Source organism: Ranitomeya imitator, chromosome 4, assembly GCF_032444005.1.
Source record: "Ranitomeya imitator isolate aRanImi1 chromosome 4, aRanImi1.pri, whole genome shotgun sequence".
NCBI lineage: Eukaryota > Metazoa > Chordata > Amphibia > Anura > Dendrobatidae > Ranitomeya > Ranitomeya imitator.
In genome coordinates this window covers 210,673,356-210,745,444 of record NC_091285.1, presented here as the reverse complement: position 1 = coordinate 210,745,444, position 72,089 = coordinate 210,673,356, and the positions used below count along the sequence as shown (strand labels likewise).

At 46.9% G+C, this 72,089-nt stretch overlaps 1 protein-coding gene across 1 annotated transcript; it reads right to left on the bottom strand.

The window, feature by feature from the left end:
• Positions 1-40,716: 40,716 nt before the first annotated feature.
• Positions 40,717-71,212, bottom strand: MRPL42 (mitochondrial ribosomal protein L42). Its single transcript, XM_069764357.1, has 5 exons — positions 71,007-71,212; positions 55,173-55,230; positions 49,728-49,812; positions 45,878-46,035; positions 40,717-40,851 (listed from the first exon to the last, which is right to left on the bottom strand). The coding sequence occupies exons 1-5, from the start codon at positions 71,116-71,118 to the stop codon at positions 40,806-40,808; spliced, it is 459 nt and encodes a 152-aa protein (XP_069620458.1). The 5' UTR covers positions 71,119-71,212; the 3' UTR covers positions 40,717-40,805.
• Between the last annotated feature and the right edge of the window lie 877 nt (positions 71,213-72,089).

The window sequence follows — 72,089 nt, the reverse complement described above, 5'->3', positions numbered from 1 at the left end:
AGCGCTCTGCCCCATCTCTGTCCAGCGCTCTGCCCCATCTCTGTCCAGTGCTCTGCCCCATCTCTGTCCAGCCCTCTGCCCCATCTCTGTCCAGCCCTCTGCCCCATCTCTGTCCAGCACTCTGCCCCATCTCTGTCCAGCACTCTGCCCCATCTCTGTCCAGCACTCTGCCCCATCTCTGTCCAGCACTCTGCCCCATCTCTGTCCAGCACTCTGCCCCATCTCTGTCCAGCACTCTGCCCCATCTCTGTCCAGCACTCTGCCCCATCTCTTCCCAGCACTCTGCCCAGCACTCTGCCCCATCTCTGCCCAGCACTCTGCCCCATCTCTTCCCAGCACTCTGCCCAGCACTCTGCCCCATCTCTGTCCAGCACTCTGCCCCATCTCTGTCCAGCGCTCTGCCCCATCTCTGTCCAGCCCTCTGCCCCATCTCTGTCCAGCCCTCTGCCCCATCTCTGTCCAGCACTCTGCCCCATCTCTGTCCAGCACTCTGCCCCATCTCTGTCCAGCACTCTGCCCCATCTCTGTCCAGCACTCTGCCCCATCTCTGTCCAGCACTCTGCCCCATCTCTGTCCAGCACTCTGCCCCATCTCTGTCCAGCACTCTGCCCCATCTCTTCCCAGCACTCTGCCCAGCACTCTGCCCCATCTCTGCCCAGCACTCTGCCCCATCTCTTCCCAGCACTCTGCCCAGCACTCTGCCCCATCTCTGTCCAGCACTCTGCCCCATCTCTGTCCAGCACTCTGCCCCATCTCTGTCCAGCACTCTGCCCCATCTCTGTCCAGCACTCTGCCCCATCTCTGTCCAGCACTCTGCCCCATCTCTGTCCAGCACTCTGCCCAGCACTCTGCCCCATCTCTCTGCCCCATCTCTGTCCAGCACTCTGCCCCATCTCTGTCCAGCACTCTGCCCCATCTCTGTCCAGCACTCTGCCCCATCTCTGTCCAGCACTCTGCCCCATCTCTGTCCAGCACTCTGCCCCATCTCTGTCCAGCACTCTGCCCCGCACTCTGCCCAGCACTCTGCCCCATCTCTGCCCAGCACTCTGCCCCATCTCTGTCCAGCGTTCTTCCTTGGGCCCCCGGATCGCCGCTCTAAAAAAAAAAAAAAGAAGTTCTTCTTACCTGCCGCGCTCCTGCGGCGGGCGAAGTCTCCACGCAGCTGCAGCGTGCATGCACTCGCCGGCGACTGACAATGATGTCAGACGCCGGCGATATGCACGCACGCTGCGGCTGACGTCAGCGCCTGCCAGCCTCAGATTGGCTGGCGGCGCCGCGGCTGTTAACTATTGACGTGCGGGTCAATAGCTTTAAACAGCTGCAGCATCGGCGCTAAGGGCCCGGTTAGCCTGCGGCTGCCGGTAGGGGCCCGGTGAGCAGATAAGAGGGGGCCCGATGCGGGCCCCCTCTGCTCACCGGGCCCCATACGCCAGTCACGGCCGTCATGCCCTGATGGCGGCCCTGACCATGTAACCCGTTTACCGGGCAAACCAACCCCAAAGCTCCCGAGGTCAAATCCCCGTCCAGAGCCAGTAAACCAGCCAGATCAGCCCCATGAAACCAACTCCAAGAACCCCGCCCCCCGCCAACCAGCCACTGTGACAAGAATGCAATAACGACCTTTACAAAAACAAATTCAGCACCTAAAATCCCCAACTATTCCCTCATTACACCAAAAAACAAGGGAGGGAGGGTGGGCTTCTCAGGTCAGATGCTCAAACAGTAATGGCCCCTTTCCCGCACTTTCCACGACCCGCCCCCACCCCCACTAGGCCACCCCTCTACTCCTCCCCATCCCCTGAACCAATCCCTTTTCCCTGCCTTATTATTTAAAATTGCTCCCCTGCGTTCCCTTGGCAACGCAGTCATGGGGGGCTTTCGTTAACTCCGTTCCTCCAGCCCCCCCTCTTGACTGCGTATTCCAAAATGGGACCTCCGAGCTACCAGGCCTCTCTTACCACATTGATCCTTGTACCCCCCTGCCAGGACCAATTAATGCCCCCTTAAATAAAACACAATACCGTATATACTCGAGTATAAGCCGAGATTTTCAGCCCAAATTTTTGGGCTGAAAGTGCCCCCCTCGGCTTATACTCGAGTCACGGTAGCGGTGGGGTCGGCAGGTGAGGGGCTGAGGGCGCTGGGGTATACTTACCTAGTCCCAGCGATCCTCGCGCTGTCCCTGCAGTCCCACGGGCTTCGGCGCTGCAGCTTCTTCCTCTCTTCAGCGGTCACGTGGGACCGCTCATTACAGAAATGAATAAGCGGCTCCACCTCCCATAGGGGCGGAGCCGCCTATTCATTCCTCTAATCAGCGGTGCCGGTGACCGCTGATAGAGAAAGAAGCTGCAGCGCCGAAGACAGGAGGGGACAGCGCGAGGATCGCCAGGACTAGGTGAGTATAGCATATTCACCTGTCCTCGTTCCAGCCGCCGGGCGCCGATCCATCTTCCCGGCCGGCGCCTCCATCTTCCCGGCGTCTGCGCTCTGACTGTTCAGGCAGAGGGCGCGATGACGCATATAGTGTGCGCGGCGCCCTCTGCCTGATCAGTCAGAGAGCAGAGACGCCGGGAAGATGGAGGCGCCGGAACGAGACGCCGGGAGCTGCAATCAAGGGAGGTGAGTATGTGTTTTTTTTTCTTTATTGCGGCAGCGGCGGCACAAATTTATGTGGAACATCTATGGGGCACAGTGAACGGTGCAGAGCACCGTATATGGCACAGCACAGCTATGGGGCACAGTGAACGGTGCAGAGCACCGTATATGGCACAGCACAGCTATGGGGCACAGTGAACGGTGCAGAGCACCGTATATGGCACAGCACAGCTATGTATGGGGCACAGTGAACGGTGCAGAGCACCGTATATGGCTCAGCACAGCTATGGGGCATAGTGAACGGTGCAGAGCACCGTATATGGCACAGCACAGCTATGGGGCACAGTGAACGGTGCAGAGCACCGTATATGGCACAGCACAGCTATGGGGTACAGTGAACGGTGCAGAGCACCGTATATGGCACAGCACAGCTATGGGGCACAGTGAACGGTGCAGAGCACCGTATATGGCACATCTATGGGGCACAGTGAACGGTGCAGAGCACCGTATATGGCACAGCACAGCTATGGGGCACAGTGAACGGTGCAGAGCACCGTATATGGCACAGCTATGGGGCACAGTGAACGGTGCAGAGCACCGTATATGGCACAGCTATGGGGCACAGTGAACGGTGCAGAGCACCGTATATGGCACAGCTATGGGGCACCGTGAACGGTGCAGAGCACCGTATATAATAATAATATAATATAATAATAATTTTTATTTATATAGCGCCAACATATTCCGCAGCGCTTTACAAATTATAGAGGGGACTTGTACATACAATAGACATTACAGCATAACAGAAATACAGTTCAAAACAGATACCAAGAGGAGTGAGGGCCCTGCTCGTAAGCTTACATACTATGAGGAAAAGGGGAGACACGAGAGGTGGATGGTAACAATTGCTATAGTTATTCGGACCAGCCATAGTGTAAGGCTTGGGTGTTCATGTAAAGCTGCATGAACCAGTTAATTAATTTTTTTTTTTTCTTTAATATAGGCCACACAGGGATCGTTAGGTTAATGCATTGAGGCGGTAGGCCAGTCTGAACAAATGAGTTTTTAGGGCACGCTTAAAACTGTGGGGGTTGGGGATTAATCGTATTATCCTAGGTAGTGCATTCCAAAGAATCGGCGCAGCACGTGTAAAGTCTTGGAGACGGGAGTGGGAGGTTCTGATTATTGAGGATGCTAACCTGAGGTCATCAGCGGAGCGGAGGGCACGGGTAGGGTGGTAGACTGAGACCAGAGAGGAGATGTAGGGTGCTGCTGAGCCATGGAGTGCTTTGTGGATGAGGGTAGTAGTTTTGTACTGGATTCTTGAGTGGATGGGTAACCAGTGTAATGACTGGCACAAGGTAGAGGCATCGGTGTAACGGTTGGTGAGGAATATGATCCTGGCAGCAGCATTCAGGACAGATTGGAGCGGGGAGAGTTTGGTAAGAGGGAGGCCGATTAGTAGAGAGTTACAATAGTCCAGACGAGAATGAATAAGTGAAACAGTAAGAGTTTTTGCAGAGTCGAAAGTAAGAAAAGGGCGAATTCTAGAAATGTTTTTGAGATGCAGGTAAGAAGAGCGAGCCAGTGATCGGATGTGGGGGGTGAATGAAAGGTCAGAATCAAGGATGACCCCAAGGCAGCGGGCATGTTGCTTTGGAGTAATGGTGGAACCGCAAACGGAGATGGCAATGTCAGGCAAAGGTAGGTTAGTAGAGGGAGAAAACACGAGGAGTTCAGTTTTTGACAGGTTTAGTTTCAGATAGAGGGAGGACATGATGCTAGAGACAGCGGTAAGACAATCACTGGTGTTTTCTAATAAGGCAGGCGTGAGATCAGGAGAAGAAGTGTATAGTTGGGTGTCGTCAGCATAGAGATGGTACTGGAAGCCAAATCTACTGATTGTTTGTCCAATAGGCAAAGCACAGCTATGGGGTACAGTGAACGGTGCAGAGCACCGTATATGGCACAGCACAGCTATGGGGCACAGTGAACGGTGCAGAGCACCGTATATGGCACAGCTATGGGGCACAGTGAACGGTGCAGAGCACCGTATATGGCACAGCACAGCTATGGGGTACAGTGAACGGTGCAGAGCACCGTATATGGCACAGCACAGCTATGGGGCACAGTGAACGGTGCAGAGCACCGTATATGGCACAGCACAGCTATGGGGCACAGTGAACGGTGCAGAGCACCGTATATGGCACAGCACAGCTATGGGGCACAGTGAACGGTGCAGAGCACCGTATATGGCACATCTATGGGGCACAGTGAACGGTGCAGAGCACCGTATATGGCACAGCACAGCTATGGGGCACAGTGAACGGTGCAGAGCACCGTATATGGCACAGCTATGGGGCACAGTGAACGGTGCAGAGCACCGTATATGGCACAGCACAGCTATGGGGCACAGTGAACGGTGCAGAGCACCGTATATGGCACAGCACAGCTATGGGGCACAGTGAACGGTGCAGAGCACCGTATATGGCACAGCACAGCTATGGGGCACAGTGAACGGTGCAGAGCACCGTATATGGCACAGCACAGCTATGGGGCACAGTGAACGGTGCAGAGCACCGTATATGGCACAGCTATGGGGCACAGTGAACGGTGCAGAGCACCGTATATGGCACATCTATGGGGCACAATGAACGGTGCAGAGCACTATATGGTTCACACCTATGGGGAAATATGAACGGTGCAGAGCACTATATGGCACAGCTATGGGGAAATAATGATCTATTTTTATTTTTGAAATTCACCGGTAAATGCTGCATTTCCACCCTAGGCTTATACTCGAGTCAATAAGTTTTCCCAGTTTTTTGTGGCAAAATTAGGGGGGTCGGCTTATACTCGGGTCGGCTTATACTCGAGTATATACGGTAATTAATTTCTTTGGATAATTTTGGCCACAGCGGCCATTTTAGTAAATAACCAACATAACAACCATTTATACATTTGTATAAAAACTTGAGTGGAGGGTTCTTGGAGCTAATAAATCTGGCACCTAATAGGCAAAGCCCAAAACCAACATGGAAAAAACCCCTTCTTTACCCTCAGCCGTAACCACCAGCTCGAGGGCACCATGTAACCCGTTTACCGGGCAAACCAACCCCAAAGCTCCTGAGGTCAAATCCCCGTCCAGAGCCAGTAAACCAGCCAGATCAGCCCCATGAAACCAACTCCAAGAACCCCGCCCCCCGCCAACCACGAGCAGCACTGACCACCTCAGGCTCGCGAGTGCCCCACCACCGCCATGGCCCTCTCCACCCCTTCTTGTATTGCCAACATCCACAAATCCAAACTGATATCGTTCAAATGAACGCCATCACTCCTCCAGTAATTTCCCACACCAGCTTCCAACTCAAAATGGCGAACCGCCATCCACCCGTTACGAGAAACAAAACTCGCCACAGCCCTGTTTAGCTTCACCCGGGCCCTATTGATACCCGTCAAAGAGCGTGCTGCCCTCCACGTTTTCCTGGGCACAATGTCGGACCACACCGTAACCATCCCTGGAAAGGATACCCACAATCGCAAAAGATCATACCGTATATCTCGAATTAGTTCTCTCACCGGCTTAGACCCCAAATCATTACCACCCAAATGTACAACAACAATATCTGGAAAACAATCCAAACTAACCGATCGGGAAAATTCGGTCAAAAACCCGCGCCACGACATGCCCCGAAAACCCAACCAACGGACCACCACCGCCTCCCTCTGAAATCCCAATTGCCTACCATTGTGTCTAACATCGGCACGAATCGCCCCCCAATGCACGAAAGAATGTCTGAAAATCCACGCCAGAAGTGGGGTCCGTCCTGCAAAATACAATAATGATTAATACCCCCCCTAAACAAATAACAAATCAATTACGCACATAAGATAAATAACGATTCGACGACCACCTACCAATACGCCGAATAACCTCCGGACCCAGCCCTAAACCAGCAGCCTCAGATGCTGCCCCAATTCGAAAGGAATGTGTCCCAAATAACGACGGATCCAGGCCCAAACTTGTCAACGCTTGTCTCAGAACTGCCGTAAACTGAAACCGCGATAAAAATTCGCCCTGATGGAGCCGCAAAAGTGGGCCCGACCTATCCGGCTCCAGACCCCAATAATCTTCCAAACACCTATGAGGGCACATCGCCCCCCCAATCACTTTTCCTAAAACCACACGCCTACCTTTCCCCAACTGATCAGTCTTCGACCGCTGAATCCAAAAAGCAACCCCACCTGACCAAAATTCAGTATCCTCCGCCAACAAACCCCCAGCTGTGAACCTGCTAGGGGAAACCAATTCCCCTATTCTCAAAGCCCCGAAAAAAGCTAGCGAAAAAGCCAGTCGAATCAAAACAGCCTCGTAATCAGAACTACATACCTCCCCCAAAGCTACTCCCAAACGCTCCAACATCCCGAAAGATATGGGCCGCCGAGTATCGCACGTTGAAAAACCCCTTCTAAAACCTTTTAATGCCTGCCGAATTAGAAAATTCTTAGTAACATCAACGGAACCCTGAAGCTTAAAACCAAAAGCAACACCAGCTATAAATTTATTCAATTTTGATACGGACCAACCCCATTCCTCCGCCGAACCAATTAAAAGCAACAATGCCATCTCCCTATCACCATCCGATTCGACTGAACCCAACTGTTCCAACCACCCTTCCCACAAATGCCATGACGCCTCATAACCTGACCACGTCCTTCCCGACACTGACGACTGTATCAGCCGACCTCCTCGTCCGCAACAATCTGCCACAAATGAAAAGGGCATGTCGTTCCTGCATCTTCCGCTTCTGGAGCCAACTCCCGGAAACGCTCCCACTGCAAACGAGACAGAGCATCGGCTATAGAGTTTTGCACGCCAGGAACATGTACAGCTGAAATCCATGCATTCAACTCCAAGCACCGCAAAACTAACTCCCGAACCAATTTGATTACCGGAGGGGATGAAGAAGACAGACTATTGATCACCGACACTACACTCGAATTGTCGCAATGAAAACGTATCCGCCTATCCTGAAACGTACTGCCCCAAATCAACACCGAAACCACAATTGGAAACAGCTCCAACAACGCCAAATTTTTTGTAAACCCCGCTTTGCACCACCAATCCGGCCATCCCCCAACGCTCCACCTTCCAGCACAATAAGCCCCGTATCCAATACTACCAGCCGCATCCGTAAAAATTTCGCAATCAAAATCGTTCAAATCCTCCTGTTGGATCAGGGACCTGTCATGATTCCAATGGCAGGGAATCACAAAAGGACAAGCACCAATGAGCTCTAGGGTGATGGAACCTGAGCTGACCGCGACCCTAAACCTGAACACACAAATAACAATAGCCGGGGAACGTGCCTACGTTGATCCTAGACGTCTCGCACCAGCCGAAGATCTAACTTCCCCTATTAGAAGAAACACAGACCTCTCTTGCCTCCAGAGAAATACCCCACAGAAATAGCAGCCCCCCACATATAATGACGGTGAAATGAGAGGAAGGCACATACACAGTATGAAATCAGATTCAGCAAAATGAGGCCCGCTAAAACTAGATAGCAGAGGATACAAAAGTAAACTGCGCGGTCAGCAAAAAACCCTTCAAAAAACCATCCTGTAATTACTTGAACTCATGTTCCAACTCATGGAACATGAGGAGCAATTGCAGCCCGCTAGAGCAACCAGCAGCAAAGAAACAATTATATGCAAGCTGGACAAGACAAAAATAAATCAAAACGTGGAACAAGAAAATCAAAAACTTAGCTTGTCCTGAAGATTACTGAAGCCAGAAGCTGAGGTAACAAAACACTCTGATAACCTTGATAGCCGGCGGGGAAATGACAAGAAAGCCCGGTTAAATAGGAAACTCCCAAATCCTAATAGAACAGGTGGACACCAGAGGCAGCAGAACACAAATCACCCAGTACCATCAGTAACCACCAGAGGGAGCCCAAAAACAGAACTCACAACAGTACCCCCCCCCCCTTGAGGAGGGGTCACCGAACCCTCACGAGAACCACCAGGGCGACCAGGATGAGCCCTATGAAAAGCGCGGACCAAATCATCAGCATGAACATCAGAGGCAACCACCCAAGAATTATCCTCCTGACCATAACCCTTCCACTTGACCAAATATTGGAGTTTCCGTCTGGAAACACGAGAATCCAAGATCTTCTCCACAACATACTCCAATTCTCCCTCCACCAGCACCGGAGCAGGAGACTCAGGCGAAGGAACAACAGGTACCTCATACCTCCGCAACAACGACCGATGGAACACATTATGAATAGCAAACGATGCCGGGAGATCCAAACGAAACGACACAGGGTTAAGAATTTCCAAGATCCTATAAGGACCGATGAACCGAGGCTTGAACTTAGGAGAAGAGACCTTCATAGGAACAAAACGAGAAGACAACCACACCAAGTCCCCAACACGAAGTCGAGGACCCACGCGGCGACGGCGATTAGCAAACTGCTGAGCCTTCTCCTGGGACAACTTCAAATTGTCCACCACATGACTCCAAATCTGATGCAACCTATCCACCACCATGTCCACTCCAGGACAATCAGAAGGCTCCACCTGACCAGAGGGAAAACGAGGATGAAACCCCGAATTACAAAAGAAAGGAGAAACCAAGGTAGCAGAACTAGCCCGATTATTAAGGGCAAACTCGGCCAGCGGCAAAAAGGTAACCCAGTCATCCTGATCAGCAGAAACAAAACACCTCAAATAAGTTTCCAAGGTCTGATTAGTTCGCTCCGTTTGGCCATTCGTCTGAGGGTGGAATGCAGACGAAAAGGACAAATCAATGCCCATCTTAGCACAGAACGTCCGCCAAAATCTAGACACAAACTGGGATCCCCTGTCAGAAACGATGTTCTCCGGAATCCCATGCAAACGAACCACGTTCTGGAAAAACAGAGGGACCAACTCAGAGGAGGAAGGCAACTTAGGCAAGGGTACAAGATGAACCATTTTAGAAAAGCGGTCACACACAACCCAGATGACGGACATTTTTTGAGAGACAGGGAGATCCGAAATAAAGTCCATGGAAATGTGCGTCCAAGGCCTCTTCGGGATAGGCAAAGGTGACAACAATCCACTGGCTCGAGAACAGCAAGGCTTAGCCCGAGCACAAACCTCACAAGACTGCACAAAAGAACGCACATCCCTCGACAAGGAAGGCCACCAAAAAGACCTGGCCACCAAGTCTCTAGTACCAAATATTCCAGGATGACCTGCCAACGTAGAAGAATGGACCTCAGAGATTACTCTACTGGTCCAGCTATCCGGAACAAACAGTCTCTCAGGCGGACAACAATCAGGTTTACCCGCCTGAAACTCCTGCAAAGCACGTCGCAAGTCTGGGAATACGGCCGACAAAATCACCCCATCCCTAAGGATACCAGTGGGCTCAGAATTTCCAGGGGAGTCAGGCACAAAACTCCTAGAAAGAGCATCCGCCTTCACATTCTTTGAACCTGGCAGGTATGAAACCACAAAATTGAAACGAGAGAAAAACAGTGACCAACGAGCCTGTCTAGGATTCAGACGCCTGGCAGACTCAAGGTAAATCAGATTTTTGTGATCAGTCAACACCACCACACGATGTCTAGCACCCTCCAGCCAATGACGCCACTCCTCAAATGCCCACTTCATGGCCAAAAGTTCCCGATTACCCACATCATAATTCAGCTCAGCGGGCGAAAATTTTCTAGAAAAGAACGCACATGGCTTCATCACCGAGCAATCGGAGCTTTTCTGTGACAAAACCGCCCCCGCTCCAATCTCGGAAGCATCAACCTCAACTTGGAAAGGAAGCGAAACATCAGGCTGACGCAACACAGGAGCAGAAGAAAACCGGCGTTTAAGTTCCTGAAAGGCCTCCACAGCCGCAGGAGACCAATCAGCAACATCAGCACCCTTCTTAGTCAAATCCGTCAAAGGCTTAACAACACTAGAAAAATTAGTTATAAAACGACAATAGAAATTAGCAAAGCCCAAGAACTTCTGCAAACTCTTAAGAGATGCAGGCTGCGTCCAGTCACAAATAGCCCGAACCTTGACGGGATCCATCTCAATAGTAGAAGGGGAAAAAATATACCCCAAGAAAGAAATCTTCTGGACTCCAAAGAGACACTTTGAGCCCTTTACAAACAAGGAATTAGCCCGCAGGACCTGAAACACCTTCCTGACCTGCTGAACATGAGACTCCCAGTCATCAGAAAAAACCAAAATATCATCCAAATACACAATCATAAATTTATCCAGATATTCACGGAAAATATCGTGCATAAAGGACTGGAAGACTGAAGGAGCATTAGAAAGTCCGAAAGGCATTACCAAATACTCAAAATGGCCCTCAGGCGTATTAAATGTGGTTTTCCACTCATCACCTTGCTTTATTCGTATAAGATTATACGCACCCCGGAGATCAATCTTAGTGAACCATTTAGCCCCCTTAATGCGAGCAAACAAATCAGTCAACAAAGGCAAAGGATACTGATATTTTACGGTAATCTTATTCAAAAGACGATAATCTATACAAGGTCTCAAGGACCCATCTTTCTTGGCCACGAAAAAAAAACCTGCTCCCAAAGGGGACGAAGATGGACGGATATGTCCCTTTTCCAAGGACTCCTTAACATAATCCCGCATAGCAGTATGCTCTGGCACTGACAGATTGAACAAACGACCTTTAGGAAATTTACTACCAGGAATTAAATCTATAGCACAATCGCAATCCCTGTGAGGAGGAAGCGAACTGAGCTTAGGCTCCTCAAAAACATCCCGATAATCCGACAAAAATACAGGAACCTCAGAAGGAGTAGATGAAGCGATAGAAATCGGAGGTGCATCATCATGAACCCCCTGACATCCCCAGCTTAACACAGACATTGTTTTCCAGTCAAGGACTGGATTATGAGTTTGTAACCATGGCAGACCAAGTACTAGAACATCATGTAAATTATACAACACCAGGAAGCGAATCACCTCCTGATGAACGGGAGTCATACGCATGGTCACTTGTGTCCAGTACTGAGGTTTATTCATAGCTAAAGGTGTAGAGTCAATTCCCTTCAAAGGAATAGGGACTTCCAGAGGCTCAAGACTAAACCCACATCGCTTGGCAAATGACCAATCCATAAGACTCAGGGCAGCGCCTGAATCTACATAGGCATCGACGGAAATGGATGATAATGAGCAAATCAGAGTCACAGACAGAATGAACTTAGACTGTAACGTACTAATGGCAACAGACTTATCAACCTTTTTTGTGCGTTTAGAGCATGCTGATATAACATGAGCTGAATCACCACAATAAAAGCACAACCCATTTTTCCGCCTATAGTTTTGCCGTTCACTTCTAGACTGAACTCTATCACATTGCATTGTCTCAAGTGCCTGTTCAGAAGACACCGCCAAATGGTGCACAGGTTTGCTCTCCCGTAAACGCCGATCAATCTGAATAGCCATAGTCATAGACTCATTCAGACCCGTAGGCGCAGGGAACCCCACCATAACATCTTTAATGGCCTCAGAAAGGCCATCTCTGAACTTTGCAGCCAGGGTGCACTCATTCCACTGAGTAAGCACTGACCATTTCCGAAATTTTTGACAATATATTTCTGCTTCATCTTGCCCCTGAGAGAGAGCTAATAAAGCTTTTTCAGCCTGAATCTCTTGGTTAGGTTCCTCATAGAGCAAACCCAATGCCAGAAAAAATGCATCCACATTAAGCAACGCAGGATCCCCTGGTGCCAATGCAAATGCCCAATTTTGAGGGTTACCCCGCAGGAAAGATATAATAATCTTAACCTGCTGAGCAGGGTCTCCAGAAGAGCGAGATTTCAAAGAAAGGAACAGCTTGCAATTGTTCCTAAAATTCAGAAAACTAGATCTATCTCCAGCAAAGAACTCTGGAATAGGAATTCTAGGTTCAGACATAGGAGCATGTACAACAAAATCTTGTATATTTTGAACCTTAGCAGCAAGATTATTCAAGCTGGAAGCTAAACTCTGGACGTCCATGATAAACAGCTAAGGTCAGAGCCATTCAAGGATTAAGAGGAGGAAAAAAAAAAAAAAAATCAGCCAGGCTGCAATTAGGGCTACCTCAGAGGAGAGAAAAAAAAAAAAAATTTCCTCAGACTACTTTTCCTCCTACTTCAGCCCAAACATTTTGTGGCCGGCTATACTGTCATGATTCCAATGGCAGGGAATCACAAAAGGACAAGCACCAACGAGCTCTAGGGTGATGGAACCTGAGCTGACCGCGACCCTAAACCTGAACACACAAATAACAATAGCCGGGGAACGTGCCTACGTTGATCCTAGACGTCTCGCACCAGCCGAAGATCTAACTTCCCCTATTAGAAGAAACACAGACCTCTCTTGCCTCCAGAGAAATACCCCACAGAAATAGCAGCCCCCCACATATAATGACGGTGAAATGAGAGGAAGGCACATACACAGTATGAAATCAGATTCAGCAAAATGAGGCCCGCTAAAACTAGATAGCAGAGGATACAAAAGTAAACTGCGCGGTCAGCAAAAAACCCTTCAAAAAACCATCCTGTAATTACTTGAACTCATGTTCCAACTCATGGAACATGAGGAGCAATTACAGCCCGCTAGAGCAACCAGCAGCAAAGAAACAATTATATGCAAGCTGGACAAGACAAAAATAAATCAAAACGTGGAACAAGAAAATCAAAAACTTAGCTTGTCCTGAAGATTACTGAAGCCAGAAGCTGAGGTAACAAAACACTCTGATAACCTTGATAGCCGGCGGGGAAATGACAAGAAAGCCCGGTTAAATAGGAAACTCCCAAATCCTAATAGAACAGGTGGACACCAGAGACAGCAGAACACAAATCACCCAGTACCATCAGTAACCACCAGAGGGAGCCCAAAAACAGAACTCACAACAGGGACCTGCCATTATAGTTGTCCAAAAAACGCCTCCAAACCACCAAATCCTCTCTGTGCTATTTTTTCAAGCGTACAAAATGATGCGCGGACCGCACTCCGGCCGTAGCTCTCGACAATCTCCTACAAAATATCCTGCCCATCGGCATAATCCGGCACGCAAAGTTTAACCGCCCCAACAGTGACTGAAGCTCTTTCAACGTAACCTTGCGCAGCTTCTCACATCTCATTACCTCTTGCCTTAAGGCTACCAACTTCTCCTCAGGCAAGCGACACTCCATCCTCTCCGAATCTATGAGAATTCCTAAAAAACTCAACACCGTAACAGGTCCCTCCGTTTTATCACGCGCTAAGGGCACCCCAAACTGACCTGCTACCCACTCCATCGTAGCCAACAAATTGCCACACAACAAAGAATCCGGGGGGCCAACGAACAAAAAATCGTCTAAGTAATGAATAACCGACGGAACCTGGGAAACATCCCGAACGACCCACTCCAGAAAAGTACTAAAGGCTTCAAACAGCGAGCAGGAAATTGAACAACCCATCGTCAAACACCTATCCAAGTAGAACCCCCCATTCCAAAAACATCCCAACAGCGGGATACTATCGGGGTGAACCGGAAGCAGACGAAAAGCCGATTCAACATCTGTCTTAGCCATTAACGCGCCTGTGCCATACCTACGCACCCATTGCACGGCCGTATCAAAAGAGGTATAAACCACAGAGCAGAGATCATCCGCTATCCCGTCATTAACTGACTGGCCCTTCGGATAAGACAAATGCTGAATAAGGCGAAACTTGTTGGGCTCTTTTTTAGGGACCACCCCAAGCGGCGAAACAACCACCCCCTCTACAGGTAAATCACTAAGGCCCCGCCATGCGCCCCAACTCAACCTCCTTTGCCAATTTTGCCGTAACCACATCCGGCTGCAAGTTAGCCGACCTCAGGTTCTTCTTAGAAAAGGGGATAGCATGAGCCGGATGAGGAATTCTAAACCCCTCAGAAAACCCATCACACAGCAACCTAGCCTTTTCCCTATCCGGATACCTACTTAGATAAGGGGCCATCCTTAGAACCTTCACCGGTGTCACCCCCATGACCGCCTCCCACTCCTGGTTTACCCCTCGCTTTCTTAAAATACTTGGCCGCTCCATGTGAGGCCCCTCCGCAGTGGGAACAGGCATGCTTGAACTTGCATGTGCTGCCATATTTGCATTGGCCGTCATTGAACTGCCAACACGTCCCTGTTTTGTCCTTAACCCCTTGTGACCCCTGTCCTCCACTTCCCTGTCCCGACTGCTGACCGCTACTCCCTCCACCCCCATGAAAGGGCTGCCCAAACCTCGTCGGAGCCATTACCTTCAACCACAAACCTATATCTTTTTGTTCCCACTTTATCTCGGGTCTAATCGCCTTCCTTTGCCGAAACTGCTCGTCGTAGCGTAACCACGCCTGGCCCCCATACGCCCTGTATGCTTCCCCTATCGCATCGACATAGCAGAACAAACCTGTACAGTTCTCCGGGAACTTTTCGCCTATAACTCCAGCCAAAATAAAAAACGCCTGTTGCCAATTCGCAAACGTCTGCGGTATCAATCGCCAACGCCTCTTCTCCTCCTCCTCCTTTTTGCTATCCTCTTTCTTACCCTTATCCAAATTAAACTTCTCCAGGGGCAACAGGGAAAAAATCTCTACATATTCGTCCTTCCATATTTTCTCCTTAACCTCTTTCTTTAAATGAGCCCCCAATGGCCCCTCAAAACACACGTAAACCTCCCCCTTAGCTCTATCATCCAACTTGATTCTATCCCCTTTTTCCTTATCCGTCTGTACCGACACCGACACCCCCGCCGATGACGCCTGTTCCACCCCACTCGCCCTATCAGATCCGACTCCCCCTCCCGAACCCGTACCAGAAACCGGCAACCAAGCCCCTAACGGAGACGACCGCCCACTACCCCGGCCCTCCCCATCCATTCTCCTCAAAATCTGAGACATACCCGCCAAAAGCTCTCTAACCCCCGGGACCCTCGCGGTGTTAGGCCCACCACTCCCCGCCAAATCGACCCCACCATACCAACTATCCCCGACCCGAGCACCACTATCCCACCCCGCAACAGAATCATTTTCATACTCACCAAGCTGCGCGGGTGCTGTGTCCCCGCCAGCCGTGCGATCACCGAACTCCCTCGGGTCGCTCCTGGAACCGGAATCCTCCGCGCCGCTGTGTTGCTCCAGGCCCGCGCCCCTGGCCTCCACGTCACCAGGGGGGACCGGAGCAGGTGAGCTGGAACTTTCCCTGGACCTTCTGGGTGACCTGGACCTGGCCGCCACCAGCCCGACTCCGGACCTGTCTTCTTGCCGGGCTCTCCCACGAGCCCCGGCAGCAGCCAACGTTCTTCCACGCCGTGCTGGGCCAGGCTGCGGGGTTGAGGTGCGCCTGCCCGTCGCTCTGCCTCTTGCCGCGCCGCCTCTGCCAGGCACCCGGGGTGATCCAAACCCCGAGGTACCCGCCGCCACTCCGCTGCTGCTCTCTTGTCCCACCGCTCCCTGAGTCCTGCTCCTCGTCGCCGGTGATGTCGCCGGCGCCGCAGACACCGCCGTGTCTGTACCCGCCGGGTACCGCTCCTGCTGGGCGCCGCCATATTGGTGCCGCGAACCGGAAGTCCTCCGGGCACTTCCGGTGCGGCCTGCTCTCCTCCCTGGGCCTGTGCCGCCGCTGCTCCCGGCCGCCGTCCAGCGCCCGCAACGCCGGCCGGTGGATTCCTGCCGGAGGACGGGCCGGAGGGGGTAGGTGACCGCCGGCCCGAACGCTCTGCAGGGTCCCTGGAGGGGCTCCGTGGCCGGCGGTTGCCGCGCCCTCCGATCTCCGGCGACAGTCTCTCTGGGGGACGGGTCCTCCTGGATCTGGTCCCCTGGGCTCCCGGGCTGCCCAGCAACGACTCCAGCTGGTCCTCCAGCCAGCCTCCCCGCCGCGATCTCGCCATCTCCCGCAGCTGTCCCATGATCGCGTCTACGGAGGCCATCCTGCACCCGGTCAGCTGTCACGTCTTCTCAGGTCAGATGCTCAAACAGTAATGGCCCCTTTCCCGCACTTTCCACGACCCGCCCCCACCCCCACTAGGCCACCCCTCTACTCCTCCCCATCCCCTGAACCAATCCCTTTTCCCTGCCTTATTATTTAAAATTGCTCCCCTGCGTTCCCTTGGCAACGCAGTCATGGGGGGCTTTCGTTAACTCCGTTCCTCCAGCCCCCCCTCTATTTAGCTGAATTGCAACAATTCTGCAAAGATGAGTGGGCCAAAATTCCTCCAGAGCTTGGTAAATGACTTATTTCCAGTTATCGCAAACTCTTGATTGCAGTTGTTGCTGCTAAGGGTGGCCCAGCCAGTAATTAGGTTTAGGGGGCAATCACTTTTTCGCACAGGACCCTGTAGGTTTGAATTTCTTTTTCCCTTAATAATAAAGACCTTAATTTAAAAACTTCATTTTGCGTTTAGTTGTGTTATCTTTGTCTAATATTTTAATTTGTTTGCTGACTTGAAACATTTAAGTGTGACAAAACATGCAAAACAATAGAAAATCAAGAAGGGGCAAACACTTTTTCACACAACTGTATATATTATTTTTATATATATATTGTGATAGGGTCACTAGCGCCATATGTGAGGGGAGATATGTGTCGCAAAGGTTGCTATCCTGCGTGATGTGAAACTCATAAGTTTCTCTCCAGTATGACATGTGGTCAGAGTAAATCAGTTGTTTCCAGGGTTTGGGTTTTGGTGAGTAGGTCAGAAATGGGTGGGGCGCCTACTCACCATATCTCCACCTCAAGGGTCTGGATGGAGGGAGTTAAATGCCCAGCCAGTGTGTTTTTGTTTGGTCTGTGCTGTCTTGGAGGAAGGAAGCCACCAGGCTGAAGCTTCAGTGAGAGCTGCCTTGTGTATTTGTCTAAGAAGGCAGGAGCCATTCTGGGAAGGACTTTGTATGGATGTTTTAATTTCATTTATGCCAGAAAGGCTGTTTTTTGTTACTATTTTGGGCTTTATGGTTTATGAGATAATAAACTACCTAGAGACAGTAACCTTAAAGTGTTCCTGTGTCTATCTCGGGGAGCAGCTAAGTGAGTCAACATTCCACAAGTGGTGTTTTGGGTGCGGGCAACTTTCCAGGAACACGGGTAGCAGCTGTGGACAAATCATATGTCCTGAATGAACGCAGCTACAGAGATGGGACAACGGCCTGACAAAATGGAGGAGCTGATCCTGAGTCGACAGCATCAGCACCAACTACATCGAGAGCAGCAGCAGTGCCAAGAGCAACAGTTCTGTGAGTAGCATCAGGTACAGCAGGAGACAAAAAAACTCCTGATGCAACAGATTCAACAACATCAAAGGTAGATGGAACTCCTGGTGCGAGATGTCCCCAGCAGAGAAACCACCCCTCCCCCACATCAAGGTGATGACTCGTACATCCGGAAAGCGGTAAGACGAGCCATGCAAAAGATTACCCCAGGGGATGACATAGAGATGTTTTTGACTGTTTTTGAATGGGTTGGAGAGTGGAAGAGGCTGCCCCCGCAGCAGTGCGCGGAGGTGCTGGCCCCCTATCTAACTGGCGAACCCAGAAAACCTATTTTGACTTGGCCTTATAGGATGCCTGGGAATATGCCAAATTAAAAATAGAGATATTGGCACACTCAGGGGTCACTGTCTATCAGAGCCCAAAAAGTTCTTCACTGGGCTTATGGTGGCAAACCTCCCCGCTCACAGATGTTTGACTTGTTGCATTTGGTCCAAAAATGATTGCAGCTGGAGCCTTCCACTCCAGCCCAGATTATTGAGCAGGTTGTCATGGACAGATTTATTCACTCCCTCTCCAGGCCGGTGCAGACCTGGTTTGCCCTGGGAGACCCCCCGGAATGCCAATGACCTGGTGGGCCTCATAGAAAAGTATTAGTTGGTCAAGAGGTCCCTAAGGAAGCCGGGAGGTGGGGCATCTCCATACTGGGATGCTGGTGTCGGGACTCTTGGACTCTGGGAGTTTGGTGACCCTGATAATGGCCACGCTTCCCCATCAGTTGATGCCAGGGAAACTTGTGGGTGTCCGCTGTATCCACGGGGATGCCAAGGACTACCCTATTACCAAAGTGTTGATAAAAACGAGCCGAGCTACGGAGTCCCATGAAGTCAGGGTAGTCATAGACTTGCTATACCCCATGATAATTGGGCGGGACTTTAGCCTGTTCTGGGACTTGTGGAGAAAGGCAGGGTTGCCAAGTGACTCAGACAGGAGCCAGCACAACCCTGATGAATCCCCGTCAGAGGTGAAGGAGTCCCCTTTGTGTGTTCTAGCTGGTGATGAGGACAAAATGGTGACCAGTGCGGCCGAGGTTCCTGATCTGGGGGTTTCTGGGGAAAATTTTGGGACTGCTCAAATGTGAGATCTTACTAATGATGAGTGAGTATAGTCGATACTTGGGTTTCCCCGAGCATGCTCGGGTGGTCTCTGAGTATTTGGATGTGCTCGGAGATTTAGTTTTCGTCACCGCAGCTGCATGATTTGTGACTGCTAGACAGGCTGAACACATGTGGGAATTCCCTAACAAACAGGCAACCCCCACGTGTTTAGGCTGTCTAGCAGTCGCAAATCATGCTGCTGCGGTGACGAAAACTTAATCTCCCGAGCACATCCAAATACTTGGAGACCACCCGAGCATGCTCGGGGAAACCCTAGTAACGAGTATACAGTACTCGCTCATCACTAGATCTTACCCTAAAAGGGGCCTTTGAAAATGTGTCTGTGGGGTTGTGACTGATGGGTTTGCTCAAGAGCCGGGGGCTGACACCAGGTACCCACACTTTGCATTCAATGGCAAATTGTTGTATCAAGTGACCACACTGTGGGGAGGTGAGATAGTGGAGCAGCTGTTGGTTCTAGGACCATATCGGCGGAGGGTTTTAGATATAACCCATTTTCATGTTTTGGGGGACATCTGAGGGTAGAGAAAATGCAGCAGAGAATAATGCAGAGGTTCTATTGGCCGGGATGTTACCGGGAGATCCTGAATTATTGTAGGTACTGCCTCAAGTGGCAGATAACCATTCCCTCTTCTCACTTTTGAAGTCCCCTAGTCTCGTTACCTGTAATCGACATCCCTTTTGCCAGAATTGCCATAGACCTAGTAGGTCCTCTGGTTAAGTTTGCACTAGGGCACCAATATATCCTAGTGGTCATGGACTATGCGACCCGGTACCCTGAAGCAGTTCCACTATGGAACTGTTCAGCCAAGAATATCGCCCGAGAACTTGTCCATATTTTTGCTAGGACGGGCCTTTCGAAGGAGATTTTGACAGACCAAGAAACCCCCTTCATGAGCAAGGTAATGAAAGAACTGTGTAGGGTCCTCCAGATTGTCCAGTTGCAAACTTCAGTTTATTGCAGACTGACAGCCTAGTAAAGCGCTTCAATAAAACCTTAAAAGTCATGCTCAAAAAGGTCATAGAGAAGGATGGTTGAGACTGGAACTATCTGCTTCCGTTTCTGCTCTTCTCCGTCAGGGAAGTTCCCCGAGCTTCTGGCTTCTCGCTGTTCCAGCTCCTGTATGGTCAACATCCGTGATAGCTCCTAGACATTGCCAAAGAAACTTGGGAAGCTGATGTCATGCCACACCGGAGCATCATAGAGCATGTCGCCCAGCTGCATGAGAGGATGGCGAAAGTAATGCCTATCGAGAAGGAGCATCTTCTCTAAGCACAGGAGGCACAGGCAATGGTGTATAGTTGGCTCTATAATAATAATAATAATAATAATAATAATAATAATAATAATATAACTGATCAGCGAGGATGAGGCCAGCCTGGGGATTGCATGCTAGTGCTTATCCCCACGGTGGAGAACAAGTTCCTAGTCAAGTAGCAAGGCCCATACGAGGTGGTGGAAAAACTGAGCGATGTGAATTACAAGGTACACCATCCAGGTTGAAGGAAGTCGCATCAAGTCCATCATGTGAACTTGCTCAAACCCTGGTGAGACCGGGAATCACTGAAAACCCCTTGCCTTGGTGACAGTCACAAAGCCACAGTGGATATCATCATTGCAGAGACTCTAACGCTATGTGCACACGTTGCGGATTTGTGTGCATATTTTTCCACACTGTTTTTGCAAAATCCACAGGTAAAACGCACTGTGTTTTACCTGTGGATTTACCGCAGATTTCCTGCATTTTTTGTGTGGATTTCACCTGCGGTTTTACACCTGCTGATTCCTATTGAGGAGCAGGTGTAAACCGCTGCGGAATCCGCACAAAGAATTGACATGCTGCAGAAAATACAACGTAGCGTTTCCGAGCGGTATTTTACACAGCATGTGCACTGCGGATTTCGTTTTACATACGTTTACATGGTACTGTACAAGGCATGGAAAACTGCTGCGAATCCACAACGGCCAATCTGCTGCGGATCTGCAGCAAAATCCGCAACGTGTGCACATATAAAGGCACGGAATACAAAACAGGCAAAGTCTAGCATCCCCTCTACACATGATGTATAAATGTAATATATGTGAGGGGTAACTAACGCCTGTATACGGAATGTCACAGGACACACCTAAAATAGCCAAAGCAACAAACTACAAAAGAAAAGGTGCACAAAATGTCCAAAATAGACAAAATATTTATTAAATATATATACATCAACGTGTGCACATAGCCTAATGCCAGCCCAGAGGCAAGTGTCAGGAGCTGTGCAGCTGAACCGTGACCTGTTTTCGGTGTTGCCAGGGCATACGCAGGTGGAGCATGATGTGTTGACAGAACCACATGTAAGGGTGAACCTCAAGCCCTATAGAATTCCGGAAGCATGTTGAGAAGTTATATCAAATGAGATGAAGAGAATACTAGACCTTGGGGTGATAAAGAAGTCGAAAAGTGGATGGTCGAGTCCCATCGTCTTCGTGCCGAAGCCCTACGGTGAGTGGCGATTTTAACATGACTACCGCAGGCTGAGTGAAGTCTCAAGTTTTGATACATGCCCGATGCCTTGTGTGGACGAACTGATTGAGACACTTGGACCGGCAAGGTACATTACAACCCTTGGGGTTAAAAAATGAAGAGATCCGTAAAATTAAAATATTAGCTTTTCATTAGATCATAAATCCCCCCCAAAAAATTGTGAAAAGCAGAGATGCCAAATAGGGGACACGAGGTGTAATAAAATAAGAGTAATAAACTAGATGGTACTTTTAGGGTGTGTGCACACCTTCAGGATTTTTCACTGTAAAAACGTGAAAAAAACGCATACATTAAGCATCCTATTATTAGAATGCATGCCGCAATTTTTGTGCACGTGTTTTTTTCCGCGGTGGAATTGCATTCCGGAAAAAAAAGCAGCATGCTCATTCTTTGTGCGGAATTGTGGGGATTCCGCACACCTAGGAATGCATTGATTTGCTTGCTTTCCGCATGTGCCTATGCCCACCATGCGGGAAGTAAGCGGATCAAGTGCGGTTGGTACCCAGGGTGGAGGAGAGGAGACTCCTCCAGGCCCAGGGAACCATATAATTGTTAAAAAAATAAAGAATTAAAATAAAAAATCGTGATATTCTCACATTCCGGCATCCCCGGCAGCCGTCCCGCTCCTCACGATGCTTCCGTTCCCAATAATGCATTGCGAAAATGACCTGTGATGATGTAACAGTCTAGCAAGACTGCACGTCATCTGTGGTCATTGACACAATGTATTGGGACCGGAGCATCGCGAAGAGCGAGACGGCTGCCAGAAGGTGAGAATATCACGATTTTTTTTTTTTTTTTTTTACTTTTCATCTTTTCACCATTGATGCTGCATAGGCAGCATCAATAGTAAAAAGTTGGTCACACTTGTCAAACACTATGTTTGACAAGTGTGATCAACCTGTCAATCAGTTTTCCAACCGATGCTACAGATCGCATGGAAAACGCTAGCATTCTGCAAGCTATATACACTTGCAAAATGCTAGTGTTTAGCGGGAATACGCATGCCAATTCCGCATGCGATATACCCGCGGCAGGAGTTGCGGAATTGCCGCAGAAATTTCCGCAGAAATTCTGTAACATGTGCACTTAGCCTTAGTTTACATGTTTATAAGTCTTTAGAAAAACAAATAGAAATAATGTAAATGGCACACTGAAAAGGTATGTGGGTAAAGGGTATGGAGGTAAAGTGCACACTGCAGAGACTAAAATAAGTAAATAAGGTAAAAAGGTGTTATACTAAATATAGGGTATGGGCAGTTTAAAAAGTGTACTGTAATAAGCATGTTAAGGCTTCTTTCACACTTGCGTCGGTACGGTTCCATCGCTAAGCGTCGGCGCGACGTACCGACGCACGTTGTGAAAATTATGCATGACATGGGCAGCGGATGCAGTTTTTCAATGCATCCGCTGCCCATTCTAAAGTCCGGGGAGGTGGGGGCGGAGTTCCGGCCGCGCATGCGTGGTAGAAAATGGCAGACACGACGTACAAAAAAACGTTCCCTTGAACGTTTTTTCGTGCTGACGGTCCGCCAAAACACGACGCATCCAGTGCATGATGGACGCGACGTATGGCCATACGTCGCAATCCGTCGGCAATGCAAGTCTATGGGAAAAAAATGCATCCTGCGGGCACTTTTGCAGAATCTGTTTTTTTCCCAAAATGACGGATTGAGACGTACGTCACACGACGCTAGTGTAAAAGAAGCCTAAGGACAAAGGTACATTTTGTTAAAGGTCATATGCCAAAAGTTGTAATTCATTAGTAAGATAGGATTCTTAGCAAGTGCTAGTGTAAACCGTCTCAAAGTGCCTAGAGTGCTTGATGTCATTTATTTTACCTCTGGTTAGCAGTTGTCAGATGGATCCTGTGGTCTGTTCACCTCAGCATCCCCTCACCCCGATGTGCATTTCGCCCCCGGAAGATGCTGGCGGCGAAATGCACATTGGGGTAAGGGGATGCTGAGGTGAACAGTTTAACCCCTGCACTGTTTAAGGGACGGTGGGCACCTACCTGATACATTGAACTAGGTGGCTCCTTAGCCCCCAGATTACCATGGATGATGGAGATGCCAGGGTCACATATCTTTCTATGTTCCCATCTTAGACCTTATCTGATCCCTCCTCCACCCTAGTATATAGGATTACACTAACCAGACAGACAAGGGAAGACAGACAGGGATGAAATAAAACTACAACCATACGAATACACTCATAAAACAACAGAGTGGAACAAAGGGGAGGGATACATAGGCAAAACTAAATAGGAGAGGATTAGGATAAACATGTAAACCAACTCCACACAGAAAAGCAACTTAAACAACTCTCCAACCGCATACCCCAAACAATGAACTTTCTCCACCAACACCTAACCAGGAAGTAGAACTATCACTGGGAACTCACAAGTGCCATTGGCGAGCATATATTCCAGAGGGGAGTGGCCAATATAGAACAACTGAGACAATTTAGGAAGTAGAGCTCCAGGAGATCAACTGAACAGTATAACCCTTACAATGACAGAGCAAGGAAAACCTGCACTGTTTAATAGGATGGTGAAGCAGTTCTAATCAGCACAGGATTTTGTGTACCAAACTCTGCGATCTTCTGGCCACTCTCTATAACGGTATCCCCGTGACAGTACCCCCCTCCTAAGAGAGACCTCCGGAACCTCGGAGCCAGGTTTCTCTGGATGCTAAGCATCAAAAGACTGGACCAACCTGATTGCATAAACGTCAGATGCTAGTACCCACATTCTCTGTTCAGGACCATAACCCTTCCAATATTTTAAATATTGAAGTGACTGGCGTACAAAGTGAAAATTAATAATCTTCGCTATCTATAATTTTGAGGCAAGCATGTTCAGATGATTATAAGATTTTGTCGCAATATAATTGTAAAATAGAAGACATGCATGGCGGACTAATGACGAGACAAACTGCTAACAATATAGATGCCAGAAAAAGCGAACAAGCAGCCATATAGTCCCATAAAAAATGCAAATTTTATTAAATAACAGTAAAAACTAGATGAGCAGGTACAAAAGATACAAAGCAGGGGAATATAAATGTGCTACAGGGGCCCATAAGAAGGACCGGACTGCCCAAACAAACCTGCCATACCAAGAAATCAGGCCACATATAATGTAAAATACATAGAGTATTGGGCAAGTGCCACAGCCATGATGTGGAAAATGTACAGCATACAACGTAAGTGCATACCTAATTGGCGCAGGAAGAATGGGAGACCAGGTCCAACCCCGATGCGCGTTTCGGAGCGCGATGCTCCCCCTGATGGTGGGATGGTGTCTCCGCGGCTTTTCTACATGCATTTGCATATTTCCCATAAGGGATGGGGCAGTGTTCTGGATCACTGCATTGATCATGTAATTGGGAACTTTTGAGGAACAGTGCAAAGCTCAGAAGTGAAGGAGCACTAGCTTCGGAGGTGCCAGAGCAGCACCATTAGTGACCCCACTTTACATTCAACACCTCTCAGTGAATTAATTAATCTAGGGATGCAGTGATCATATTGATACCATGGGTCTTGTCACAGAATGTTATATATTTGGGCAGTGAAGAAAAAATAATTACCTTGTTACCACAAAAATTTTGTTTTACCCCAGATTTCACATTTTCACATGGGGAAATGGGGAAAAAAATGGCAGCAAAATTTATCACACGATTTTGGCTGAATGTAGAGATAAATACCCCATATGTGACTGTACAGTATTGTTTAGCCAAACGGCGAGATTTGGGAGGGACAGAGCGCTATTTGCCTCCTGTAACACAGATTTTCCAAGCATACAGTCATGGCCAAAAGTTTTGAGAATGACACCAAAATTATATTTTCACATGATCTGCTGCCCTCTGGTTTTTATAAGTGTTTGTCTGATGTTTATATCACATACAGAAATATAATTGCAATCATGAGTACCAATAGGTTATATTGACAGTTAGAATGAGTTAATGCAGCAAGTCAATATTTGCAGTGTTGACCCTTCTTCTTCAAGACCTCTGCAATTCTACCTGGCATGCTCTCAATCAACTTCTGGACCAAATCCTTACTGATAGCAGTCCATTCTTGCATAATCAATGCTTGCATTTTGCCAGAATTTGTTGGTTTTTGTTTGTCCACCCGTCTCTTGATGATTGACCACAAGTTCTCAATGGGATTAAGATCTGGGGTAGTTTCCAGGCCATGGACCCAAAATCTCTATGTTTTGTTCCATGAGCCATTTAGTTATCACCTTTGCTTTATGGCAAGGTTATCCATCATGGTGGAAAAGGCATTGTTGGGCGCCAAACTGCTCCTGGACGGCTGGGAGAAGTTGCTCTTGGAGGACATTCTGGTACCATTCTTTATTCATGGCTGTGTTTTTAGGCAAGACTGTGAGTGAGCCGATTCCCTTGGCTGAGAAGCAACTCCACACATGAATGGTTTCAGGATGCTTTACAGTTGGCATGAGACAAGACTGGTGGGAGCGCTCACCTCTTCTTCTCCAAATAAGCTGTTTTCCAGATGTCCCAAACAATCGAAAAGGGGATTCATCAGAGAAAATGACTTTGCCCCAGTCCTCAGCAGTCCACTCCCTGTACCTTTTGCAGAATATCAGTCGGTCCCTGATGTTTTTTCTGGAGAGAAGTGGCTTCTTTGCTGCCCTCCTTGAAACCAGGCCTTGCTCAAAGAGTCTCCGCCTCACAGTGCGTGCAGAAGCACTCACAGCAGCCTGTTGCCATTCCTGAGCAAGCTCGGCACTGCTGGTAGTCCGATCCCGCAGCTGAAACAGTTTTAAGATACGGTCCTGGCGCTTGCTGGTCTTTCTTGGGCGCCCTGGAGCCTTTTTGACAACAATGGAAGCTCTCTCCTTGAAGTTCTTGATGATGCGATAGATTGTTGACTGAGGTGCAATTTTTGTAGCTGCGATACTCTTCCCTGTTAGGCCATTTTTGTGCAGTGCAATGATGGCTGTACATGTTTCTTTAGAGATAACCATGGTTAACTGAAGAGAAACAATGATACCAAGCACCAGCCTCCTTTTAAAGTGTCCAGTGGTGTCATTCTTACTTAATCATGACTGATCGCCAGCCCTGTCCTCATCAACACCCACACCTGTGTTAATGGATCAATCACTAAAACGATGTTATTGACTTTGCAAGTACAGTAATTGCTGTTAAGCTGATCACTCTGACATTCAGGAGTATATGCAAATTGCCATTAGAAAAAATGAAGCAGTAGACTTTGGAAAAATTTATATTTGTCTCATTCTCAAAATTTTTGTCCATGACTGTAGTTTGTAGACTCCTTATACAGAGCTCCTATGTGCTAGAAGAGCAGAATACTCCCCTCAAGTGACCCCATTTTGGAAATCATACTTCTTTGGGAATTTATCTACGGATGCAGTGATGATTTGACTCCATCGGTGTTTTTTTTTTTTTTGTTTTTTTTTTTAGAAACAAGCAGCAGTGGATGTTGCTGAGAGAAAATTGCAAATCTGTTATTGTAGTGCCCATACATTGTAGTGACCAGTATGTTATGCCCAGCTTGTGCTCCTGCAGACATGCAGCCGTAAATTAGGCAGGCTCACACCACTGCAGAAATGCCAAACATATGACCCCTGAGTGTAGCTTAGGCACACTGGGGCTCAGAAGCGAGAGGAGCATTTGAATTTGGGGGTCAGAATTCACTGGATTTATTTTGCTTTTCCAGAGCCTTTCTACTACCAGTAACGTGGAAGCCCCCTTTATTTCCATTGACAGATGATGGACCTGAGAGGGAGATTGCTTTTTTGTGGATTGAGTGGAAGCTTTTATTGGGAACATTTGACATAACACTTGGGATCACATACACAGTCCACAGTGCCCCCATCTGCCTTAAAAATACAGCAGACACTGCTGTCGCTGCTTCCTGCTCTGGCCGCATCTTCTCCTGTATGCGGTCACGTGGGGCCGCCGATTACAGTAATGAATATGCGGCTCCACCGCTATGGGAGGTGGAGCCGCATATTCATTACTGTAAATGAGCGGCCCCACGTGACCGCATACAGGAGAAGATGCGGCCAGACCAGGAAGCAACGACAGCCAACGAGGGAGGCGGGTGAGTATTTTCAGAACAGCGGGGGGGCGCACAGGGGGTGGGAGGGCGAGTGACACATAGATCTTTATTTTAAACACTATTATTCATATTTTCTCTGCAGCAAACGCTGCTGCAGGGAAGATATGAATCGCGGATTCAGCACCAGTGGGGGGGGACAGCGCTTAATGTAGCGCTGTCCCCTGCACGGCACACGGACAACGTCTGTGTGTGGTACGTGTTTTACACGGACCCATTGAATTTAATGGGTCCATGTAATACGTGCGCTCCCACGAACACTGACATGTCTCCGTGTTTGGCACATGGAGACACGGTCCGCAAAAAATCACTGACATCTGAACAGGTGCAGTGATTTTTATGTGTCTACGTGTGTCAGTGTCTCCGGTACATGAGGAAACTGTCACCTCACGTACCGGAGACACTGACGTGTGAAACAGGCCTTACAGAGTACGAGAGGAACTCCGCCGGTTAGTGTACACATAAATAATACATCCTATTCGGTTCTATTCACCGATACCCCAGGGAGTGTATAATACAAATAATCGTAATAACGCACCCAACTAATGACGTGATCAAAAGGGTGGGAATATAAGGGTGCCATCATGTCTCATGAAAAAACACATAAAACACATTACCAGGTATGTAATACCCGTGTTTTTCCATCATACATGACGGCACCATGAGAGAGTTACAGAGATTTGTATTCTCTTTTAGGGACGGATCACTGCTTGTAACGCTCTTTTCCCAAATGTGAGATCAGAGATAGCAGATAGGTCTAGCCTATAATGTTTAAAAAATGTAGACGGAGAGGACCAAGTGGCCGCCTTCCAGATTTGGTTGATGGTAGCATCTGCTCTCTCCGCCCACGACGTCGCCATAGCCCTCATGGAGTGGGCTTTCAGACCCTGTGGAACAACCCTGTCTGCACTATTATACGCTAGAATAATGGCCTCTTAAGCATCTAGTGATAGTTTGTTTTGAGGCTTTAAGGCCCTTCCTTGACCCCTGGAATGAAACAAATATAGCCCTCTGTTTCCTCCAGGATTTTGTCATCTCTAAATACTGTAGGATACATCTCCTGACATCTAGGCAATGGAGTCTCTCCTCTTTCTTGTTGCTAGGATTGGGACAGAAAGAGGGTAGGGTTATATCTTGAGCCCTATGGAATCTTGATACCACTTTGGGGAGATATCCCGGATCTAATTTTAATACAACTCTATCGTCCATAATTTGCGTGTAAAGGGGGTCAGCTGACAATGCGTGTAAATCCCCAACCCTACGGGCCGGTGTAAGTGCCACTAACAAAGCTGTTTTTAATGTCAGTACTTTATCTGATATTGTATTTAACGGCTCAAAGGGGCTATCTGTCAAAGATGTCAATACTAAATTTAGATCCTATGGTGGAGGAGTAGGGGATGGAACAGAGTCAGCTCTACTACAGGCTCGGATAAACCTCACCACCCACCTATTGCTTGCCAGGTCACAGTTGAATAAGGTTGCTAAACCTGAAATGTGTACTTTGAGGGTACTAACAGCTAATCCCAGATCTAAGACCTTTTGCAGGAACTCCAGCATTGCCACTATCGGGACCTCCCCTTCCCGTATTGGCCCTGAGCTTGACAAGAATTTCTTCCATATTCTCCCATAGATCTTGGTTGTTACTGGTTTTCTGCTACTAAGCAAGGTGGATATTAAACCAGCTGAGAACCCTTCTTTCTCTAACAACGACCATTCAAATGCCAGGCTGTCAAATGTAGCCCGGAATTCTGCGGGTGGTTGAAGGGACCCTGTGTTAGAAGGTCCTGGTCTTCCGGGAGAACCCACGGGTCCGTCACTGACATCACTCTCAGCCAGTAAAACCATGGTCTTTCGGCCAGAAGGGAGCTATTACAATTACCCTGGCCTTGTCTTCCCTGATCTTCTTCAGAACTGCTGGGATTAGACATATAGGTGGGAAGGCATACAAGGGTCCTGACGTCCATTCTATGGTGAAGGCATCTACTGCCAACGGCTTGTCTGCTGGGTTCAGGGAGCAGAACTTCTGAACTTTCTTGTTGGCTTTTGAGGCAAAGAGGTCTACACTGGGTCTTCCCCACATGTGTACTATCCGATGAAAAATTGACTTTTTTAGGGACTATTCCCCATGCCTTAAGTGGTTCCTGCTTAGAAAGTCTGCCTTTATATTGTCCACACCTCGAATATGCAGGGCCGATAATGAGAGGAAACGCCTTTCGGCTAGCGTCATGAGTCTTTTGGTTATGTGCATCAATTACCGAGAACGGGTGCCCCCAGGTGGTTTACATATTCGACTGCTGTTCGGTTGTCCGATAAAACTCTCACATGATGCCCTGTCAAGTGTGGAAGTAACCTCCTTAGCGCTTTTTCGATTGTTAGGAGTTCCCACTCGTTTGAGGATAGATTTTTTTCCTCTTGAGCCCAGGGGTCTTGGACCCATAGTGTGTGAGTGAGCTGCCACCCCCATGGACTGGCATCCGTTGTGATTACTTTGGAGGCTGTGTATGTCCAGGGAACTCCTCTCGGAGATGACTATCTGTAACCACCATCTGAGTGATTGGAGTACAGAGAGCGGGAGAATGAGCTTCTGCTCTAGCTACCCCTGAAGTTCCAGGTCGTTCTGCAGCACACACCATTGCAGTTCTCTTGCATGGAACTGGGCCCATTTTACTGCCGTTATGCAGGTTAGGGACCCCAACACCGACATGGCTCTTCTTAAAATCATCTCTGTTTATTTTCCTGTTGTCATAATCATTTGTTTAGGGGACGAAGCATTTATTGTGAAACGTGCGTCGGGTGTGGTGGGTCTTCCGGGTGCTCCCCCATTGGTAACTATGCCTTAAGTCCTCATACATATGTCTGATCTTTATCTGCATTATTGACAGTGTTGCATGCCTGCTCATTTTTGTGCATTTACCCTGGTTTTACTATACCTGTGTACCTGTATCTCCTATTTGGGTATTTGTATATGCTCAGTTTTTACTAATGTATGCACTTTTTGGTCTTGTTTCCTGCACATTTTGAGCTTTATTTATATTATTGTTATTGATCATTCATTATGCACTAGGTGCAAGCTTTAGGCTGCATCATTTAGTAGGACTTGGGGGTGATGCTCGGCGGTTTCCCACCATCTTTTCCTGCATTTTTGGGCATTCTGTGCTTTCTTATATGAATAGTGTTTAATAAAGATATATATATTTTTCAGTATGTTGCCTTGTGTGAAGCTTTTTTTTGGTTTTGTTTTACTATCAGGAAGTTGTCTAAGTAAGGTATTATCGGAGTATATTTTTCTCTGAGATGTGCTGTGACCTCTGCAATCAGTTTTGTAAATACACGTGGGGCTGTTGCTATCCCAAAAGGCAGAGCCCTGTACTGAAAGTGATGTAGCTGGGACCCCATCTGAACTGCGACTCTGAGGAACTTTCGATCCTGTTGTCCGATTGGGACATGGTAATAAGCGTCTTTTAGGTCTAGGACTGACTTGTAAGCACTGAGGATGTAGAAGTTTCACAGCTGATTTTATTGTTTCCATTTTGAATGATGGAATTATTAGATATTTGTTGAGGCCTTTTAAATTTATTATTGTCCTCCAAGAATTGTCCGTTGTTTTTATGAGAAAAAGGGGGGAATAAAAACCATCCATCTTTTCCTCTATTGGGACTTCTTCCAAGACATGTTTGTCTAGGAGTGATATTACTTCCCCTTCCAGACTGTCTTGTTTCTCTTGGGAGGACTGTACTGGAGTCTGCCTGTATTTTCTTGGAGGCCAGTGGTGGAATTTTAGTTTTAGGCCCGATCCTATAATCTGTCGGATCCATACGCTAGATGAGATCCTCTCCCAGGCTGAAAGGAAGTGAAAGAGCCTCCCTCCCACCTGAGAAGGACCGTCACTGGGAGGGTTTCTTGGTGTCCCTGGAGGACTTGCCAAAATAGAAGCCTTTTCCTCCCCTGGATCGCTTGTCAAAGTTGCTCCTGTCTCGATCTCTATACTGCTGCCTTCGGAATTTTCAGCCTCTCTGAAAGGAGCGCTGAAAGGGCTGAAATGGCTGTTTCGGAAAATGTTTCTTTTTGTCACCAGCTTTTTCCAACACCTCATCTAATGCCGGTCCAAACAGGAAGTTCCCTTCACATGGCAAAGAGCAAAGTTTCATCTTTGCCTGTGTATCTCCTGGCCAGCATTTAAGCCATACCGCACGGCGTCCTGTGTTGGCTAAAGCTGCTGACTTTGCTGCCAGTCTACCAGAGTCTGCTGATGCTTCAGCTAGAAATACTGCCGCTGCTCTCATGGCCTGTATTGCCTCTAGGATGGTCTCTCTGGGAGCTTTTTGTTCTACCTGATCCTCCAGGTTATCTATCCATATTTTTAAGGATCTGGCTACACAAGTGGCTGCGATAGCTGGCCTTAGTGCCCCTACCGAGGTTTCCCATGCTGTTTTCAGGGAACTGTCCACTTTTCTATCCAGAGGTTCTTTTAGAGAACCTAAATCCTCAAATGGCAGGGAGGATTTTCTGGCAACTTTTGAAATTGCCACATCAATTTTTGGAGCTCTATCCCAAGATGAGGACGCCTCCTCAAAAGAATATCTTTTCTTTATGGAGTTGATTATCTGGGACTTTTTTTTCCGGTTTTTGCCATTCCCTCTTACCCTGTTCCTGTAGCTGTTCATTAATAGGGAATGACCTCAGTTTTTTCTTTTGCAGACCACTGGACATAAGTTCTTGTGCTCTTTTTTGCTTTCTCATCTACCAGCCCATAGTAGAGAGAACAGCCTTTATAAGCCTATCCGTAGCCACCGCTGGAAATGTATCTTCCTCCTCTGAGCTACTATCTGAGCAAAGAGCTGTATCTGAGTCTTCTTCTGACTCCTAAGAATCCCTTTGGGATGCGACAGAGGGGCTGGATCTATCCCTAGATCTGGTATCTGTGCCGGTTGTCTGTAATGCTTTTACAGACCTCTGATTGGATCAGTGATCTGATTCTCTGTAAAGGAGGGTGTTTCCTCTGCTACAGTCTTGTTAATGCAACCCTGACACAGATTTTTATTCCAGGATGGTTTTAATGCTTTTTTGCATAAGGGACATTCCTTGTTTTTAGCCTTTGATTTACACTTCTTGGGGACCTCCTATACTCCACCCCCCAAATGTATGTAAGAAAAGAGGGGAGAGACGGAGATAAGAGATGAGAAAAGAACAGACATTAGCGTGCTGGACTTTCTTGAAGTTCACTCACCACTCGGACGCTTAGAAGTACGGGTACCGGATCCGGAGGATGGCTGGTTTTCTCCATGTCTCCCAATGAGACCAGGGACCCTTCATTGACATGGTGATCCGCCTGCACGCTGTCTGAGCGACTTCTGCTATGACGTATCTGGCTCTTCTCAATTAAGCGAGATTGCATCTCAATTAAGCGAGATTGCCTCTCCTGCACCTCTTCCTGTGGCATTCAATGTTCTGGCGAAAAATTCTCCATCTTACCAACTACCACGTAACAAGAGCAGTCACAATCAACCTGGCCTGGTTAGTGACACAGGGCAGCACTTCTAACCCCTTTAACACTAGGACTACTGGTATAGTCATTTTGACTACTTACTTGCAGTAGTTCTAGTCGGGGTCACAAGTCCAGTAGTCCTAGTGTTAAATTGCCTCATTTCCTTTTTTTTTAATGGATCACCTGGTTTATCCTGCCTCTTACTGGTCGCTCAACACCCCGGTGTCTGTGCTACAACCAGGTGTATATGCGCACCTGGCCTGCTAATCTTATTAATTACCTGGCTGATCGCGCCTGCACCACTTCTGGTGCCTGTAAATGCAATCAATCACCTGGTTGATCCTGCATCTGTCGGCCGCTAGCGCGACGCCTGCGCTGTACAATCATGCCTAAGCACGCATCCGGCAACCACTTCCGGTGCGCACTACTTGATCCACCATTAACCAGGTTGATCCTGCCTCTGTCCGAGCGCTGCAGTTGGGTCCTGCGCGCACCCGGCCATTATTTCCGGTGCACGCTCCTTCAGCACCCATGCGCGCTTTACTTCCAGGCACGCACCCGGCCTTTACTTCCAATGCGCGCCGAAGTTTCCAGCCCTCCTACCCGCATCAAACATTCCGAGTGTTGCCGCCGGGTATTGTGTGCACGTGCGTACCTCCACTTCCGGGTACCCGGCACCGGCTGGAGGGAGGTTCGCAGCGCTGGGAGTGTCCACGCCACGGATGTCAGGAAGGCAGCGCAGCACTCATCCTCAGCGTCCCTCACCGCTGCCAGACACTGCTCCATACGTTTCCCTTCTCAGGTACCGACCAGGAAGGAGGGAGGGGGAGACCTGATCTTAATGCTCGACAGGGAGGCCCCCAAACCTCCGAGGAGACTTACCCAGCCCGGGCACTGATGTGCCTTACGGACTGCATGGCCACCTTAGGTCAACAGGGGGGCACCCTAAAAGTGACCCCCGTGGACAGCAGGATTTTTCAGCAACGAGGGGGGGGGAAGCGCTACATGCGGCCCCCAAGGCTCAATTTTTACCCGGGCATTGCCTCACGGGCTGTGGCCATGCTTCGCTCAGGGGGGGCATGGAATACATGACCCCCGAGGCGACCACCAGTACCTGGTGACGGGTGCAGCAAACCAATGTCTGCCAAATCCACCCGACCCAGGCATCCTCTTCTGTCTTCATAAGTCTTTCATCTTGAGGGTTCCCCATCAAGGACAGGAAACCAACTGATGTGGAGAGAGGAGCAGCCCCTTTTACCTTGAAGGTTTCCTGTCCTTGAAGGGCGGATCCCCTCTCTCGTGGTGCCGTCACGTATGATGGAAAAATCGCGTTATGCATTAAATGATGGGATGCTTAACCCCTTCCCGACCTTTGACGCCACGTAGGCGTCATGAAAGTCGGTGCCAATCCGACCCATGACGCCTATGCGGCGTCATGGAAAGATCGCGTCCCTGCAGACCGGGTGAAAGGGTTAACTCCCATTTCACCCGATCTGCAGGGACAGGGGGAGTGGTAGTTTAGCCCAGGGGGGGTGGCTTCACCCCCTCGTGGCTACGATCGCTCTGATTGGCTGTTGAAAGTGAAACTGCCAATCAGAGCGATTTGTAATATTTCACCCATTATAACGGGTGAAATATTACAATCCAGCCATGGCCGATGCTGCAATATCATCGGCCATGGCTGGAAATACTAGTGTGCCCCCACCCCACCCCTCCGATCGCCCCCCCACCCCCCCGATCTGGCCGGTACACTGCTCCGGCTCCCCTCCGTCCAGTGCTCCGCTCCCCCCCGTGCTCGTGTCCGCTCCCCCCGTGCTCCAATCACCCCCCCGTGCTCTAATCACCCCCCCTGCACTCCGATCCACCCCCCCGTGCTCCGTTCCACCCCCCGTGCTCCGTTCCAGCCCCCCGTGCTCCGTTCCACGCCCCCCGCGCTCCGTTCCACCCCTCCCGCGCTCCGATTCCCCCCCCCGTGCTCCGATCCCCCCCCCGTGGTCCCCCCCCACCCTATCATACTTACCGATCCAGCCGTGGTCCCGTCCGTCTTCTCCCGGGCGCCGCCATCTTCCAAAATGGCGGGCGCATGCGCAGTGCGCCCGCCGAATCTGCCGGCCGGCAGATTCGTTCCAAAGTGCATTTTGATCACTGAGATATAATCTATCTCAGTGATCAAAATAAAAAAAATAATAAATGACCCCCCCCCCCTTTGTCACCCCCATAGGTAGGGACAATAAAAAAATAAAGAAATTTTTTTTTTCCACTAATGTTAGAATAGGGTTAGGGTTAGGGGTAGGGTTAGGGTTAGGGTTAGGGGTAGGGTTAGGGGTAGGGTTAGGGGTAGGGTTAGGGCTAGGGTTAGGGCTAGGGTTAGGAATGTGCACACGTATTCTGGTCCTCTGCGGATTTTTCCGCTGCGGATTTGATAAATCCGCAGTGCTAAACCGCTGCGGATTTATGGCGGATTTACCGCGTTTTTTTCTGCGCGTTTCACTGCGGTTTTACAATTGCGATTTTCTATTGGAGCAGTTGTAAAACCGCTGCGGAATCCGCACAAAGAAGTGACATGCTGTGGAATGTAAACCGCTGCGTTTCCGTGCAGTTTTTCCGCAGCATGTGTACAGCGATTTTTGTTTCCCATAGGTTTACATTGAACTGTACACTCATGGGAAACTGCTGCGGATCCGCAGCGTTTTCCGCAGCGTGTGCACATACCTTTAGAATTAGGCTATGTGCACACGGTGCTGATTTGGCTGCGGATTCGCAGCAGTGTTCCATCAGGTTTACAGTACCATGTAAACATATGAAAAACCAAATCCGCTGTGCCCATGGTGCGGAAAATACAGCGCTGAAACGCTGCGTTGTATTTTCCGCAGCATATCAATTCTTTGTGCGGATTCCGCAGCGTTTTACACCTGTTCCTCAATAGGAATCCGCAGGTGAAATCCGCACAAAAAACACTGGAAATCCGCGGAAAATCCGCAGGTAAAACACAGTGCCTTTTACCCGCAGATTTTTCAAAAATGGTGCGGAAATATCTCACACGAATCCGCAACGTGGGCACATAGCCTTAGGGTTAGGGTTGGAATTAGGGTTGTGGTTAGGGTTAGGGGTGTGTTGGGGTTAGTGTTGTGGTTAGGGGTGTGTTGGGGTTAGGGTTGTGATTAGGATTATGGCTACAGTTGGGATTAGGGTTAGGGGTGTGTTGGGGTTAGTGTTGGAGTTAGAATTGAGGGGTTACCACTGTTTAGGCACATCAGGGGTCTCCAAACGCAACATGGCGCCACCATTGATTCCAGCCAATCTCGTATTCAAAAAGTCAAATGGTGCTCCCTCACTTCCGAGCCCTGACGTGTGCCCAAACAGTGGTTTACCCCCACATATGGGGTACCAGCATACTCAGGACAAACTGCGCAACAATTACTGGGGTCCAATTTCTCCTGTTACCCTTGTGAATCTAAAAAAATGCTTGCTAAAACATAATTTTTGAGGAAAGAAAAATGATTTTTTATTTTCACGGCTCTGCGTTGTAAACGTCTGTGAAGCACTTGGGGGTTCAAAGTGCTCACCACATATCTAGATAAGTTCCTTGGGGGGTCTAGTTTCTAAAATGGGTTCACTTGTGGGGGGTTTCTACTGTTTAGGCACACCAGGGGCTCTGCAAACGCAACGTGACACCCGCAGACCATTCCATCAAAGTCTGCATTTCAAAAGTCACTACTTCCCTTCTGAACCCCGACGTGTGCCCAAACAGTGGTTTACCCCCACATATGGGGTATCAGCGTACTCAGGAGAAACTGGACAACAACTTTTGGGGTCCAATTTCTCCTGTAACCCTTGGGAAAATAAAAAATTTTGGGCTAAATAATTATTTTTGAGGAAAGAAAACGTATTTATTATTTTCACGGCTCTGCATTATAAACTTCTATGAAGCACTTGGGGGTTCAAAGTGCTCACCACACATCTAGATAAGTTCCTTTGGGGGTCTAGTTTCCAAAATGGGGTCACTTGTGGGGGGTTTCTACTGTTAAGCCACATCAGGGGCTCTGCAAACGCAACGTGACGCCCACAGAGCATTCCATCAAAGTCTGCATTTCAAAACGTCACTACTTCACTTCCGAGCCCCGGCATGTGCCCAAACAGTGATTTACCCCCACATATGGGGTATCAGCGTACTCAGGAGAAACTGGACAACAACTTTTGGGGTCAAATTTCTCCTGTTACCCTTGGGAAAATAAAAAATTGCAGGCTAAAAGATCATTTTTGAGAAAATAATTTTTTTTTTTATTTTCATGGCTCTGCGTTATAAACTTCTGTGAAGCACTTGGGGGTTCAAAGTCCTCACCACACATCTAGATTAGTTCCTTTGGGGGTCTAGTTTCTAAAATGGTGTCATTTCTGGGGGATCTCCAATGTTTAGGCACACAGGGGCTCTCCAAACGTGACATGGTGTCCGCTAATGATTGGAGCTAATTTTCCATTTAAAAAGCCAAATGGCGTGCCATCCCTTCCGAGCCCTGCCGTGCGCCCAAACAGTGGTTTACCCCCACATATGGGGTATCAGCGTACTCAGGACAAACTGGACAACAATATTTGGGGTCCAATTTCTCCTATTATCCTTGGCAAAATAGGAAATTCCAGGCTAAAAAATCATTTTTGAGGAAAGAAAAATTATTTTTTATTTTCATGGCTCTGCGTTATAAACTTCTGTGAAGCACCTGGGGGTTTAAAGTGCTCAATATGCATCTAGATAAGTTCCCTGGGGGGTCTAGTTTCCAAAATGGGGTCACTTGTGCGGGAGCTCCAATGTTTAGGCACACAGGGGCTCTCCAAACGCGACATGGTGTCCGCTAACAATTGGAGCTAATTTTCCATTCAAAAAGTCAAATGGCGCGCCTTCTCTTCCGAGCCCTGCCGAGTGCCCAAACAGTGGTTTACCCCCACATATGAGGTATCGGCGTACTCGGGAGAAATTGCCCAACAAATTTTATGATCCATTTTATCCTACTGCCCATGTGAAAATGAAAAAATTGAGGCGAAAATAATTTTTTTGTGAAAAAAAATTACTTTTTCATTTTTACAGATCAATTTGTGAAGCACCTGAGGGTTTAAAGTGCTCACTAGGCATCTAAATTAGTTCCTTGGGGGGTCTAGTTTCCAAAATGGGGTCACTTGTGGGGGAGCGCCAATGTTTAGGCACACAGGAGCTATCCAAACGCGACATGGTGTCCGCTAACGATGGAAATAATTTTTCATTCAAAAAGTCAAATGGCGCTCCTTCCCTTCCGAGCCTTACCATGTGCCCAAACAGTGGTTTACCTCCACATGTGAGGTATTGGTGTACTCAGGAGAAATTGCCCAACACATTTTAGGATCCATTTTATCCTGTTGCCCATGTGAAAATGAAAAAATTGAGGCTAAAAGAATTTTTTTGTGAAAAAAAAGTACTTTTTCATTTTTACGGATCAATTTGTGAAGCACCTGGGGGTTCAAAGTGCTCACTATGCATCTAGATAAGTTCCTTGGGGCGTCTAGTTTCCAAAATGGGGTCACTTGTGGGGGAGCTCCAATTTTTAGGCACACGGGGGCTCTCCAAACGTGACATGGTGTCCGCTAAAGAGTGGAGCCAATTTTTGATTCAAAAAGTCAAATGGCGCTCCTTCCCTTCCAAGCCCTGCCGTGCGCCAAAACAGTGGTTTACCCCCACATATGAGGTATCAGCGTACTCAGAACAAATTGGACAACAACTTTCGTGGTTCAGTTTCTCCTTTTACCATTGGGAAAATAAAAAAATTGTTGCTAAAAGATAATTTTTGTGACTAAAAAGTTAAATGTTCATTTTTTCCTTCCATGTTGCTTCTGCTGCTGTGAAGCACCTGAAGGGTTAATAAACTTCTTGAATGTGGTTTTGAGTACCTTGAGGGGTGCAGTTTTTAGAATGGTGTCACTTTTGGGTATTTTCAGCCAAATAGACCCCTCAAACTGACTTCAAATGTGAGGTGGTCCCTAAAAAAAATGGTTTTGTAAATTTCGTTGTAAAAATGACAAATCGCTGGTCGAATTTTAACCCTTATAACTTCCTAACAAAAAAAAATTTTGTTTCCAAAATTGTGCTGATGTAAACATGTGGGAAATGTTATTTATTAACTATTTTGTGTCACATATCTCTCTGGTTTAACAGAATAAAAATTCAAAATGTGAAAATTGCGAAATTTTCAAAATTTTCGCCAAATTTCCGTGTTTATCACAAATAAATGCAGAATTTATTGACCTAAATTTACCACTAACATGAAGCCCAATATGTCACGAAAAAACAATCTCAGAACCGCTAGGATCCGTTGAAGCGTTCCTGAGTTATTACCTCATAAAGGGACACTGGTCAGAATTGCAAAAAACGGCAAGGTCTTTAAGGTCAAAATAGGCTGGGTCTTGAAGGGGTTAATGTAAGCGTTTTTTTAAGCAGCGAAAAACCACTGAAAAAACGCAAAAAATCCTGAACGTGTGCACATAGCCTTACAGTTCTCCATAGAACTTTATGAGCACCAACTTCCATCTCTCTCAGGAATTTGAAAATTATCTGTGTTCACTGAAAACAGATTTTATTACTGAATAGACTGTGAGCCCTCGCGGGCAGGGTCCTCTCTCCTCCTGTACTTGTGTGTGACTTGTTTTACTCATGTTTATTGTACTTGTCTAGATTTGCCCCGTTCACATGTAAAGCGCCATGGAATAAATGGCGCTATAAAAATTAATAATAATAATTAAGAATTCATGATCAGTCCAGATGGAGAAAGAAGCAGAATTCTCTACTAAGATATAGTATATTACAAAGCTTCTTATGTTTATGTGAACTATTAATTTCTGGAATTAGTTTCTCATCTACTTTCACGGATTCTCTCCAGCCCAATCTGACATCAGACATGGAATAAGACATATGGATGTTGGGCATTAAAGCTGCTACATTTTCTGAGGTTACTTATACCCAGTATTTGTTCTTTGATTAGCTTTCTTATTGTTGTTACTACTAATGATTGAACGTGCTGGGATAAGGTGCTATCTATTCATGCTCTGATGCTAACCCAGTGTCTTCGGCGTGGTCGAAAATTAAGTTCAAGTCCCCACGGCTGCATGTATCATGGCTGTTAGACAGCCACAACACATGCAGGGATTTCCTGTTTGTAAGACAATCCCTTCATGTGTTGCTGCTGTCGAACAGCCATGAGACACGCAGCTGCGGGGACTTGAACATAATTATTTGACCACGCTGAAGTCACTGGGTTTGTACCAGAGCATGATCAGATTAGGCACCTTATCCCAGCACGTTCTCTCATCTCTAATTATTACCATTACATTTTCATAATCAAAAGCAAATCCAAAGTCTACCCTTGAAATAAGAGGCTTGTTCTTTCAACCACATGTAAGTTATCACCATGGGTCTTGACAGCATCCTTTGGATACACTATCGATTTAGTACTGAAAAACCCCTAAAATGTCCTTTTTCTTTTATTTTTTACAAGTTTCTCTATAGTTGCAACCACTGTTAAACTCATCATCAGAGAGCAAGAGTCTGAAAACCATCACAAAATGTAACATTTATTGGAGATCTGATGTGTGGGAGTAGGTCACGTTGGGCATTCCATTCAGAAAATGTCACGTCACAATTAGCGGTCCTTAGGAGGGTCTTTCTTTATTCGTCTTGTATGATATCTGCAAATAAAACACAGCAAATAAATAAAATGGAAAACAAGGTGAATCATTTCTAATATAAACCCTCTCTGCACTGCTATTAGCGCTGACGGCATGAGGCTTTGCATGTGCGACCACCATTGCTTTCTACACATGGACAGCCACCACTCTTGATATTGAGTCACAGTTGCAGGACGCTCCTTATTGTGCTTTCGCACCCATTTTTCGGGGGGAACAAATGCAATATATGTATGGGAAATAGGTACAATGTCAGCATTGTATAAATGTATAAAGCGAGAATCATCGAGGATTTTATCATGCTGGCATCATGGCTTCCATTTGTAACAAATTCATGACTACTGTGACAGATGTGCATGGAAACTGACAAACCCCATTATGGTCAGGTTACCAGCAGTTCTGCCACTTGTGACAGCAAATTTAAAGAGGTTGTCCACTACTTTAGTGTCTCTTTTAGGCTATGTGCACATGTTGCGGATTTGATGCATTTCTGCGGCGTTTTTGGCCGCACGGATTCGCATCAAATCCAGAGTGTAATGCACAGCCAATGTTAGTCTATGTGAAATTGACATTTGTTGTGCACAGCTGAGGAAAAAAATGCGCAGAATCACGGCTGTTTTTTTTCCTGCAGCATGTCAATTCTATTGGTGGACCTGCAGCGTTTCTGCACCCATTGACTTCCATTGAGTCAGGCAATTCCGCAGCAAAACCGCAAACAAGATCTGCGGTTTAGCTGCGGATGAAACGCTGCAGATCGGGAGGAAGGAAGTGTGTGGGCGGAGCTATGTGCATGTATAGTGCGTGCGGGGGTCTGCGTGCGGGTCTGTGTAGGCAGCCATTGTCTGATAGGACTAATGCTCCCATCCGGCAATGAATGCTCACAGTGACAGTATTGCCGATGATGGGAAAGTAGTCCCATCAGACAACGACTGTGTTCAGTAGTAAATAAACATACAACATATAACATACAGTAAATACTTACCAATCGCCTAGTCTCCGAAGCCCTCGATTGTCCTGTAATAAAAATAACATAATAAACCAACCTATACTTACCTTTCCGCTGTAGTCCAGTTAACAACTAATGTCCCACGATGATCTCCCGTGCAGAACAGTGATATCGGGCGATGTCCGCGCTCTACAGGGCCTCCGCAATCAACTGACAGGCGGAGGTGATCCTCCACGATGTATATCCCTCCGCTGCTGCCGGGAGAGAGGTCGCTTAAGTTCAGTTAATTTTCTCGCCGGCAACGCTGTGTGAGAAAATTCCAATGCAGCACTGCTGTAAAGCGGGAGATTTAACTCAGGTAATCTCTTCAGTGATGCACTGCAGGAGCCATTGTCTCCTGTCAGTGTGTCACTGAGGGTCCTATAGAGCAGTGACATCACCCAATGTCACTGTTCGATAGGGGAGATCGTCGTGGGACACTCGTTATTAAATGGACTACGTACTATGTCGGACAAGGAGTATATGGCTGGTTAATTATTTTTTGCACATGATCGATGGCTTCAAGGAATTAGACGTGGCTGTAAGTATTGTTAAATTAAGATTATTAAAATACTTTTTTCTGGCTGTGCCTTTTTTTTTTTTAACTCTTTCACTACTATAGGATTAGTAATAGATAGATGTCTTATTGACGCCTCTCCATTACTAACCAGGCTTGATCTCACCTTACAATACAAAGGTGACATTAACCCCTTATTATTAATTATTATAATACATAATATTATTGGCGCCATTTCTTGGGCGGCTAGGAGCTGGTGCTTTTAGCCGGGGGGGGGGGGTTAAGGGGGGCAATATCCATGGCCCTTCTCTAGGCTATGAATATCAGCCCGCAGCTGTCTGCATAGCCTTTCTGGCCTTAAATCATAGGGGGACTCCACATAATTTTTTTTTGGTGGGTCCCCCTATTTTAATAGCCAGTAAAGGCTAAATATACAGCTGTGGGCTGATATTCATAGTCTGGGAAGCTCCATGGGTATTAACCCCTTCTCAGGCTATAAACATTGGCACCCAGTCGTTGGCTTTCCCACTCTGGACTTAAAAATTGCTCGCGAGCCCACGCAATTTTTTTTTCTCCATTTTTTTAAATTAAATAGATATTGTGTTTAAGGCCAGGGTCACACTTACGAGAAACTCGCACTAGTCTCGCACCTCAATACCTGGCACGGCTGCCGGCACTTGGGACCGGAGTGTGCGGCTGCATGTCTTTCTATGCAGCTGAACGCTCCAGTGACAGCGGCAATGCTGGGTATTGATGTGAGAGACTCGTGCGAGTTTCTGGCAAGTGTGACCCCGGCCAGAGCAGATTTTGTGTGTCTTTATTTAACTCTTTATGTACCATTTTATTATGTTTACTACTAAACATCGGGCTTGGTATTATCTATCGATCTATCTATCTATCTATCAATAGATAAATAGAGCTATAGATAGATAGATGGAGCTATAGATAGATAGATGGAGCTATAGATAGATAGATGGAGCTATAGATAGATAGATGGAGCTATAGATAGATAGATGGAGCTATAGATAGATAGATGGAGCTATAGATAGATAGATGGAGCTATAGATAGATAGATGGAGCTATAGATAGATAGATGGAGCTATAGATAGATAGATGGAGCTATAGATAGATAGATGGAGCTATAGATAGATGGAGCGATAGATAGATGGAGCTATAGATAGATGGAGCTATAGATAGATGGAGCTATAGATAGATGGAGCTATAGATAGATAGATGGAGCTATAGATAGATGGAGCTATAGATAGATGGAGCTATAGATAGATGGAGCTATAGATAGATGGAGCTATAGATAGATGGAGCTATAGATAGATAGATGGAGCTATAGATAGATGGAGCTATAGATAGATAGATGGAGCTATAGATAGATAGAGCTATAGATCGATAGATAGAGCTATAGATCGATAGATAGAGCTATAGATCGATAGAGCTATAGATCGATAGATAGAGCTATAGATATATCTATTTATGTCTAGATCTATTGATAGATATATCCATTTATCTATAGATCTATTTGTGTGTGTAAACATTACTCTTCAATGGAGTATGCAAATGAAGAGGTTGGACAAGAAATGACATCACAATTTTTTTTTTGTTCAATAATACATCTTTATTTACCTTTCAAAAACACATACAAATCTGCATGAAAAAAATGCATAAAAAAACGCATCAAATCCGCACCTGCGTTTTCTGGCAAGAGAGGAAGAATCTGCACAGAAAATTCCACAGACAAATCTGCAACGTGTGCACATAGCTTTAGTCTCAGGCTGACTCCTCAAACTAGGTTTTCTCCGAAAAGCTACAACACTTCTGGGTAAAGCACACATGGCTGCAGTCGCACAGCCAGGCTCAGATTCATGCAGCACCAGGATCTAATGACAGGTTCCCTTTATAGAGACAGATAATATTCTACTCTGCAATGTGAGAACAATTTTTTTAGCTGCTTCATGAAAAGATTGATAATTGATGGATACTGGGGCTTGTAATGCAGATTTTTGTAATTATATGGATTATGTTGATGACGATGATTATTCACATTTAAAAGGAGTGACAATCCAATTAAAACTGCTAGTAAGTCATGTAGGTGATTTAGCTCCTATAAAATTCATGCCTGTACTATAAATTTTAATGCTTTTGATGTATAACAAAAAATATATATTTTATTTAAAGGGAACCTGTCACCCCCCAGGCATTTGTAACTAAAAGAGCCACCTTGTGCAGCACTAATGCTGCATTCTGACAAGGTGGCTCTTTTAGTTCTTGTTCCAGCCACTGCTGCAATAATCGCTTTTGAAATTTGTCCCTCATACCGTGAAATCGCCAGGGGGGCAGGCTCCCCCCTAATCCAGGCGCCTCACAGCCGTCACTCATGGCCTCTGCACGCCGGGCGCCGCCTCCTCTTCCTTCATTAGCTTCCCCGGCGCCTGCGCTGTTATTTTTTTTTCTTCGGGCATGCGCAGTTGCACTGCCCTCTGAACTTACAGCGCAGGCGCCGGGGATGCTAATGAAGGAAGAGGAGGTGGCGCCCGGCACGCAGACCCTGAGTGACGGCTGGGAGGCGTTTCTGTCCAGGGGAAAAGACATGCCCCCAGGTCTATTTCAAGGTATGAGGGACAAATTATAAAAGCGATTATTGCAGCGTGTGCAGGGACCTGAACTAAAAGAGCCACCTTGTCAGAATGCAGCATTAGTGCAGCATAAGGTGGCCCTTTTAGTTACAAACACCTGGGGGGTGACAGGTTCCCTTTAACATGTTAATCAGGCTCCTTGGTGTACCGTTTCACCCCCTCAATTAGCAGGGGTCGCAATGTCCCTTAGCTGCCTCATGCTGGTGCACTGCCTCTCTTGGGAGTGCCAGCTCTTTGCTTACTCCTGACTATGGCGGCTTCTTGCCTATTTGTGTAGTGAGCGGCTGCTACAGTCAAGAGCAAGGAAGGTGCGATTCAGCCAAGCCAGCACTATCAATAAAGCGAAGGTACATTGCGCCCTCTGCTAATTCAAGGATTAAAAGGTGCCTGAAGCCCTCGGCCATGCGAAGAGAGCATCAGGGAGTCCGGATTTGCAAAAAAAAAAAAAAAAAATGGAAACTTTTTTTCTGGACAGCAAAAGCAGTACAAATCTATACTTTATAGAGGCTAAATCACCCATATCACTTTACTAGCAGTTTCACTGGATTTTTGTTGTGACCATGTCCCATTTAAAGGGTTATCCTATGAACATTAACCTACACACAGGATAGTGCAAACCAACACCAATCCTGAAAATAGGGGTCCTATGTTTGCTGTCTCAATGGAGCCCTGGTGCACGTTTGTTAATTGTTCTACTCACTATGGCTCCCATAGAAGTAAGTGGAACAGTGGCCAAGCAGGCACACTACTGCTCAGCATACATTTCCTTTGTATAGGTGATAAATGTGGCACACCCCAAGATTCTGCTCCATGTCATCAGTGTATCTCCATATACTGTACATTCCATTCTAAACATACACAGTCACAATCCATATAACTTACTGTCCAACAGGATACCATCTGTGCTTGGTGGTGTAGAACATTTTGCTCAGCTCTTCTTTAGTTGGCGCTGGTTTACCCTCAGTTTGGTAAAGTCTGGCTTTTAGAACCTGCTCGTGTGATTCTTCCTGGTTGTGTAATGGATCTATCCGAGGAAGAGGCTACATAGGAAAGATAAGGAACAGTGCATAAGATTCTGCACCTTCTACTACAGATGTGACAGTAAGCATGTACGCAGTTATCAATGCATTAAAGAGCCTTGTACCAACAAAGGGAGGTCATCATGTTTAGTCTCCACTAATAAAGGCGAAACCACAACCAACAGTCCCTTGGATTTTATTTTGCTGGGTGCTCACTCTGCTCAGCCGCACCATTTAATGACATAGTGGCATGTAGAAGTTTGGGCACTCCTGGTCAAAATGTACTGTTATTGTGAACAGTTAAGAGAGTTGAAGATTAAATGATATCTGAGGCCGAAAGTTAAAGATGACACGTTTCATTTGTATTTTAGAAAGAAAAAAAAAATTACTGTCATTTTTTACATTTTAAAAATTACAAAAAGGAAAATGGGCAGATGCATAAATTTGGGCACCTTTAGAGATTTGTGTGCTCAGACCTTAATTAGCCTGTTATATATCTATATATATAATTGCCTAAGGGTTTTTCCGTCTGTCTGTCTGTCTGTCCTGGAAATCCCGCGTCTCTGGCGGCCTCGACCAATCAGCAACGGGCACAGTATCGACGTAGAAATCCCGCGTCTCTGATTGGTCGAGGTCGCCAGGCCTCGACCAATCAGCGACCGGCACAGCGACGATGATGTCATAAAGGACGTAGACATCCCGCGTCTGAATGGTCGAGGCCGCCAGACCTCGACCAATCAGCAACGAGCACAGCGACGATGATGTCATAAAGGTTGCCTCGACCAATCAGCGACGGGCACAGTCTGCCGCGAATTCTGGAATCATCATTGTCCATATACTACGGGGACATGCATATTCTAGAATACCCGATGCGTTAGAATCGGGCCACAATATAGTATATATATATCTATATATATAATTGTCTAAGGGTTTTTCTGTCTGTCTGTCCTGGAAATCACGCGTCTCTGATTGGTCGAGGCCGCCAGGCCTCGACCAATCAGCGACGGGCACAGCATGGCGACGATGATGTCATAAAGGTTGCCTCGACCAATCAGCGACGGGCACAGTATCGACGTAGATGTCATAATAGTTGCTATGGCGACGATGATGTCATAAAGGTTGCCTCGACCAATCAGCGACGGGCACAGTCTGCCGCGAATTCTGAAATCATCATTGTCCATATACTACGGGGACATGCATATTCTAGAATACCCGATGCGTTAGAATCGGGCCACAATCTAGTATATATATATACACACACTAGATGGTGGCCCGATTCTAACGCATTGGGTATTCTAGAATATGCATGTCCACCTGGTATACTGCACAGCCCACATAGTATATTGCCCAACCATGTAGTATATTGCCCAGTCACGTAGTATATTGCCCAGCCACGTAGCATATTGCCCAGCCACGTAGTATATTGCCCAGCCACGTAGTATATTGCCCAGCCACGTAGTATACAGCATAGAGCCACGTAGTATATTTCCCAGCCACGAAGTATATTGCATAGCGACGTAGTGTACAGCACAGAGCCACGTAGTATATTGCCCAGCCACGTAGTATATTGCCCAGTCACGTAGTATATTGCCCAGTCACGTAGTATATTGCCCAGTCACGTAGTATACTGCCCAGTCACGTAGTATATTGCCCAGTCACGTATATTGCCCAGCCACGTAGTATACTGCCCAGTCACGTAGTATATTGCCCAGTCACGTAGTATATTGCCCAGTCACGTAGTATATTGCCCAGTCACGTAGTATATTGCCCAGTCACGTAGTATATTGCCCAGTCATGTAGTATATTGCCCAGCCACGTAGTATACAGCACAGAGCCACGTAGTATATTGCACAGCGAAGTAGTATACAGCACAGAGCCACGTAGTATATTGCCCAGTCACGTAGTATATTGCCCAGTCACGTAGTATATTGCCCAGTCACGTAGTATATTGCCCAGCCACGTAGTATATTGCCCAGTCACGTAGTATACAGCACAGAGCCACGTAGTATATTGCACAGCGAAGTAGTATACAGCACAGAGCCACGTAGTATATTGCCCAGTGACGTGTAGCATATTGCCCATCCACGTAGTATGTTGCACAGCGAGGTAGTATACAGCACATAGCCACGTAGTATATTGCCCAGTGATGTAGTATATTGCCCAGTCACGTAGTATATAGCCCAGTAACGTAGTATACAACACAGAGCCACGTAGTATATTGGCCAGTCACATAGTATATTGCCCAGCTACATAGTATATTGCCCAGCCAGGTTTGTCACAGGTGAAAAAATAAAAAATAAACATATACTCACCTTTCCGAGGGAGCCCTTGTAGTCCACGGCAGGTTCCGGTCCCAGGGTTGGTATTAGCGCAGGACCTGTGATGACGTCGCGGTCACATGACCGTAACGTCATGGCAGGTCTTTGTAGCGCAGGCCCTGTGATGACGTCGCGGTCACATGACCGTGACGTCATGGCAGGTCCTTCTGCCACCGGAACCTGCAACGGAAGATGGCGGCCGGCGCGAGCTGCTACGGAGGGTGAGTATAGCAAGCTTTTTTTTTAATTATTATTATTTTTAACATTACATTTTTTACTATTGATGCCGCATAGGCAGCGCCAATAGTAAAAAGTTGGGGACACACAGGGTTAATAGCGGCGGTAACGGAGTGCGTTACCCGCGGCATAACGCGGTCCGTTACCGCCGGCATTAACCCTGTGTTAGCGGTGACCGGAGGGGAGTATGCGGGCGACAGGCACTGACTGCGGGGAGTAAGGAGCGGCAATTTTCTTCTGGACTGTGCCCGTCACTGATTGGTCGCGGCAGCCATGACAGGCAGCTGGCGAGACCAATCAGCAAATGAATAACCGTGACAGAAAGACAGACAGACGGAAGTGACCCTTAGACAATTATATAGCAGATATATATAGATTTTTTTATGCCCAAAATGCAAATGAAATGTGTCATCTTTAACTTTAGGCCTTTTAGAGAACATTTCATCATGCCACTGTATGTTCACATGTGGTGGATGTGCTGCAGACTTCCTGTCCGGATTTGCCAGCAGAATATCTACAGTGTGGATTTTCACGGCCAGTTTTACCCTTGGCAATCACATGGTGAAATCCACACATGCTGCACAAAGATATTGACAATGATTTTGATGAGCACCAAGTTCGTACATGTGAACGTACCCATGAACATTTTAGTTGACTGTGCTTTTAAGGGCTCATTCACATGTCCGCATTTTCCACGTACGAGAAAAATGGTCTATTTTAATCACGGTGTGATCTGAGTGTTATCTGTTTTTTGTATGTGAATTAAAAAATAAATAAAAAAATTCTCCACCCACTCCATTCTGACAGTCGGTGAAAATTGGACTGCACTTGGATATCATCCAAGTGCAGTCCGATTTATTTCACAGACCCTTGCATGGCAGATTTTCATCCAACACATCGAATAAGAATCGGAAAGGTCTTTGATGATTTCTGTAGACTACTCAAAACAACAAAAACAGACATGTGAACAGCCCGACAGACTATCATCGGTATCAGTGCTATCCCTGAAAACCACGGAGAGCAGCCATATGAGAAAATCGGACGTGTGAAGGAGCCCTAACGCCCTTGAGGCTGCAGGATCCTACCTGACTGTAGTGTACATGTGCAGCACATAGGCAGCTCCCGCGCTTCTGGTTATGTCAGAGGCTACACAGTTACCTTGGTGTGCTCGTATGGAATATCCACTGATGGATGGTAGCAGACAATGGTTTTCCCATCCGATGTCTGGGCCAGCTTCACTTCGCTACCCAAGGATGGTGGGGATGAGAAGAGATGGGTAAAGAAGAGAAAGAGAATCTGTATCAGTAGGAACCGGTTAGGCCTCTTTCACACTTCAGTCTTTTGGCGTCAGTCTAAAACCGCCATTTTCCTCAAATAACGGATCCGTCATTTTTTTTGACGGATCCGTTATTTTCCCATAGACTTGCATTAGTGACGGATTGTGACGGATGGTCGTCCGTTCCATCCGCCATGCGACGGATCCGTCGAAATTTGGCGGACGTTTTCTGAAAATAGACGGACATTGGAACGTTTTTTGTCAACGCCGAAATGGCGGATCGCGACGGATCCGTCGCGTCCGCCATTCCATAGAATGGGCGCCTATGGGCGACGGATCCGCCGCAACCGTTTTTTCGGCGGATCCGTCGCCCCAATCCGTTTTTTCAATTGCGCATGCTCCAAAAAGTAGATACTTCTCCCAGACAACCCCCAAGTAACGGATCCGTCAAAAAAACGGATCCGTTAGAACCGTTTTCGCAACAATTGTGACGGATCCGTCAATCCGTCACTATGTCGGTAGTGACTGACGCCAAAAGACTGAAGTGTGAAAGAGGCCTTAGTGCGCAGGCCTACGTGAAGACTATGCCACAAGTATGTCTAATCGTGCAGGGCATTTACTGTACAGAAACATTGGCACATAAATGCTTAGGGCATCCACACATTACATACAATGCCCCAATAGGCCAATTACAGCAAAGCAGTTACAGATGTATGCGGGGAAAGCAGCAATCTGCTCCACTCCGAGGACCCAGGTCAGTGATGGAAATCCTTGCTCTAAGTCCACTCACATTTAAAGGGGTTGTCCAGTCAAAACTGTTAATAAGTCTGCAGTGATTCTGTGTGACTGCAGATTTATGAATCCCCCAGCACACGCACTGCAGGGATTCACAGGCTTCAGACCTGGGACCGGACGGTATGTGTGAGTGATATATGCCCCCAGCTGGTGGCCGTGGCCTCGCTCCATACACTCTGGTGATCCAGCCGGCCCATGGGCCTGGTACACTAGAGGGCGGCCTCGCTTCATCCAAGTGCATGTAGAGCAAGGCCATGCCCACTAACTGGGGGCATATATCACTCACAGATACCCCCCGGTCCCGGGTCAGAAGCCAGCGAATCCCTGCAGCGCACAGTGCGTGTGCTGGGGGATTCAGAAGTCTGCAGTCACACAATCACTGCAGACTTATTATCAGTTTTGACCGCACAACCCCTTTAACCTCTGCAGAACAAGTCCAATTTGGGCCTTTGTGATAATTGTATTCCTTGTTCTCATCGGTGCATTTCTAGAGCCTCGGTAGCGGTTTCCCCACCACTGTTGTATGATGGCATGTGTGAGATTAGTAAATAGTGCCCTACCTTTACTCTATGGTGCCATAGGCTTGTGCGCATACCATGCATTATTTATTTTGTACAGTGTAAAATTTATAAACAACATTTTTCTTAATGTCACCCACAGACACAAGGCAAACTCTGAAAATCATTTCTAAAAGGTGAGACTCAAACTCAGAACCTAATTAATGCCAGGTGATCAAGCTAAAAACTGAAGCACTATATTGGATTCTATGACTGGCACCCGGGCTACTGTGGTTAGAACTTCGGGTGTCGTAGCCATAACTGAATATTAAGTCCAAAATGTGGAATTAAGTTTTAAAGAAAATTTGGTTTTAAGAGGAGCTTTCACCAAATTTTTCATATTGAACTGAACACACGATGTAATAGTGACTGTATAGTAAAACAAAACGCTATTTTTTTATTTCTTTGTTTTTTTTAAACTTCACATATCTATTGCAGATATATTAGTGATCAGAGTATTTGGCACCTAATGAGTTAACTTTTGTTAGGTCCAAATAGGGGTTGTCAGAATATTCACTGCAGGCATGTATTTCTTATTGTATGATGCTGCCCAATCATAAGCAGGCACCAACTCTCAGCAGAAAAAGAACAAGCTCCCACCATAGCTTAGAGCAACGTGGAATCGCTGTGAGAACAGAGCAGGCTACTCCTGCGTGAGACATAACGACAGTCTGCTCTTATGATGACCTTATTCGAAAGGTGTTATTCATCTGTGCTCTAGTCCCAGCACTTACTAATCATGCAGGAAGTTAGATGAGGCTGTCTGACATTATATGTCTCACGGGCTAAGGCTACGTTCCCATATTCAGTATTTTACCTCAGTATTTGTAAGCCAAAACCAGGAGTGGGTGATAAATCCAGAAGTGGTGACGTGTTTCTGTTATGCTTTTCCTCTGATTGTTCACATCCTGGTTTTGGCTTACAATTACTGATGTAAGATACTGACCAATTACTGAACATGTGAATGTGGCCTAAGAAACATGCTCGAAGCCAGTGGTCTCCAACCTTTCTGACCTTGAAAGCCACATTCAGGTCAGAGAGGATCACGAGCATCATTGAGCTCTGAAAGAGGATCGGGAACCACATCCTGCTCCCATCCCCCTCAGTATTCTCATATCATGAACTCCCACCATCACATTGACATATCCAGCTTCAAGTACCTCCTCTTGACAGGTAGTATCATCCTGTCTCCATCTTACAAATATATGCAAATCCATATTTGCTCTTCTGTAAGGGTCTACTTACAAAAGTCACCATCTGGAGACCCGCTCTTCATAGTTGTTTGCTAGACTAGGGGCTTCAATGCATAAAGCTGGCCAGCAGCCAGGAGCCACATGTGTCTCCCAAGCCATAGGTTGGGGACCGCTGCTCTAACTACAGTGGGGGTGTGTTCTTCTTTCCATTGAGTGTTGCTGCCTGCTTATGATTGGTCAGCATCATACAGAGGGAAGAAGTACATGCCACCAGTGAAAACTATCTGATAAAACCAACTTGTACTTAAAGGGGTACACTCATGGCCAAGATCCTATCCCCATATGAAGTTGGGTGTAATAATAATATTAGCAAATACCTCCAATTAGAAATGTAGTATAGTTCTTATGATTTGCTAAGCCTCTTTCCTCATGTTACAGGCATTGCAGGAATTTAGGTATCCATGCTTACGACGAATGCCGATATACTGACAGTTACCTAGTTGCTAGTGGTCGTAACCATGCATACCTAAGGTCCTGCTATGCCTGCACATGATGAAAGAGACATAGCGAGTAAGAAAAACTATACTACATTTCTAATTGGAGGTATTTGCTAATATTATTACAACTACTACATATTGGGATAGGGTCTTTGAGAAGGGAATACCCCTTTAACAAGAGTTGACTCATTAGGGGCCAAATGCTGTGACTGCTAATATTTTCGCAATTGAGAGGTGAAGAGAAAAACACAAAACAAAATAAAATGTTTTATTCATTTTTAAGTCTGTCAATTACAAATAAGGCTGTGTTGACATTGATTTATGTGGAAGGAAGACATCAAGAGTATTTCACACTTTTGGCATATACAGTTGTGCTCAAAAGTTTACATACCCCGGCAGAATTTTTGCTTTCTTGGCCTTTTTTCAGAGAATATGAATGATAAAACCAAAACTTTTTCTCCACTCATGGTTAGTGGTTGGGTGAAGAAAATTATTGTCAATATACTGTTTTCTCTCTTTTTAAATCATAATGACAACCAAAAACATCCAAACGACCCTGATCAAAAGTTTACTTACCCCATTTCTTAAGACCTTGTATTGCCCCCTCTAACATCAATGACAGCTTGAAGTCTTTTGTGGTAGTTGTGGATGAGGTTCTTTATTTTCTCAGATGGTAAAGCTGACCACTCTGATTGGCAAAAAGCCTCCAGTTCCTGTAAATTCCTGGGCGGTCTAGCATGAACGATGTGCTTGAGATCTCCCTAGAGTGGCTCAATGATACTGAGGTCAGGAGACGGAGATGGCCACTCCAGAACCTTCACTTTGTTCTGCTGTAACCAATGACAGATCGACATGGCCTTGTGTTTTGGATCGTTGTCATGTTGGAACGTCCAAGTATGTCCCATATGCAGCTTCCGGGTTGATGATTGCAACTTTGCCTTCAGTATTTGCTGATAACATGCTGCATTCATCTTTCCTGCAACTTTGACCAAGTTTCCTGTGTCTTTGTAGCTCGCACATCCCCAAAACATCAGCGATCCACCTCTGTGCTTTACAGTAGGAATGGTGTTTCTTTCATAATAGGCCTTGTTGACCTCTATCCAAATGTAATGTTTATGGTTGTGGCCAAAAACTTGAATTTGGTCTCAGCACTCCAAATTACCTTGTTCCAGAAGTTTTGAGGCTTGTCTCTGTGCTGTTTTGCATATTGTAGGAGAAATACTTTGTGGCATTTGCGCAGTAATGGCTTTCTTCTGGCGACTTGACCATGCAGCCCAATTTTCTTCAAGTGCCTCCTTATTGTGCATCTTGAAACAGCCACACCGCCAGTTTTCAGAGAGTCCAGTATTTCAGCTGATGTTATTTTGGGGTTTTTCTTTGCATCCTGAACAATTTTCCAGGCAGTTGTGGACAACATTTTTGTTGGTCTACCCGACGATGGCTTTGGTTTTACAGAGCCCCTGATTTTCCATTTGTTACTCACAGTTTGAACGCTGTTGACTGGCATTATCAATTCCTTGGATATCTTTTTATATCCCTTTCCTGTTTTATACAGTTCATCTACCTTTTCCCATAGATCCGTTGATAATTCTTTTGCTTTCCACATGACTCACAATCCAGAAACGTCAGTGGCTGGATGAAGGATGAAAGAGTCTGTCTGGATCCCAGAAACTCATTCAGCTTTTAAGCACACACACACACTGATTACAAGCAAACAGGTCACAGATGAGGATGGTACCTTTAGTAGCCATTCAAACCCATTTGTATCAACTTCTGTGCATGTTATCAGACCAAAATCACCAAGGTATGTGAACTTTTGATCAGGGTCATTTGGGTGTTTTGGGTTGTCATTATGATTTAAATAGAGAACACAGTAGTTTGACAATAATTGGCTTCATCCAACCACTAACCATAAGTGGAGAAAAAGTTTTGGCATTATCATTTATATTTCTTGAAAAATGGCCAAGAAAGGAAAAATTCTGCTGGGGTATGTAAACTTTTGAGCACAACTGTTTGCTGGATACATAAGGGTCTATCAACATGTTTTGCACATATGAAAGGACATTCCAACCAAACATATATCCAGCACATGCCAACACATTCTCCGCTCCAAGTCTCTCGAGCATTGGGAAGTCGAGTCTTTGAAGGACGATACAGATCTCTCAAAACTACGTGGGTTAAGATTTACCAAATATACTTATTTTACAACATTTTTCTTTTTTTATCAGAGCATATTTAGGTAGATGACAATTTCAATAGACATATCGTGATTTCAGGTCACATACCAATTATAATCATCTGGGAGGGCAGAGTAGGAAGAATTGTGATGTAGTAGGCGCTGGTCTGTAAAAGAGAAATCCATTCAGTCAGATCATCTTTAATCAGACGTTATATGCACAGTGTGTATTTATTTCCTTGTATGATAGCAGGAAAAACACATTACCACTAGGCAAAATAAAGCAATGTTGTATCCCATCATGGTGTCCTCGTATGATCATAATTTACATGCAGAGCAGTTACAGGAATAGTCAGAGAAGATAAAAGTCTATTTACTATGTCACTGGTGATTATAGCTACACTAGCTATTGAACCCGTTCTACGCCCGGGTGGCGAGCATTTATATTGGTATATGGTCTCCATCCTGGTATGTGCTGCTCCATCCTTCGCCCCCATTCTGTCATGTGCTGCTCCATCCTGCGCCCCCATTCTGTCATGTGCTGCTCCATCCTGCATCCCCATCCTGTCATGTGCTGCTCCCATCCTGCGCCCCCGTTCTGTCATGTGCTGCTCCCATCCTGCGCCCCCGTTCTGTCATGTGCTGCTCCCATCCTGCGCCTCCATTCTGTCATTTGCTGCTCCCATCCTGTCATGTGCTGCTCCCATCCTGCGCCCCCGTTCTGTCATGTGCTGCTCCCATCCTGCGCCCCCGTTCTGTCATGTGCTGCTCCCATCCTGCGCCCCCGTTCTGTCATGTGCTGCTCCCATCCTGCGCCCCCGTTCTGTCATGTGCTGCTCCCATCCTGCAACCGTTCTGTCATGTGCTGCTGCCATCCTGCGCCCGTTCTGTCATGTGCTGCTCCCATCCTGCGCCCGTTCTGTCATGTGCTGCTGCCATCCTGCGCCCGTTCTGTCATGTGCTGCTGCCATCCTGCTCCCCTGTTCTGTCATGTGCTGCTCCCATCCTGCGCCCGTTCTGTCATGTGCTGCTCCCATCCTGCTCCCCTGTTCTGTCATGTGCTGCTGCCATCCTGCGCCCGTTCTGTCATGTGCTGCTGCCATCCTGCGCCCGTTCTGTCATGTGCTGCTGCCATCCTGCGCCCGTTCTGTCATGTGCTGCTCCCATCCTGCGCCCGTTCTGTCATGTGCTGCTCCCATCCTGCGCCCGTTCTGTCATGTGCTGCTCCCATCCTGCGCCCGTTCTGTCATGTGCTGCTCCCATCCTGCGCCCGTTCTGTCATGTGCTGCTGCCATCCTGCGCCCGTTCTGTCATGTGCTGCTGCCATCCTGCTCCCCTGTTCTGTCATGTGCTGCTGCCATCCTGCGCCCGTTCTGTCATGTGCTGCTGCCATCCTGTGCCCGTTCTGTCATGTGCTGCTGCCATCCTGCGCCCGTTCTGTCATGTGCTGCTGCCATCCTGCGCCCGTTCTGTCATGTGCTGCTGCCATCCTGCGCCCGTTCTGTCATGTGCTGCTGCCATCCTGCCATGTGCTGCTCCCATCCTGCGCCACCATTGTATGATATGCCCCCCATAAGACGCTCCAGTGTGTATGCCCCCGTATGCTGCTGCCATATATATATAAAAAAAAAAAAAAATACCATACTCACCTATCGTCCGGCTCCTCTGCAGGTGTCTTCAAGAAAATGGCGCTGGAAAGCGCGGACTGCGCAGGCGCCGATTCCGGCAGCAGGAATCGGCGCCTGCGTAGTCCGCGCTTTCCGGCGCCATTTTCTTGAAGACACACCTGCAGTGGAGCCGGAGTGTGTCTTCAAGAAAATGGCGCCGGAAAGCGCGGACTGCGCAGGCGCCAATTCCGGCAGCAGGAATCGGCGCCCGCGCAGTCCGCGCTTTCCGGCACCATTTTCTTGAAGACACACTCCGGCTCCTCTGCCTGTGACTGGTAAGTCAGAGGGCGGCGCCGGCGCGCATTAAGCGCGTCATCGCGCCCTCTGAACTGTCACAGCAGAGGAGCCGTGAGACGGAGCCGCACGCAGCGCTGGAACGGGGAAAGGTGAATATACTTACCCTCCTGGCGGTCCCTGACTCTCCGGTGGAGATCGCGGTATGCGTTCATTGTTTACGCATACCGCGATCTCCTGGGAGCGTCACTCTGTGGGGGCCAGACTGCGCCGGCGCTTGCGCCTGCGCAGTCTATAAAGGCTTCGGACAGAGTGACGCTCCCAGCGTTATATTATAGATCAGTATTGTGAAAGTAATCTGTATATACTCAAGTATAAGCAGAGTTTTTCAGCACATTTTTTGGGGGCTGAAAACACCCCCCATGGCTTATAATCGAGTGAGGGTCCAGAAGAAGATGGAGAGGGAGCGGCAGCAGCGGAGCAGCGGGTCACAGGAGGCAGCTGCTGCGTATAAAGCCTGTGCCCACTGCTAAAGAGAAATGAATATTCACTGCGCTGGCAGTGAACATTAATTTCTCTGTAATAGCACGCACAATGTCAGCCGCAGCAGCTGGCTCCTGCAGGTACTAGGCGGTCACATATGCCCGCTATTTAAGAGAAATTAATATTCACCTCTCTCCACTTCCATTAGCGTGGACAGAGGTGAACATTCACTTCTCCTAAGTGGTGGGCACACGTCACCGCCCGGCAGTGAACACTGTGCGCACTACTTAATAGCAATGAATACTCACTGCCCTACATGCACATAGATCTGGCATGGGGAGCGGTGAGTACTCCGGCAGCTGTGCTCTGCTTGTGAGCAGTGCATGACGTCCCTGCCATGGGCTGCTTACAATCACAAAGCAGCTGCAGGCACTGAAACAAGATGCTGCGAGGGAATGGAGGAAGGCAAGTAGGATAGTAGGATACACCTGTCAGTGTAGATACAGGGAATCTATTAATAGGTTTTTGCTACCTAATGTGAGAGAAGCATAATGCAGAGACCCTCTCTCCAGCAATGTGTCACTTACTGGGCTGCTTGCCGTATTTCTTTTATATAAAAATCACTGTTTTATTCGCAGGTTATTACCACCAGAGGACTAGAAAACCTGCTGAAATGCTGTCCTCCATGTTCATAAGTTCTGAATAACCCCTTCCCCAACACTGATTGGAAGCTTTCTGCCTATGCACAGTGTACACATAAAGCTGTCATTCAGTGGTGTGGGCAGGTTTTACAGAGCTCAGTGTTCAGAGAACTGCTAGAACTGCAGCAGAGAAAACAGGGGTTTTGATAAAAAAAATTAACATGCAGCCTAGTAAATGATAAATCACTGAAATTGGGGCCTCTTCATTATGCTTCTCTCAGATGGGGATAGCAAAAACCTGGTGACAGATTACGGTACTTTTAACTATTTATTTGCTGTGTATTACTATTTATCCATGTAGTATGCAGCTCATGCTTCTGTGTGGATGTGCCCTGCAAATTTTTCTGTGTTTTTACTTGTATTATTACAATAAATAATTTCTTACATTTATTGTTATATGGCGTGCAATATTTCTAGACGTTCATCACTGGAACATATATATTGAACCTAGTGCTAATTAAATGGAACCGTCATTTCTAGAAACCAGTAGCATAGCTACCAGTGGGGCGCCTGGGCCCAGCGCTCTGAGGGCCCATCCGGAGCTATGCTACTGGAACTGTCATGGTGCACAGTGCGTCAATACATAACACTCTCTTAAAGAGAAAAGCACATGCCAAAAAGGTTGGAACTCCACCAGAGAAATTTTACAAAAATACAAAAGTTTATTTCCACATAGAGATACTACACACAGTTAAAAACATTTAAAAATACTCCAAAGAGTAGATAGCTCCAATAATCCAAGAGAAAATATATATATATTTCATGCAAGATTCGCAGAATCATACAACATATTGTCTGGCATAAGGAAAACATTTTCTGCACCAAATATAATAATTTATACCACAGATGCTGCATACAAATATTATACAAGGATAATTCCAATAGGCAGAGCCTTAAGGTTGGCGACCTTTTACATGTAGGAGGACTATATCATATATACAAAACAAATGCCTCTAAATAAAAAAGCACAAATGATGTGACAGACTCATACATAATATCAATTCTGCCTGCTCGTAGTATATTACTGATGTACACAGGTACATGATGTGGCTGAACCTGGTATTTGGTCTCAAGAGACGCTCACATGAATACCAACAGTATTGCAGGTCATTGAAACCCGTATCAAGGCACAATTTGCCAACCCAAGATAACAGGTAAGAGCTGTATACTTCACCCTAACCAGTCCTCTACAGTCGCCCCCAGGTCCCTTTGAAGCAGCGGTGCAGCCAGAATATAGTGGAGTTTAGAAGCCCACGCGTTCCGACACACGGGTGTCTTTCTCAAGGTGAGTGTATCCCTTGTGTGGAATTGTGTCTATTTAAGCAATATCAATCTCGTTTACCTTTCTCACAGGTGTGGGAAGCGGGAGGCGGCAGTAGCGTCAGCGCGTTTGTCCCTAACCCGGAAGTACGGGTCCGGGGTCATCCCCTTGCTGCGCACTTGCGCATTAGTCTACTTCACTTTTCCCCTTTTGATGTGCGCAGGCGCGTGTAGGTCCGGGAGAAAGTATCCTACCTCAACCGCGCTTCTACGTTATGTGATTGCGCCTGCGTACTGGGTGCTCGGACTTGAGCCTTTATGCGCTTGCGCGGTAGTCCTCAGTGGCGATTCTACAAGACAAGTTGCATGTCAAATCCATGCCTCTTGTTTTATATCAAAAAATGTATATATGCGGCCGCATATCTAGATTGCAACATTCAGATTCTTAAGGTACCGTCACACTAGACGATATCGCTAGCGATCCGTGACGTTGCAGCGTCCTCGCTAGCGATATCGTCCAGTGTGACAGGCAGCAGCGATCAGGCCCCTGCTGTGCTGTCGCTGGTCGGGGAAGAAAGTCCAGAACTTTATTTGGTCGCTGGACTCCCCGCAGACATCGCTGAATCGGAGTGTGTGACGCCGATTCAGCGATGTCTTCACTGGTAACCAGGGTAAACATCGGGTCACTAAGCGCAGGGCCGCGCTTAGTAACCCGATGTTTACCCTGGTTACCATCCTAAAAGTAAAAAAAAACAAACAGTACATACTTACCTACCGCTGTCTGTCCCCCGGCGCTGTGCTCTGCTCTCCTCCTGTACTGGCTGTGAGCGTCGGTCAGCCGGAAAGCAGAGCGGTGACGTCACCGCTCTGCTTTCCGGCCGCTGTGCTCACAGACATTTATGGCTTAAATAGACACAATTCCACACAAGAGATACACTCACCTTGAGAAAGACACCCGTGTGTCGGAACGCGTGGGCTTCTAAACTCCACTATATTCTGGCTGCACCGCTGCTTCAAAGGGACCTGGGGGCGACTGTAGAGGACTGGTTAGGGTGAAGTATACAGCTCTTACCTGTTATCTTGGGTTGGCAAATTGTGCCTTGATACGGGTTTCAATGACCTGCAATACTGTTGGTATTCATGTGAGCGTCTCTTGAGACCAAATACCAGGTTCAGCCACATCATGTACCTGTGTACATCAGTAATATACTACGAGCAGGCAGAATTGATATTATGTATGAGTCTGTCACATCATTTGTGCTTTTTTATTTAGAGGCATTTGTTTTGTATATATGATATAGTCCTCCTATATGTAAAAGGTCGCCAACCTTAAGGCTCTGCCTATTGGAATTATCCTTGTATAATATTTGTATGCAGCATCTGTGGTATAAATTATTATATTTGGTGCAGAAAAATTTTTCCTTATGCCAGACAATATGTTGTATGATTATGTGAATCTTGCATGAAATATATATATTTTCTCTTGGATTATTGGAGCTATCTACTCTTTGGAGTATTTTTAAATGTTTTTAACTGTGTGTAGTATCTCTATGTGGAAATAAACTTTTGTATTTTTGTGAAATTTCTCTGGTGGAGTTCCAACCTTTTTGGCATGTGCTTTTCTCTTTAAAATTGTGATATATATTTTACATGCTTGGTAGTGAACCCACATTATCTATAACTTATACTATTTGATGGTGCCCACTTAGAAATTTATGTTTACAATACATAACACTCTGCAGCAGGGCAGGGAGACTTGATCTTTTAACTGGCCGCTATGCTGCTGGATGCCGATACATTTAACCGCATTGATGAGAGCAGGAGCATCACACTCCCTCTCCCATCAATCCCCTTCAGCGTCTGACGTCACTGACGCAGACACTGACAGCAAGTGCGATGACGTCATTACTTGCCGCCTGATATTTTGAGATGTGCAGGCGATCAAAGCAGCAGGGGAACGATGAGGAGAGATATTATATTTTTTAATGGAGTGAATTATACAATACTAGATGGTGGCCCGATTCTAACGCATCGGGTATTCTAGAATATGCATGTCCACGTAGTATATTGCCCAGACCGTGTAGTATATTGCACAGCCCGCGTAGTATATTACACAGCACAATATAGAGTCTGCCTATGGGGGGTGCATTATACTATATAGAGTTTGCCTATGGGGGTGCATTATACTATACAAGATGGTGGCCCCATTCTAACGCATCGGGTATTCTAGAATATGCATGTCCACGTAGTATATTGCCCAGACCGCGTAGTATATTGCACAGCACAATATAGAGTCTGCCTATGGGGGGTGCATTATACTATATAGAGTTTGCCTATGGGGGTGCATTATACTATACAAGATGGTGGCCCCATTCTAACGCATCGGGTATTCTAGAATATGTATGAAGTTTATTTATAAAGATTTCAGAATAATGCAATGAATACACACGATTCGACCGGCCGGGCGTGACCAATTAGCGAAGAGTGGTTCAAATCCCGCACCAATTCACGGCCAGACTGCGTCTGTCGCTCATTGTTCGCGGCTGCCATCCGTCACCAGTCAGTGAAGCCAGGGCCAGCTGCAGCTTTTTGAGGGCCTTGGGCGAAAGAGTCTCACAGCCCATGTAGTATATAGCACAGCCATGCAGTATGTAACACCGCCCACGCAGTATGTAACACCGCCCACGCAGTATGTAACACCGCCCACGCAGTATGTAACACCGCCCACGCAGTATGTAACACAGCCCACGCAGTATGTAACACAGCCCACGCAGTATGTAACACAGCCCACGTTTAGGCTTACCTCCCCCATCTGTCATTCAACTTTTCCGTTTTCTGTCCCTTTCCATTATGGCCATTTATGGTTTGGATTTTCTTGTGGACCTGGTGCCTGGTTTGTCTCTCCATCCTCATCATCCTCCTTCCCCTTGGATGTCCTTGTACCCTGATGGGTCTTTTTGTTTGTCTGTCTGTGTTGTACTTTGTGAAGCCAGCCAAAATACTCGCTATTTTACACTGATATGTATATCAGGTACTTTTGTGCCCCGGGTCAGTTTAAGTTCTAGACCTGGGTGCCTTAAGTTGAGAAGAGAGGATTCTTTAGTTTTTTATTTTTTTTTCCTCTCTTTGGTAAGACACAACAGCCTAGTGCTTATTTCCTAAAACTCAGTGGTCTACCTCCCTTATGAAGTGAATCTCCCACTTAATAGTTATGGCACTTTGTTTTCTCTTTCCCCTCAGTACCTCAGTATAAAAGACATATAACAGGATGTTTCCAATTTTTGTGTGGGGCACCAGATGGCATAATGTGTCTTATATCATAAGAGATTAAGGGGATAGAATTTTTGCTGATGCCGATTTAACTTTATTTTTTGAATAGGTGGGGGTGTATATTGATATGCTGGCTGGGCTCAAACTTGGAAGCGGTGGGTGAGCGCTGTCTGCATAAATCCCTGCTACCGGTGAATGCTTTGCTATCAGGGTGTTGAGCACATCTTGCGTCGGAGCTGTGTACCTGGGATTTGTATGAGTCAGTGTGATCCACGCCCCCCCTCCATGTGTATCCCAGGCTGTGACTCACCTCGCTGAGTCATATGTGCGCGCCCAGGCAGAAATGTACTCGCCGCCACTTGCGTTCCAGGCACATGGTTGTGACTCACTACGTCGAGTCGGATGCGCACATCCAGACAGCCTGAGCGCCGCTTGCGTTCCAGAGCTTCTGCGCATGTCAATGACTCATCGCTATGAGTCAGAGGTGCGCGCTCTTCACTGGAATACGGAAGTGTACCTGACACAGACCGTCGTTGGTGTGTATCTCACGTGGAACTCAGGTCGCCGCCATTAACCCTGATTCACCAATGAGGTTAGTCGGACCGCTGTGTGTGGGTTGTAAGCCCAGGACTGATTGGCTGAATCTCAGCTGTTCTGGATGAATAGGCATTACCTCTGATAGGAGTACCATATAAAAGAGACACCATTCTTGGGTGGATTGATGAGAGGCTCCCTGGAGATTTCTTGTCTCGGTTGAGCACTCCTTCAAATCCTGACCACATACTGACTGCCTTGTCCCCTGATGATTCTTCCCTGAGATGAAACGCGTAGGGACGTGGTCTTTAACGCAGGAGGTGGTCCTGGAGTCCAACAGATCCTAGATGGACGGAACTTGATCCATAGGACTCTTACCTTGACATGGGGAACACATTTCAATATGCTGCAGCATCACATTTGGGTGAGATTGTTCCAATAGCTCTATGTGTGTCCCCGTGCATTTGAGGTTTCTTATTGGTGATAAATAGCGGTGCTGTTTTTTCTTTCACCTTATAGAGAACCTTAAGCAATTTTTCTTTAACAGTAGCATACATTGGTAATTTTGGTTCCTCTGCTTTACTGGACAGGGTGTACATTATGATAATAAGCCCTGAAGGCTGTGTAGGGTTCCAAATTGACTACTGATCTCTCCTCTTTGGACTGTTTATCAGTTCCTTGTCCTATTGACCTGTGTGGTCAATGCACGAGTTTGTCATTATATGTTGTGTCATATAGTTTTTAATAGTATTTATTAAACGTTATATTTTAGGTTTCCCTTTTGCTATTTACAATATAACTTTTTGGGCACCCATTTTGAGTGGTTTATTACCCCCCCCTTTTTTTTGCTATATTGCCCTGCCATAGGGTGCATCACCCTGTAGTAATCAAGGTTACTTGGCTAGGGGCCCACTCAGATGTCTCCCCACCCGAACAAAAGCCCTAGCTACGCCTCAGCTTGAAACGCTATGAACTTGCAAATTTTAGTCTATCTTACAGCATTCATCCTCAATATATACGAGCATACAGAGCATAACTAGCCCAATTTTCAATAACACGGTTTGAATCGAGCCATACTTTGGCAAGAGCGAGCAAGGGGCATAGGACCCCAATTACGCTGGTAAGCGGGGATGTCAGAGATTACATCTTTATTCCCTATACTAGGGATAGATGATAAATGTGTGTCACTGTACAATCCCTTTAAGAAGCGTTAGTCTTGGCATTCACGAGACCTAGAACACAGTATGAAAAGCCCCGTGGGAGATGCTTGGCACCAATCCTGGCAGTCCCACAGAACTTATAACTTTCATTATTGGTGTGGTGAGACATACAGTCATTTTCCTCCTAAATCTCTATTTAATTCTATATTCTAAACTATTTTCTAATATACTTGAATTCAAGATTCCCTATCCTTCCCTAACTGCTTTTACATTTTTTTCCCACTTCCCATTTTTTTTATGAAGCTTCGTTTGAGATTCCCGGTTTATGATGGGATGCTCAAATGAACCATCATCAGGGGCAGAGGTTTCAGTCACTGTCACATCCTCTGCCTCCTCTCTGAAATTGAAAGAAAGGAGCATTACTGATGACATTTGAAGCTGGGATATAGTCCTTGAACGATGTGCACAATGACAGCGCGCTCTGTGTTGCCAGTTCAGATCAGCAGTAACGAGTCAGCAACAGAGTGCGATGTCAATAACCGGAAAGTAGAGACTAGTGACATCACTTGCAGGGGCATTCTGACAATGCTCTCATTACTACTTATCTGAGGCAGCAACACAGTGCGCTGTCATTGTGCACACAGTGCAATGCATACCCCAGGTCCTGAATTGAAGGTCACTGATGACGCTTCATTTCAAGCAGGCGGCAGAGCGGCGGTTGTGACCGCAGTCTCTGCCCCCCTGATGACACCTTGTTTGACTGAATATCCCAGCATGCACTGGAAATCTCAAACAACGTATCATAAAAAATAAAAAAAAGGAGTAAAAAAAAAACAAACAAAAAAACAGATAATGCAGTTAGGGATGGATAGGGAATTTTTAATGGTTGAGGAGGAAAATGAATTTGGACTTTAGACCACAACTTTAATGAAGTGATACAAACTATGGCTGCACAGTAGTGTCAACTTTTAGGATATATCGCTCATCTACTATATAATTGTCTAAAGGTACCATCACATTAAGCGACGCTGCAGCGATCTAGACAACGATCCGATCGCTGCAGCGTCGCTGTGTGGTCGCTGGAGAGCCGTCACACAGACAGCTCTCCAGCGACCAACTATGCGAAGTCCCCTGGTAACCAGGGTAAACATCGGGTTACTAAGCGCAGGGCCGCGCTTAGTAACCCGATGTTTACCCTGGTTACCAGTGTAAACGTAAAAAAAAAAAAAAACACTACATACTTACATTCCGGCGTCTGTCCTCTCCGGCGCTCTGCTTCTCTGCACTAAGCGCCGGCCGGAAAGCAGAGCACAGCGGTGACGTCACCGCTGTGCTTTCCGGCCGCTGCGCTTACACAGTGCAGAGAAGCAGAGTGCCGGAGAGGACAGACACCGGAATGTAAGTATGTAGTGTTTGTTTTTTTTACATTTACACTGGTAACCAGGTTAAACATCGGGTTACTAAGCGCGGCCCTGCGCTTAGTAACCCGATGTTTACCCTGGTTACCAGTGAAGACATCGCTGAATCGGCGTCACACACGCCGATTCAGCGATGTCTGCGGGAGGTCCAGCGACGAAATAAAGTTCTGGACTTTCTGCGCCGACCGATGGCACAGCAGGATCCTGATCGCTGCTGCCTGTCAAACTGAACGATATCGCTAGCCAGGACGCTGCAACGTCACGGATCGCTAGCGATATTGTTCAGTGTGACAGTACCTTAAGGGTCACTTCCGTCTTTCTGTCCTTCTGTCTGCCTGACACAGATATTCATTGGTCGTGGCCTCTGTCTGTCATGGAATCCAAGTCGCTGATTGGTCGTGGCAAAACGCCCACGACCAACCAGCGACAGCCACAGTCTGGCGGCAATATGGCCGCTCTTTCCTCCCTGCAGTCAGTGCCCGCTCCATACTCCCCTCCAGTCATCCCTCACACAGGGTTAATGCCAGCGTTACCGGAGCGCGGTGTAACGCACTCCGGTTACGCAGCTATTAACCCTGTGTGACCAACTTTTTACTATTGATGCTGCGTATTCTCACCCTCCGACGTGCGTGCTATCCTCGGCAGTGCAAGCGGCAGGTTCCGGTTACAAAGATGCTATGCGAGAAGGACCTTCCATGACGTCACGGTCATGTGACCGCGACGTCATCACAGGTCCTGCGCTCATACCAACCCAGGGACCGGAAGCTGCCGCGTGCACCGCACACAGGCGACAGGACTACAAGGGGCCCCTCGGAAGGTGAGTATGTTTCTTTTTTATTTTTTTAACATGTTACATACGTGGCTGTGCAATATACTACATAGCTGTGCAATATACTACGTGGCTCTGTGCTGTATACTACGTGGCAGGGCAATATACTACGTGGCAGGGCAATATACTACGTGGCTGGGCAATATACTACGTGGCTGGGCAATATACAAAGTGAGCTGTGCAATATACAAAGTGAGCTGTGCAATATACAAAGTGAGCTGTGCAATATACAAAGTGAGCTGTGCAATATACAAAGTGAGCTGTGCAATATACAAAGTGAGCTGTGCAATATACTACGTGGACATGCATATTCTAGAATACCCGATGCTTTAGAATCGGGCCACCATCTAGTGTTTTATAATCGGCAGTATGTCCTATGTGTTACATCACAGGCAGGGTACGCAGCATATACAGTATGTCCCGTGTATATTAGAGACAGAGTAAGCGGTATATACAGTATGTCCCGTGTATATTAGAGGCAGGGTACGCGGTATATACAGTATGTCTCGTGTATATTAGAGGCAGGGTACGCGGTATATACAGTATGTCCCATGTATATTAGAGGCAGGGCACGCGGTATATACAGTATGTCCCGTGTATATTAGAGGCAGGGTACGCGGTATATACAGTATGTCCCATGTATATTAGAGGCAGGGCACGCGGTATATACAGTATGCCCCGTGTATATTAGAGGCAGGGCACGCGGTATATACAGTATGCCCCGTGTATATTAGAGGCAGGGCACGCAGTATATACAGTATGTCCCTTGTATATTAGAGGCAGGGTACACAGTATATACAGTATGTCCCGTGTATATTAGTAGCAGGGTACAGTATATACAGTATGTCCCGTGTATATTAGTAGCAGGGTACGCAGTATATACAGTATGTCCCGTGTATATTAGTAGCAGGGTACAGTATATACAGTATGTCCCGTGTATATGAGGCAGGGTACAGTATATACAGTATACCCCGTGTATATAGAGGCAGGGTACAGTATATACAGTATGTCCCGTGTATATTAGAGGCAGGGTACAGTATATACAGTATACCCCGTGTATATAGAGGCAGGGTACAGTATATACAGTATGTCCCGTGTATATTAGAGGCAGGGTACAGTATATACAGTATACCCCGTGTATATTAGTAGCAGGGTACAGTATATACAGTATGCCCCGTGTATATAGAGGCAGGGTACAGTATATACAGTATGTCCCGTGTATATTAGAGGCAGGGTACAGTATATACAGTATACCCCGTGTATATAGAGGCAGGGTACAGTATATACAGTATGTCCCGTGTATATTAGTAGCAGGGTACAGTATATACAGTATGTCCCGTGTATATTAGTAGCAGGGTACAGTATATACAGTATGCCCCGTGTATATAGAGGCAGGGTACAGTATATACAGTATGTCCCGTGTATATTAGAGGCAGGGTACAGTATATACAGTATGTCCCGTGTATATTAGTAGCAGGGTACAGTATATACAGTATGCCCCGTGTATATAGAGGCAGGGTACAGTATATACAGTATGTCCCGTGTATATTAGAGGCAGGGTACAGTATATACAGTATACCCCGTGTATATTAGTAGCAGGGTACAGTATATACAGTATGCCCCGTGTATATAGAGGCAGGGTACAGTATATACAGTATGTCCCGTGTATATTAGTAGCAGGGTACAGTATATACAGTATGTCCCGTGTATATTAGTAGCAGGGTACAGTATATACAGTATGTCCCGTGTATATAGAGGCAGGGTACAGTATATACAGTATACCCCGTGTACATTAGTAGCAGGGTACAGTATATACAGTATGCCCCGTGTATATAGAGGCAGGGTACAGTATATACAGTATGTCCCGTGTATATTAGTAGCAGGGTACAGTATATACAGTATACCCCGTGTATATTAGTAGCAGGGTACAGTATATACAGTATGCCCCGTGTATATAGAGGCAGGGTACAGTATATACAGTATACCCCGTGTATATTAGAGGCAGGGTACAGTATATACAGTATGTCCCGTGTATATTAGTAGCAGGGTACAGTATATACAGTATGCCCCGTGTATATAGAGGCAGGGTACAGTATATACAGTATACCCCGTGTATATTAGAGGCAGGGTACAGTATATACAGTATACCCCGTGTATATTAGTAGCAGGGTACAGTATATACAGTATGCCCCGTGTATATAGAGGCAGGGTACAGTATATACAGTATACCCCGTGTATATAGAGGCAGGGTACAGTATATACAGTATACCCTGTGTATATAGAGGCAGGGTACAGTATATACAGTATGTCCCGTGTATATTAGTAGCAGGGTACAGTATATACAGTATGTCCCGTGTATATTAGTAGCAGGGTACAGTATATACAGTATGTCCCGTGTATATAGAGGCAGGGTACAGTATATACAGTATACCCCGTGTATATTAGTAGCAGGGTACAGTATATACAGTATGCCCCGTGTATATAGAGGCAGGGTACAGTATATACAGTATGCCCCGTGTATATAGAGGCAGGGTACAGTATATACAGTATACCCCGTGTATATAGAGGCAGGGTACAGTATATACAGTATGTCCCGTGTATATTAGTAGCAGGGTACAGTATATACAGTATGTCCCGTGTATATTAGTAGCAGGGTACAGTATATACAGTATGTCCCGTGTATATTAGTAGCAGGGTACAGTATATACAGTATGTCCCGTGTATATTAGTAGCAGGGTACAGTATATACAGTATGTCCCGTGTATATAGAGGCAGGGTACAGTATATACAGTATACCCCGTGTATATTAGTAGCAGGGTACAGTATATACAGTATGCCCCGTGTATATAGAGGCACGGTACAGTATATACAGTATGCCCCGTGTATATAGAGGCAGGGTACAGTATATACAGTATACCCCGTGTATATTAGTAGCAGGGTACAGTATATACAGTATGTCCCGTGTATATTAGAGGCAGGGTACAGTATATACAGTATGTCCCGTGTATATTAGTAGCAGGGTACAGTATATACAGTATACCCCGTGTATATTAGTAGCAGGGTACAGTATATACAGTATACCCCGTGTATATAGAGGCAGGGTACAGTATATACAGTATGTCCCGTGTATATTAGTAGCAGGGTACAGTATATACAGTATGTCCCGTGTATATTAGTAGCAGGGTACAGTATATACAGTATGTCCCGTGTATATTAGAGGCAGGGTACAGTATATACAGTATACCCCGTGTATATTAGAGGCAGGGTACAGTATATACAGTATACCCCGTGTATATTAGAGGCAGGGTACAGTATATACAGTATGCCCCGTGTATATAGAGGCAGGGTACAGTATATACAGTATGCCCCGTGTATATTAGAGGCAGGGTACAGTATATACAGTATACCCCGTGTATATAGAGGCAGGGTACAGTATATACAGTATACCCCGTGTATATAGAGGCAGGGTACAGTATATACAGTATACCCCGTGTATATAGAGGCAGGGTACAGTATATACAGTATACCCCGTGTATATAGAGGCAGGGTACAGTATATACAGTATACCCCGTGTATATAGAGGCAGGGTACAGTATATACAGTATACCCCGTGTATATAGAGGCAGGGTACAGTATATACAGTATGCCCCGTGTATATTAGAGGCAGGGTACAGTATATACAGTATACCCCGTGTATATAGAGGCAGGGTACAGTATATACAGTATACCCCGTGTAGGGTACAGTATATACAGTATGTCCCGTGTATATTAGTAGCAGGGTACAGTATATACAGTATGTCCCGTGTATATTAGTAGCAGGGTACAGTATATACAGTATGTCCCGTGTATATTAGTAGCAGGGTACAGTATATACAGTATACCCCGTGTATATAGAGGCAGGGTACAGTATATACAGTATGTCCCGTGTATATAGAGGCAGGGTACAGTATATACAGTATACCCCGTGTATATAGAGGCAGGGTACAGTATATACAGTATACCCCGTGTAGGGTACAGTATATACAGTATACCCCGTGTATATAGAGGCAGGGTACAGTATATACAGTATGTCCCGTGTATATTAGTAGCAGGGTACAGTATATACAGTATGTCCCGTGTATATTAGTAGCAGGGTACAGTATATACAGTATACCCCGTGTATATTAGTAGCAGGGTACAGTATATACAGTATGTCCCGTGTATATTAGTAGCAGGGTACAGTATATACAGTATACCCCGTGTATATAGAGGCAGGGTACAGTATATACAGTATGTCCCCTGTATGATATCAGTGTACCCACTAGAGGCGCTGTCCCCTCAGAACTACACGCGCTGGCACATAAGGTCGCACCCAGGGCACAGGACCCCACTTCCGGCCACATCTTACCCCATATTTGCCATTTGCTGCTTCGGCCAGAAATCCCACCTAGCACCGAACAGCGTAGAGTCCGGCAGACGACGAGAGCCGCCCTGCACCGGCTCAGCACGGAGGCCGCCATGATGTGAGGAAGGAGGAGACGGGAGAACCGGAAGCAGCGAGTGTGGACTGGAGGAGGCGGGTCCGGTAGCGCTGCTGTCACCGTCACGGCAGAAAAGTATGTCAGCGATCAGAGCAGCAGTAACTGGACATCACAGCCGGTGTGACGGGAAGAGACCACCTACACTATGGAGAGAGGAGCGATGTCATAGCAACGACCCGACACCGGCGCCCATGAGTTACCTGACGACACTCAGGCTGCAGAGCCGACTCCTTTCATTCACAGTAGGGAGCCGGCTCTTTGTATCGGCCCGTTCACTAACGACACATCACTAGACCACGCCCATATAGTGCCTGCTACATAGATACAGGGCCTGCCGCACAGATACAGGGCCTGCCGCACAGATACAGGGCCTGCCGCACAGATACAGGGCCTGCCGCACAGATACAGGGCCTGCCGCACAGATACAGGGCCTGCCGCACAGATACAGGGCCTGCCGCACAGATACAGGGCCTGCCGCACAGATACAGGGCCTGCCGCACAGATACAGGGCCTGCCGCACAGATACAGGGCCTGCCCCACAGATACAGTGCCTGGTACACAGATACAGTGCCTGCCGCACAGATACAGTGCCTGCCGCACAGATACAGTGCCTGCCGCACAGATACAGGTCCTGCCGCACAGATACAGTGCCTGTCGCACAGATACAGTGCCTGTCGCACAGATACAGTGCCTGCCGCACAGATACAGTGCCTGCCGCACAGATACAGGGCCTGCCGCACAGATACAGGGCCTGCCACACAGATACAGGGCCTGCCACACAGATACAGTGCCTGCCACACAGATACAGTGCCTGCCACACAGATACAGTGCCTGCCACACAGATACAGTGCCTGCCAGACCATACCTGCCACACAGATACAGTGCCTGCCACACAGATACAGGGCCTGCCGCACAGATACAGGGCCTGCCCCACAGATACAGTGCCTGGT

Bases quoted from the DNA above. Each gene is read 5' to 3' on its own strand.
- MRPL42 (XM_069764357.1), bottom strand. From the start codon at position 71,118: ATGGCGGCCTCCGTGCTGAGCCGGTGCAGGGCGGCTCTCGTCGTCTGC. The intron at 55,231-71,006 runs GTAAGATGTGGC...TCTCTTTTACAG, and splicing joins CAGCAAATGGCAAATATGGG to ACCAGCGCCTACTACATCAC. The intron at 46,036-49,727 runs GTAACTGTGTAG...TTTCCTATGTAG, and splicing joins TTCCATACGAGCACACCAAG to CCTCTTCCTCGGATAGATCC.